The sequence below is a fragment of the Poromitra crassiceps genome (assembly GCF_964638095.1).
Source record: "Poromitra crassiceps genome assembly, chromosome: 8".
In the NCBI taxonomy this organism is placed as follows: Eukaryota; Metazoa; Chordata; class Actinopteri; order Beryciformes; family Melamphaidae; genus Poromitra; species Poromitra crassiceps.
The window spans coordinates 19,591,425-19,653,924 of record NC_139629.1 but is presented as its reverse complement, the minus strand read 5'-3'; the positions used below and the strand labels follow the sequence as shown (position 1 = coordinate 19,653,924).

Genomic DNA, 62,500 nt, shown 5'->3' with positions numbered 1-62,500 from the left:
CACTGACACAAGGCTCGCCAGTCAACCGCTGGACAGAGGGAGAGGCTGCAGGGCCCAGAGAGGAAAGGGGTTTTGCGGGGAGGGGGCTGAGAGGGCGAGGGGGGGGGGAGGCTGAGAGGGCGAGGGGGGTGGGATTGAGAGGGCGAGGGGGGTGGGATTGAGAGGGCGAGGGGGGGGGGGCTGAGAGGGGGTGGGTGGGGGGATTGAGAGGGCGAGGGGGTGGGGGTGGGGGGGTTGAGGGGCGAGGGGGTGGGGGGGCTGAGAGGACGAGGGGGGGTGGGGGTGGGGGGGTTGAGGGGCGAGGGGGTGGGGGGGGTGGGGGGGGACTAGAGTGCTCTAATTTAGGTGAGAAGAAACAGTAGAGGGTCTAAATGTGGGAGACGGCACCGGAGGAGCACTCAGGGTTCACATACACACCCGACCACACACACACACACACACCAAACAGTCCCTTTACCAGACCACCAGCACTTCAGATCAGATCAAAGATATCACATCACTTACCCCCCTTCCCAGGCAGGGATCCCGATGCAGAATCTTATCATGATTTATTTTATTTTTTGAAGTTACCGGACAGTACAACTAGGGCTGAGCAATATGGACCGAGAATCATATCTGTGTATTTTGAGGCTGAATGGCGATAGATTATGTTCAGTTGTTGTAAGTCAAAGCCACATGTGAGAAGTCACAAGCACTTTTACTAAAACAAGACTGTGATCAAAATAAAATGAGAAAAGACAGGGTTTCCTTCCCTGCTTTCACAAAATATTTACACAAGATTGTTTGATAAATAGTCATTAGTAATGTGGATATAATGACTAAGTGGGTAAAGGCAAATAATAGAACAGCTACAACAGTCTGGTTCAGAAGATGACATCACTTTAGTGTAATGCAGCCTTTAAAATCAGGAAAAGACAACATTTATGCCATATCATGATATTATGATATCCACGATATCTAGTATAATATCACAATATCGATAAATATAATATTGATATATAGGGGGCGGCTTTAGCTCAGGAGGTAGAGCGGGTCGGCCAATGACGCAAGGGTTGGCGGTTCGATCCCCGCTCCCTCCCAGCTGCTGTCGCTGTGTCCCTGGACAAGACACCTCTGGCTCCCGATGGTGTGTAGGCACCCTGCGTGGCAGCCTGGCCATCGGTGTATGAATGGGTGAATGTAGACTATCTACTGATTGTAAAGCGCTTTGGATAAAAGCGCTATATAAATCTAGGCCATTTACCATTTACCATTTACCATATCGCCCAGCCCTACTTCAGATACATGCAGATTGGAGCTAAAAGCGTAGGCACTTACATATAGTGGTGCTTCTCTTCTGTTCAGCTCCATTTTCTCACCCGTCCAATGGATAACTGGGAAGAAAAAAAATAAAGAAAAAAAAATAAACACATAAATACACAAATAATAATAATAATAATAATAATAATAATAATATTTTGGAAATGGCAAATACAGCAACACCAGAGGTGATTTTTGGTCATTTTCAAGTGCACTTAGTGGGTTTGAAGACAATTCATTAATAATTGTACAACTTCAGACAAAAGCAGAAGTTCCAGACTGCACATTGGACATCACAGATTAGGGTCTCAGTTTTCCTTGCCTTTTTTTTTGGTTGTGCAAAAAGTTGCTCGCAAAAGAGTGAAGAGACAGACATAGGAATGAAATCTGTGAATTCCTAAATACAGTATTATTAATTCCAGTATAAACCCTTGCGAGTAGCCATGCTTCACTATAGATGTATGTACAGTATGTGTGTGTCTGACTGCAGCAGTGGACTGGGTAACTATAGCCTGGTGCACACACACCTGATCCACTGTGACTGCATGTGAATACTGCATGAGCTCAAAGCTCAGTGTCCGCTCAGGCTCAGGCTTGTCTAGACACCCAGCAGAATGAGCTCAGATAGGCCACAGCAGTCTGAGTCTGTGGTTCAGTACAAGGGTTTTACATGGCTATACTGTACATTCTATACAATTATGGTGTTTCATCTTTAAGATCCCAATATCCACGTCCATTTTTGCCGTTTCCAGCCAATACAAACAAAACATTCAAAATCCGTTGTAAGGTATGCACTTTTATCAAGAGCTAAGCTAGGGGCTGGACGATATATGAACCGAAAGGTAATGTTTGGTGTCATGTCAAACTAAAGTGAAATTCTCACATACGGTAATACCATAATACCTAGTACCTACCTACTATACTTCATGTTGTCTGAGTTTATATTTATTTAAATTTTGTATCGAGTTTTGTTCAGATTTTTTCTCTCCCATTTTCTCCCCAATTGTACTTGGACAATTCCCCCTGCCGTCCCAATCGTTGCTCCACCTCCACTGCCGATCTGGGGAGAGCCATAGACTAGACTAGCACATGCTTCCTCAGATACATGTGCAGTTGTCAGCCGCTTCTTTTCACCTGACAGCGAGGGGTTTCACCGGCAGGATGTAAAAGCGCGTAGGAGGATCACGCTATTCCCCTCAGTTCTTCTCCCCCCTCGAACAGACCAGAGGAGGCGCTAGTGGAGCAACCAGGACTCATACCCCACTGGCTTCCTAGATCCTACCCCCACAGACATGGCCAATTGTGTTTGTTAGGAAGGTCTGACCAAGCCTGGTCCGACCATGGTGGCAGGCGAATTGAGGCGATGGCAGGCGAGTGATTTTGTCCGAGTTTCTAAATAAAATATGCTTGTCCTCATCCGTTCAGATGGCAGAATTGTGCATCTTGATATCCCCAAATCACCATATCATCACGATATAATCCCAGTGAAAGATGATCAACGATCATATTGAATTACTGCCGAGCCCCAAACGAATCCAATCAATGTAAAACGTACAGATGACATGTTGGCGCTGTCAGCTAAACTGTTAAGATTCTTCTAGATCTTCAACATTATTTATTATATTTGTGTCTGTGACAGTAGTAGAGCCACAACAAGAATGTGGTCCAGTGTCTTACAGCATCACTTTCAATGCCTGTGATGAGTGATGTCCTCAGGGCTTGTCTCACAATAATATCACTATCATATCGGCCTACTGTACGTATTGTATCCAAAGGACAGCTTATCAGCAGAACAGTGCAGAGCCACAGGCCTGGGCGTCTATGTGCTTCTATCATCACCTCACAGCCATGGGGACTCCCCCATTGTCATGTGGATCTAGAGAGCAGGTTTCTGTGTCATACTGCAGAATAAACAAGAAAAACCAACACATCCAGACATATCGCTGTGCTTATTTCCATGCATGGCTCAAAGACATGAATTCAGACAAGGAAAAGGATGAGCATCATGCAGATTGGGGCTTTAATGCAATGTTAATAAAGCCAAAATACCCTAAAATCCAAAATACATATTTTTCCTCTCAACAGTAGTGCTATTTATCCATCTAGATTGTTTTGTGTTAGTAATCTAGGTTTTGGAGATATATCAGGCGTAGAGATTTCTGCCTTCTCTCCAATACAATGGAACTGGGTGGCACTCGGCTTGTGGTGCTCAAAGCGCCAAAAAATACAATTGAAAAACTCAACAGCAATGTCTCTTTCCAGAAATCATGACCCCGTTACTCAAGATAATCCACAGACCTTGTTGTGAGCAGTTTTATGTAGGAACTATTTTCTTTCGACCGAACTACACCCACTAGCTGCTAGCTAGTTCCTACATTAAACTAGCAGCATAGCTAGCGGGTGTAGTTCACCCGCCCTATTGGCATGCGCCGCGCACAATTGCTCAACTTCGCATCATCGAGTGCTCGAGTCGAGTGACATCACTGATGATGTCATAGACATTGTGACACCATCAGTGATGACATAATTACAGTGAGATCACTGATTATGTCATCAACATTGTGACATCATCATGACATCATCAGTGGAACAGAATTCTTAACAAATAAACAAACGGAGCCCACTTGCTCCATATGATGATGATGATTGTTTCTCCGTTTTTCACCTACCTCATTGTTATAAGTTATGTTGTGTTCTTTATGCAAAGTGCTGCTGTAACACTGGAATTTCCCCTCAGCAATAAAGAAAGTACTCTATCTATCCATCTATCTATCTATATTAGGGATGGGCATCGAATTTCGAATTTTCGAATAATCGTTGTTATTATCAAGGTCGACTTTTATTATTGAAATTCGAAATTCGAAAAAAAAAAAAAAAAAAAAAAAAAAAAAAAAATTAGTGAAATGTTGCATTGTCTCCCCTGATTCTAAGTATAGTCAAATCGCTTGGTTTGAGCAAGTAAAACAATTTTTATAAGCATTTTAAGCAAGGTTTATGGAAAAATGAATGGCGGATGAAATCCCATGAAGAGGGAGAGGGGGTGACTTTGGCACCCCTTTGGCACTCAGACCTGAGCCTACTAAATATTTAATGAACCACTCATGATTGTCAAAACTGTTTTTTATTTTCGAAAATGTCAATGTCATGTAACATGTTCTTTACTTCAGTGGTGCAATGCTTGTTTGAGCTAAAAATCCACAGCAGAAGCTTTTTATATTAATTAATAAAGCCGTAGACTTAGAATCAGGGGAGACAATGCAACATTTCACTCACAAAAAAAAAAAAAAAAAAAAAAAAAAAAAATTAAATTAAAATTTTTTTTTTTTTTTTACATTTTTTTTTTCGAATTTCGAATTAAATTCGAATTTGGCCAGCGAATTTCGAATAGTGTTTTTGCTAGAAATGCCCATCCCTAATCTATATATCTATCCATCCATCTATATATATCTAGCTATCTATCTATCCATCTATATATCTATATATCTAGCTATCTATCTATCTATATATATATCCATCTATCTATCTATCTATCTATCCATCTATCTAGCTATCTATCTATCTATCATCCATCCATCCATCTATCTATCTATCTATCTATCTATCCATCTATCTATCTATATATCTATCTAGTATCTATCCATTTATCTATCTATCTATCTATCTATCTATCTATCTATCTATATATCCATCTATCTATCTAGCTATCTATCTATCTATCTATCTATCTATCCATCTATATCTATCTATCTATCTATCTGTATCTATATCTATCTATCTATCTATCTATATCTATATCTATATCTATCTATCTATCTATCTATCTATCTATCTATCTATCTATCTATCTATCTATATATCTATCTATAATAAATCTATCTACGAAAATGTAAGCAGCTGACCCGAAATAAGACACAGCGGTCATAAGGATGACGAGAAAGATAGTCTATTTCCTCAGCATGGTGCAGAGCCACTTCCTGTAGCTGGCCTAACCGAGGTCAACTCTGCTGCTAACCTCTCTAGAGTCACTGCCCACCTCCTACAGCTGGATTACATCATCTCCAGTTTGCCGTTGATACATTTTCATACCATTTAGTTCCCATTTCATGTCTATATCTGGTCCTCATGCAGCCTGACTGTGTGTGAGTGGGAAACCGGACTGGTCCTCATGCAGCCTGACTGTGTGTGAGTGGGAGACCTGACTGGTCCTCCTCGTGCAGCCTGACTGTGTGTGAGTGGGAAACCTGACCTGGTCCTTGTGCAGCCTGACTGTGTGTGAGTGGGAAACCTGACCTGGTCCTCATGCAGCCTGACTGTGTGTGAGTGGGAGACCTGACCTGGTCCTTGTGCAGCCTGACTGTGTGTGAGTGGGAAACCTGACCTGGTCCTTGTGCAGCCTGACTGTGTGTGAGTGGGAGACCTGACCTGGTCCTCGTGCAGCCTGTGTGTGTGTGAGTGGGAAACCTGACCTGGTCCTTGTGCAGCCTGACTGTGTGTGAGTGGGAAACCTGACCTGGTCCTTGTGCAGCCTGACTGTGTGTGAGTGGGAGACCTGACCTGGTCCTCGTGCAGCCTGACTGTGTGTGAGTGGGAAACCTGACCTGGTCCTCGCGCAGCCTGACTGTGTGTGAGTGGGAAACCTGACCTGGTCCTCATGCAGCCTGACTGTGTGTGAGTGGGAAACCTGACCTGGTCAACGCTGACGAAGGCTAACGCTGAAACGCGTACGTTGTGGTGCAACAGGAATAAAAACCCTCAAAAGGATTCTCTGAGTGCTGGCTCCTTCTCTATTGCTTCAAGAAACTCTTGTGCCGTGCACCTTAAGACTTTAAATTATCCGGTGAGTGTGCGGGCTGATAGCTCTCCAGCTATATATCTGCTTAAACCTGACCTGGTCCTCATGCAGCCTGACTGTGAGTGGGAAACCTGACCTGGTCCTCGTGCAGCCTGACTGTGTGTGAGTGGGAAACCTGACCTGGTCCTCGTGCAGCCTGACTGTGTGTGAGTGGGAAACCTGACTGGTCCTCATGCAGCCTGACTCTGTGTGAGTGGGAGACCTGACTGGTCCTCGTGCAGCCTGACTGTGTGTGAGTGGGAGACCTGACTGGTCCTCGTGCAGCCTGACTGTGTGTGAGTGGGAGACCTGACTGGTCCTCGTGCAGCCTGACTGTGTGTGAGTGGGAAACCTGACTGGTCCTCGTGCAGCCTGACTGTGTGTGAGTGGGAGACCTGACTGGTCCTCGTGCAGCCTGACTGTGTGTGAGTGGGAAACCTGACTGGTCCTCGTGCAGCCTGACTGTGTGTGAGTGGGAGACCTGACTGGTCCTCGTGCAGCCTGACTGTGTGTGAGTGGGAGACCTGACCTGGTCCTCGTGCAGCCTGACTCTGTGTGAGTGGGAGACCTGACCTGGTCCTCGTGCAGCCTGACTGTGTGTGAGTGGGAGACCTGACCTGGTCCTCATGCAGCCTGACTGTGTGTGAGTGGGAAACCTGACCTGGTCCTCGTGCAGCCTGACTGTGTGTGAGTGGGAAACCTGACCTGGTTCTCGTGGCCACGCACTCAGGAACAGAGTGTGAGAAAAGATTAGACATTCTCATGGAACGCCACAATGTCGAAAGCATTTGCAAACTAATTTTGACATCTGTGCATGTGACCAAAATCTGTTCAGAATGTGAACACGTTGATCCTGTCCTCTGTAGAATTTGGAGGTCATGTATGATTGAATAATCTCATTCTTCTCACATGACAAGCTCCTATCAGTTATAAACTGTATAAACAGGGCCACTTTCCTTTTGCTAATTGCTTGTCTTTTGTATGCTTAGGGCTGGGTATCGTTTAAAAAATGACAATACCAGTACCAATACCAGTAGCCCTAAAGTGATACCGATACCAAGAGTACTTCATTCTATATATTTTTTCCCTACTTGCTGAACTGCCAACCCTGTCACATACACCATGCTTGACTTCACCACCAGACTGTATGGGTGTAGCTGCTGCGGTAGGGGGCCAATCACACATCTCATTCAATCGAAAAAGCACTTGCAGTGATTGGCTGCGAGGAAAACCATAAATAGTCTTTTTTTTATATATCTGTGTACGAAAAGGATTGGATGCAGGTATGGTTTGACTGGAGAAGTTTCAATACTACTGGGTTATTTCAGTCGATACTTTAAGTGGTTCTCAAGCGTTTTCCACGTCAAGGAGCCCTACACTGACACAAATGAGACTAAGGACCCTCCATTTGAATTAGATAAGATTCTTTCCCAGGGTCCCCATCTGATAAGATCTTTGCTTTTAGATGTTTTATTACAGAAAGTGTATGAAACCCATGACCAAAACAGTCAAACATTCTGTCATTCTGTTACTTATGGATAGTGAAAATAAATTACACTTTTTGCTGGGGACCCCCTGGAAGCCCCTCAAGGACCCCTGGGGGGGGGTCCCCAGACCCCACTTTGAGAACCATGCCTTAAAGGCGCCACGTACAGATCCCTATGTATGCTCATTCTTGTTTGGTACATCTCTGAGTCATAACTCAAATATACTCAGAAGGCCTTGTTACTCATCATCACTCCTAAGAATAAGATGCTAGATGTAATGAGGGAAACTCACAGAGGCTGCCAAGGCAACCACAAGTGTCACTCTGACAATGCCCTTCCGTTTTCATGAAGTGATGCAAAGCTGTGACAAATCTTTAAACTGATTGATGACTGATTGACTAGCAGGGTTCATACAGACATTTCAAAACGAAATTCAAAGGGGCATCTGAATTTGCATTATATTACATTTTGTCTTTAACAAGTGAATTCTTCTACTATCAATCTTGTGAATGGGACGGGAAAATATTTGTCTAAATATTGCTTTGACTTTGAACAGATGCTCATACCTCTGTAAGCGCCTTTTGTCTTTTTAATACCAACTTTGGTCAAAATATAAGACGTGACAGTCGCTGACAGACAGTTCATGTGAAATTCAAAGACTTTTAAGCACCTTGTTTAAAAAAGGGGCTATTTTCAAGCTATTTCAGGACTTTAATTTTCTCTCTCAAAATCCAAGCACTTCAAGCACCTTGGCAGAACCCTGTACTAGAGTAAAAGTGAACTGAAGATGGATGCTCGTTTATGTGGGAACATAGAACATACCTTGGAAACTGGGGCATGTTTGTCACTCTATAACCGCTTTTTTACACTGACCACAACACAGACTGAAGTCACCCCACTGTTCACATGAGACTTCGTGGGAAATAACCTTGTTGCCAAGCCACCGACTCTCGGGTATAACCTCTCAGACAAGGAAGTGAAAACTGGTTTCAGGTTATTAACATGCACATTAGCTGTGTTATCAGCACTCAAACAGTCTCTTATCCAGATCTAACCGAACAAATAACCTCTGTTGCTTTCATTAAGAACTGAACCGCCTGCAAAGCCTATTACACTGTAAGGACAGTCACACCAAATGCAGGTATTCAAGGAGGATGGCGTCAAATATCTCATCATGTGGATAACTTCAAGTATGAAAGTGTTCATCACAGCATCAGAAATCCACTTTTCAAACCATAAATGAATTAAACGGCAGATGTCAGTCAAATAACGTCATCAGACAACAGACAGGCCACTGAATCTCTTTTTCTTTCTTTCTTTCTTTCTTTCTTTCTTTCTTTCTTTCTTTCTTTCTTTCTTTCTTTCTTTCTTTCTTTCTTTCTTTCTTTCTTCAAATGCGAAAGCAGACGTTTCGCTGCTGTTTATAAGCGCTTGCATTACTGTAGCCTACCTGTCGTAGTCTCTGGCTCTCCGTCCGATCTGTCGTGAACTCGCAGAAACAAAACAGAAAAAGTTGTTTCTCTCGTGGTGTAGCGACGCTTATGGCCGCTAAATGACTGATAAACCTTCGTACGGTCGTTCCGGCTGAAGACTATTAGCTTGTGTTGAATTAGTCTGTCGGCTGTGAACGAGGCGGTTTGTGAGTCTCGTAGGTAAAGGCAGAGTCGTGTCCCGGCGGTCACCCATGTCTCCTTTGCAGGCAGGCAGGCAGGCAACAGACTGACTGGTCCAGCCCCTCCCCTCCCCTCCCCTCCCCTCCCCTCCCCTCCCCTCCCCTCCCCTCCCCTCCCCTCCCCTCCTCCCCTCCCCTCCCCTCCCCTCCCCTCCCCTCCCCTCCCCTCCCTCCGGGGCCGAGTGTTGGACTATTTTCTCTCACTAACTACTAATGTTCAAATATTAACTAGTCTACTATCACAAGATATCAAATGATTTCTTAGGTAAAACAACTGTAAAATAAGACGTATCAGATGTGCATAAGCAGCCGTGTTGAGTTGTGAAATGTGTGGCAGTTGAGTATTCCTAATAAATGTAAACATTTACAAATATCAAAAGCTCCTATCAGATCCCATAAATGCCATGAATACATGAACACCTAGCCTACTATGGGTCGATTTTGATCCACGTGTGATGTAGCTAGAAAAAAAAAAACCCCGTGTGTGTGTGGGGGGGGGGGGGTTGTTTATGAAGTAAGAAAGAAAAATTAAAATAAGCGAAAAAACAAGATATTTAGGCTAATGAATAGGCTATTAAAACGAGTAGGCTAATCTTTCGGAAGCATGTTCCCCTTTGTTAACCTGTAATAAGTATTTTAATGTTGTAGCCTAGTCTAAACTCTACATCAGTGATGTCATTCATGCACTGAGATCACTGGTTCCACAACTTAACTCAAATCAACTTTCAATTACTGTCAAACTAAATGAATGACTGGGTAAAAGTATATCTTACATATACGCCATAATTACACATAGCAGACATGAGGCCATCACACCCACAAGAGAGGACAGAAAGACTACAGTTCCCAGTTGCACCCTTCCTGTGCCCAGACAGACTTGTCCCATTGATGATGCTGATGATGATGAAACTAGATAGTAAATGTAAGATAAAGCAGTACAGTACTCTCTTAATGCAGTTGACAGTCTGAGTGTACGCAACAATTTGCACCAGAAATTGTCATCTCGCTTAATGGGGAGATGAGAGGATTATAGGGGAGGGGAACCAGACCAACTTGCATTTAGGATATTGAACTGAGACTCTGGTGCCATCTGCAGGCAAGAGTAAAAAGTGAGCTGTATAGGCTAATTCTATTTGTGGCGCATTTTCATGTGACAAATCTCTGTTTTTTTCCCATGTTTTCTATCCCTGTGTTGGTTGTTCAGTGACAATAATTATCAGATTTGGGTTGGTATAGTCTACTAGTGTCACCATGGAATGGTTGAAGTCCCATAACTATTTGATGTCTCCACAACTCCATTTCCTCTGGATGTGAAATGGCCCAGTGATGATGTGGTTCATTCATACAGACTGCCTGCTTTAACATGAAGGTGTTTGCAGCCATATCATATAGCCGAAGAAACACCAGCCTTTTGGTACATACCCCCCCTAGTTCAGGGTGTGAAATACATGGATGGATTGAGATAGTATTGGATGTTTGTTCAGTCCCACAGCTTATACAGGAAGTCCAGTTCCACCATAACTCCTTTGTTAAGACCAGTTTCTTCAGCGTACTAATGGTCTGCCTGACATGGTGCGGAATGAGTAGCCTTACTACAAGGCCTATCGGTGCACATCTGCTAGACTATAGGCAAGCCTGGCTAAGCCGGACCCAGAGTTCCACTCATTGTTGTGCAAGTTCAGATAAGAGCTAGCTCAAAGTTCAGTTCACACAGCTTAAAAACTAGTTCACGGTCATAGTTCACAATTTTGAAATTTCAACCAAGCGGCAGGGTAAATCTGGGGGGGGGGGGGGGGGGGGGGGGAAGCAGAGCACCCATACTTCCTACCGAGCCACTAATCCTACCCACCTTGACCTTCTATCTACCACCTTCCTATCCCTATGGCCTCATTCTGCTTAAAGCCAAAATGTTCCCGCTAGAGATGGAGTTTTGGTGTCACAAGCTTCATTCAGCTGCCTGCTGCTGCTGCTCAACACCCACGCATGCGTGTGGTGTTTCAACAATGGGGAGTGAGTGAGTGAGTGAGTGAGTGAGTGAGTGAGTGAGTGAGTGAGTGAGTGAGTGAGGGAGTCAGTAAGCCCCTGAGGCTCTCATGGGTCCTTGGCACAGCTGAAGCTGCATGAACATTATACTCCAGTCACACATGTTTCTTCAGGAGTAGTCTTGGAGTAAAAATAAATCAAGGCAGTTTCAAAGACATTGAAACTGGGTCCCATAATGCAACAAGTAGCCTACGTAAAAGTAGGAGTGAATTTAAAAGTTGCTTACAGTGAAATTGTCATGTGGGAAGCCAGCTGTGCTCGGACATGATGATAACTCATCAGCTGAGGTCTTCATAGCTCCTACGTTTTCTATCATATCCAGATACCAAATAGTACATCAAGAACCTGATATGGTTATAAGTTACTGGCTGGCTGGACCTGATGTGTGTACAGCAGAGCTAGGCTATACAGCACATGTGTCAAACTCAAGGCCTTCTTCGCAATATGCCCTAAAATAGCTATTGTTAAATGGAATAATAGTTGTAGGCTACTAGCTGTCTGTTTGCCATTGTTTTCCCTATAATTCTGCTTTCAGAGCTAGTTATTAAGTATTAATTTATTACTAAAAAACAATAATAAGCAAATCAGAGGCAATTATGAAATATTATAACACGTAGGCTAGATACATTTATATCGTGTTACATTTACAACCGGCCCTTTGAGGGCAACCATAATGCTGATGTGGCCCGGGGTGAAATTGAGTTTGACCCCCCTGGTCTACAGGCTCGACCCCCCTCTTCACTTTTTTTTTTACATCACACGTGTGTAGTTCAGTAGTTCTCAACGTAGGGTCCAAGGACCACCAGGGACGGTCATTGAGGGGATTCCAGTGGGTTCCCCAGCAAACTGATGAATTAACACAATTGGGGAATGTAAAATAATTAGTATTTTGACCATAGTTTCACTCTTCATAGTTTCACTCACTACAATACAGACAGTCTTGGAATTCTGGACAAAATCATATCTAATAACAAACATTCTCAGATTTGGGTCCAAGAGACACTTTAAAATGTCATCAAATCCTCCATTTGATGACATGACCGCCCGGTCTAATGTGGACTGAAAAACTAGAATCACAATAGTTTATACAGTATCTATTTCCGCCTGTGAGTAGGTTCCAAAAGGAATGCACCTAAAAGCAAACTGTCCATGCAAAGATGAAGCGTGCTGTTTCTCAGACATCAGATTTCTAGCACATTTGATTCGTGTGTGTGTCCTGTAGATGGCGAGAGCAGTATGACTTAACGCTGTGCTATTCATGCATCACGCAGCCCAGGCCCAGCCTCGCATGCTATCCAAACGAGGCAACTGAGACCCTGGTTGCGTGTGATCTTGACAGAGACAGAGCGAGCGCAATTTCCTCAATGACCTGGAAGCGTTTTCTTCTCAAGACCCCCTAGTGTCATCACTGCGGCAGGGACGGGCCACCACCCTTGACCTCCTCATTAGAGACTCAAAAAACAAACAAACAACTAAACAGCAATAACAAAAGACGCTTCCGGACAAAAAGCCCCCTTTCTCTCCGCACTGCCTGGTTGTGTGCGATCACGTCATGGACCATGGTTTCCCCCTGTACCGAACAGCAGGAGACCAAACCAGCAAATGTGGGAGATACAAAGGAGGCACCACCATGCATGGCCTGCTCCTCTGGCACTCACTCAGGTCTGTATCATGAGGATTTACTCTGACTGCAGGAACCAGTCCTATACCTCCAAAACCCACCACTCTACTCCACACACACACACACGCACGCACGCACGCACGCACGCACGCACACACACACACACACACGCACGCACGCACGCACGCACGCACGCACGCACGCACACACACACACACACACACACGCACGCACGCACGCATGCACGCACGCACGCACACACACACACACACACACACACACACACACACACACTCAGGAGCCTTGACTACGGCTCATCCTGCAAAGTCTTATCACACCATTAGGAAATCACCACTTTGCAGACAGACATTATGTCGATTAGCCATCAAAATAAACAAGACAACAAACCTAAAGAAACTGAAACCGACCGAAGGGGAAACAATTACACAATATTTAAGAAACAAGAAGAGAAGATAGAACAGTCTTTTAGAAACAAGAATCTCTATATGTTTCAGTGCAGTTATGAAACAGCATTACCATTATGTTCACATGAATTGATAAAATTGACACATATAGAAGATTTAAGATTATGTGAAATATAATGAGGGACCAAGCTACAGTACAGCGGCTGCATAGGGGAATCTGAAACCGAATACATCTTGGTAGTTTCCCCACCCCAATATACCATAACTGAAAGTTTTGATTAGAAAACAACGCAGAACACAAATCAAAGACAAATGGCATGTTTATGCCTATATGGAGGGATTTGACAGACCCCTTGGAAAAATATTAGCTGTAACCCCTAAATCAGATTAATATGGTGCAACTTTGGCCAGTGAAGAAAACCACAGCTAGAACACGTTTGTAATTCCAAATAATTAATGTGGTAAAATTATCTAAAATAACTCCTTATAGATAAGCTCAAAATCTGTCAGCTTCTGTTCAACTCAGGATTAATATGTTCTTTGTGTCACAAATTATCCTTTGTAGACCCGCACTTAAGCAGAAATAGGTTTGATTATTTTGTAGATTTGTTTTTAGAAATGTATGTATGAATGCTTCTTACATGTATTTTGCACATCAAATGTCACTATCTATCTATCTATCTATCTATCTATCTATCTATCTATCTATCTATCTATCTATCTATCTATCTATCTATCTATCTATCTATATATCTATCTATCTATCTATCTATCTATCTCAATTATCTATTGATCGATCCATCTATCTATCTATCTATCTATCTATCTAAATTATCTATTGATCGATCCATCTATCTATCTATCTATCTATCTATCTATCTATCTATCTATCTATCTATCTATCTATCTATCTATCTATCTATCTATCTATCTATCTATCTATATATCTATCTATCTATCTATCGATCTATCTATCTATCTATCTATACACAATCCACAAGAAACAAAATAGTTTATAACATCTGACATCAGACCAGTGACCTCACGATTCAGGTGGCACAAGAATAGTAATCCTAACCCGGCCATTGGGACATACTACAACTTTGGTTTACAGGATTAGACTTTTGAAGCGATGGAAAATGTTGGATGAAAGCCTTCAGTGAAGTCACTAAATCATATGGAAATGCCTTTTCTGACTCATGGCCCACTTGAAAATCTCACAAATGTTTGCGGCCCACATCCGACTATAAACAGAGGCCAAATAATGCATTCTCAGAGCACCTTTACATTTAACAGTAAAATGAGCTGTCCATCAGCACCACACAGAATCAGAAACTACAAGTGAGGGACTGTCTGCAATAGGCTAAGTAACAAATAATAACAAATTGAGAAATGCATTCTTATACAAAATAATAATGATTACTTATTTCCACGAAGATCGGAATGTTTTGCAAATGTTTTGGTGGCCCATTTGCAATACATTTGCGGCCCACCAGTGGAACCCGGCCCACAGGGTGGGAATGGCTTAGAACTCTTATTTATCTGCTATAGTTATTTGTTTCCACTCAAACTTTGGCATTTTTAAGCAATAAACTTTATTCAAATTTTAAACTGTCTTTTTTGGGACGTGTAAATAAACTTATCGGGTGGGTTCAGGAGTCCGATGTCACAATTCACTGTAGCAGGAGATTGGTGGCCACTGCACTTCACACACTTCAATTGTATTTTCAGCTAAATGAGTACAGTTTGTTAGTTTTAATACTAGTTTTAGTACGGTTAAATTATATAAGAACTTAAATAAAAAAATTACAACAACTTGGTTTAGGTTAAAGGACAGGGTTAAAAACGGAACACCTCGGGAGTCGAGCGAAACAGCTCTCTTGCGAGACAAAGTTGAAAGACGAGGGCGCTACCACCGAACCCACTCAACAGCCACCTATTTAAATATGAGACTTCAGTGACCTCTAGCGGTCGCGACCAACGACAACAAAACCGACCTATGTTGTCATTTTTCTTGTGGGGTTTAATATCTAGTTAGATAAGTATGCCATTCTCACATCCTTAAAGGGCCACATGGCTGATTTTCAACCAGCTTTGTATCATCACAAAATCGGTCATATCTAAATGAACAATCTTGCCTGGACCGGGAGCATCACTATCATTATTGCTCTCTCTACCTTCATTCACACTACTTCCTGCACCAAATGAGTCATATGAGTCATTTGGTGCAGGAAGTAGCCTACCGTGATTGAACCAGGAGTTCTCAGTCCAGGCAAGATGGAGGGAAGTTAAACAGTGTTCATTTGCATTAAACTACTGATTTTGTAATGATACGAAGCTGGTTGAAAATCGTCAAAGTCGCCCTTACCACTTTCTGAAAACATCGCCTAGTGAAACATGTGGTCTGTCATAATAACATAAAAGATTTGTAGTTTATAGCTTGTTTTTCTCAATGGTATTCAGCTTTTCTGCACTCTCTTTTTAGGGCCTGTTACATCAAGAAACCATCGAATTGGATTAACTATGTGAACTAATCTGGTTTTCAAGAGTGCAGTAGCATCAAATGCTGATAAGCGCGGACCACGAAAGCCGCTAACCAGATATTTTGAATGAGCCAGCGCATAGATCTGCTTTCGCTCAGTTTGGAAAAGGCCAATGAAATTTTAATTGCTGATTGACAATGAAGGGACAGATGGTCCGTTTATGCTGTAAAATGTCGACTTTAAAAGACACTTTGAAGACATTTAAACAAAGATGTGTTTATAGTTAAGTCAAGAGTAAAACTTAAACAAAAGCGTGATGGTGGTTGTGTATTGAATCAGACACATGCTGGATTAAACGACTGTGATGTTCAAAAACTCAACAGCCTCATTATTTGAACCTCCATCATCATTATGGATGTTAAAATCACCAACAATGACAACTCCACATTTAAACGAAATTAGAAAGCCACAATAACCTCTCTATAATAATTCCATCTTTGATTTATCTGTATGTTACATGATACAATTATTCTGGGAAAGTGAAAGAATGAATGAATGAAATGAGTCAAAAAACTCTGTTCATCCTGTTGTTTTCCACAACACATCAACCCTGGATTTTTTTTATCTGATAATTGAATCTGTTAATTGCATACAATTTGTAACATTAACTATTCAGAAACTATTCCTGTTATAGATGATCTGCAATATATATATATGCACCATTTTAAAATGCCTCTGGAAAAGTGTAATTATGACTGGAATGCTTGTTTGGTTTCGTTGCTCTTAGAAGTGCTTTATTAGCCAACTCCTTTTTGGAGGCCATCGTTCAGCAACAGTCTGTTGAAAAGGAAGTACAAATCGATTCACTTGGACCTAACCATGACAGATAACTGTCTGGGTACGAAAAGGGTCCAAGATATTTGAGGCTAGATCATCATCATGTAGAGCAGTGGTTTTCAAACTATGGATTGTAACCCATGGGTGGGCTGCTGCAGTGAAGAAAGTGGCTCATGGGAAGGATAACCACAATAACACATTCATTCTTGAAATGTCGATGGGCAAAAGACATGACATTTGAAATCTTTTCCGAATCAGATTTTTTTTTTTTATTGGCCAAGGTAGGAATTTGTCTTGTGTGGTTGGTGCACATTAACATTGATAAGAACAAATATGCAAGACATAAACAAGTAAAATATAAAGGGTCTAAAGAGATTATAAAATATTATAAAGGGATTCAGATTTTAACAGATATAGAGATAGTATTAACAGATATAAACAGTATTAACAGACTTGTAAAACTATTGCGTGAGTGGAAACATACCAAACTTATAAAATATTATAAAAGGATACAGATATTAACAGATATAGATTGTATTAACAGATATAAACAGTATTAACAGAGTATATAAACAGACGTGCCAGCTAGGTGAGGTAGCTTAAGTTTGCTGTTTACAGATTATGTACAGGGTCAGGGTGCATCAGAGGTAGCAGCAGTAAGTGAGCTTGGTGTTGACATGGTTTGCAGATAAGTGACAGTCAGAGTAATACAATATGTACAGTGATAAGGTGCATGATATAGCAGCAGAAGTGCTATATCATGTGCTCAAAAGTGGGCGCAATTAGACCCAGAGAAAGCAACACTATCATATAATATAATATAATTGAATATGGTAGTGAGTCAGTGACTGTCATAGGCCTGGGAGATTGTCTTAATGAAATTGCAGACAACATGGATATATTTCTAATGAGAGCCGCAATACATTACGGTTACAGTTATACTATAATGACATTTCATTTGGAAATGACGATGGTAGTGAGCCTGCTTTAACAAGGCAAGATTGAGCCCATCATAGAAAGTACAGTATGTTATCTCATATTCAATGTGGTTTTTCCTCAGTGGGTTTTGCACCCCTCAATATCCAATGGGCTGTGTGTCAAGTCAAATGATGCAGGCTCATTTTCTGAGCCAACTGAGCCAAGTTGCACTTAGCTATATCGAGGGTGGACTCCTCGTATGTGTCTTCTGCAGTAAGGTGCTTATCCGCGCTGTCTAGCAACGTTAGGCCTTTGTGTGCGTCCTGGTGGCTCACCTGGTAGCATGCATATGACTGTCTGCCTACTGTCCTATCTAAATAAAGGCAAAAATGCCTAAAAAATGATAGGCTTTTGTTAGGTTATGGCACTGTCTGTGAGTGCAGTTTGGATTTGTTCTCCTCTGCCACAATGGCCTCCTTGGCTCTTTCCATCACAACACTGACTACAGTGTTTGCCAACTCAATTAGGACAGTCTCACACTCTACTTTTTTGTCATAGTTAGAAACAAGTTGCCTGTGTCCGTATCTGAGTGGGCTTCCACATGTGAACATAGCTACTATTGTCAGCAAGACTGTTTGTGGTCAGCTTAGATTTGGACATTTATGTGCCTGACACATCGTATTTCTATCGTGCATTTTTGAATGGCTAATCTAGTCAGGGTGTCTCCAGTTTGGACCAAGTTTCTGTCATGATTGGGTTTTGTTTCTGCTCGATTGAAGCCAGTTGTGTTCAATGCATAAACCACAGTCAGTCCAGGTCACTGAGGTCCTCTGCAGTCCTCGAAAGGATTTTACACCCTGAATACCTGTTAACAATGCATGCTCTCTTTTGACCAACGCATTTATAGGCAATTTACACTGAGGTGCATCAAGGGTATGTAGCCATGTCATATTTGCAAGAAGCTGGAAGCAGATAGCTGTGAATCAGGGTGCTTTGTTTTTCACAGTGGAAACCGATATGCAAAGTCAAACCAGTTTGAGCCTCCATATCTGATATTAGGTCTGAATTTGCCAATGGGAATCAGGCTATCCTCTGCACTTGGGACCCAGAGGCCTCAACTTCTAAGATGCCTCCTTCACACACAGCTTGGCTCTTTTCAGACTCAACCAGAGCAGCATTGAAGTTAAATTTGGCCATGTTGTTTGTGGCGTGGTTGGCTGGAGCCACATCATAGTTTGTCTCTACATTTAAACCCTGGTCAGCTTTATCAGGAGAAGCCATATCATTTGTATCCTCTGGAATCTTCTCCTCACTTTTTTTTTCTTTTTTGTGGAAGTGGAAGTCTCACTTTTTGTTGCAGAAGGGCCCTGCACAAGTGCACATCATCATCGAAAACAAAAACCAGGTCATGGAGGTGAGGTCCTCTGCATTCACTTGCAGCGATCATGGATGGTATGTGGACTGAGTATTTTGTGTGTGTAATATAGAGATTATTTCGTGAATTGTTATGGCAGCATAGAGCTGCTACAGTTGGGGGGGGGGGGGGGGGGGTCTGATCAGTATCTCTGTTCCTTCTACAGTGTTGATTCCAGCCCACTCTTCGCTGCTGCATCATCGCCTCTTCTGCTTTTTCATTGGCTGAGACATTTTGATTCTGTGTGTGGGCTGCTATACTGATGATCACTCTGTACTGCTCCGGTATATCCATCATTGCCATTGGCAAGTGCTAATTGTACAAATGAGATTTTAAGTTGTACTGAATACAAATATAACACTTTAATTTGTCTGTAATTACATAATGTAATCAACTCCTTGCCTCTCTTCCCAGGGTCTACTGGACTCCTAGTATGCTCAATTTGTTAAATGTAGTAGAGATTTCAACTTGACTTTGACTTCTTTGCTATGGCTGGTAAATTTCTCCACATCATGCTTTTCTCACCAAGCAATAGAGCATGACAGGCCGTGGTATATGCTTGTTATACCACACCTAAGGGTCGTGCTTCGCCCAGCGCGATAGGCAGAGGCATGACTGGGTCATGCTGTCCATGCTGGGACGGAAACGTATTGTTATGGCAGTGTCTCCAGCAAAAAGGGGAATAATTTATTTTCACTATAATCCCATCCATAAGTAACAATGACAGTATAACTGGGTTTAATACACATAACTTACCAGATGGGGGACCCTGGGACAAAATGTAATGGAATAGGGGGCCGTGGTCTAGTTTGTGTCAGTTTGCTGTTAAAACGTTTGAGAACGACTGTGTTATGAAGGGGCTTTTTCACAGCAGCCATTTTCTGTCCAAAGGGCAGTGTAAACACAAGTGCAAAACACTGATCATACCCTATGGATTGAAAATTGGAAACCCTCAACAATGTTTTGATTGCTCTGTGCGGTTCACCCATAGGCTACCAAATAAGGTAAACATCTGCTTTTTATTTTCAACAATATTGGGGGCTTCTATTTTTACAAGAAGCCTACTAGAAAAATATTAAGAGCTACTTACCTTGCAAACAGTCCTCTTCGTACCTGTATATTCGTCATACAACCCTTAGTTAGGGTGTTTTATAATTCCCTCAGTATAAAAACCCAAGTAGCCTAAGCCAATAGAAGAAAATTACAACTATGATGTTCATTTACACTGAACATCAAATTAAAAGTCTTTAAATGTAAGTGTGTGTGTGTGTGTGTGTGTGTGTGTGTGTGTATAGGGAATATGTGAGAAATATATTTTTTAAATTGCAAAATGCATGTTGGGTACTGGAAATACCGCTGAGTATCACCCAATCAAAACCTCTTTTACTACCAGGCAGGACCCATGGGCAGGACTCACAGGAGTTGCATGTGATGTGATTTCTAAAATGCCACGGTCTAAGAGTATATAAATAATTTAATTTTAAGAGTAGACGGGCAGAAGGCACATTTCCTCATGATGATTTCAATCCACTAGTGCAGTTTATATTTCTACTTTTGTCAACATCATATAATTGCAGCGCCGCAGAGCCCGCAGAGCCAGCTGGCTACGCCTCTTGACACTCTTGACACGGTCTGGCTACGCCTCTTGACACGGTCTGGTATACACATCACCCTTCAAAATAAAATACTCGTTGCTTTCTATCTTCCACACAAAATAAAATACTCGTTATTTTTCTCTTGATTTAAAGAATTACAAGAACAATTATGCTTTCTATCTTCCACACTGAGCGTAGTTAGGCTCGTTTTCAACTCACCCAACACATTTTGTTTTTCATATGTATATTTTATGGATTTGGAAAATGTTTCTAAATCCTTTTTAAAGGTTGTAGACAGAGTAGAGTTTTGCTATACAGTATTTACATTTCTGTATAAAATATTTGGTCAAAATAATTACATTGTTCATTAAAAATTATTTTTTTTTACCTTCAATGAATATTCAAAATTTGACAGTTTCAAGTATAAATGGTGGTAGTGCATCAATGCTATATTTAATCCATAAATTCAAATTAGACCAAAAGCTAGTAGCTAATCCAGTGAAAAACATAAATTATCTGTTGTCTCTATCTCTGTATTACAAAAATGGCAAGAATTACAATCAATATTAAAATTATTCTCAGGAATAATCCCCTTGTTGGAGTGGATATATTAGATTAATTATCCTGAAGTGTACTTCTTTTCGTAGATGGGGAATGAGTTGAGATGTATCTTTTTGACTGTCTAAGGCCTAGACAGCCTAGACTCAATCTGTCGGTGTTCAATCGCCTGTTTTCATAACTTTTAATAAAAACATGGGTAAAGTGTGTGGTAGTTTATATATTTTATTTTTTGCTTGACCTATTTGTTGCATTCAGAAACAATAGCAGCAAACAGATATAGAAGCAATGTATAGAAATAGATTTAGCAGAGAATCACATTCGTGGCAATTGTTAGGCAGGAGGTTAACCCATTTAATCCAAATTTTTTCCCAGACATGAAAATATCCAAATCTTGTGTCATTAGTAGCCATTTGAAATAATCAATCATTATTCTTTGTAATTTCAGGGAAAAGTGGGTGAAAAAGTGTATTTTATGCTTGGCAACTATAGTGACCGGTGGGACAAGACAGTGCCTCTAGGTATAAACATAGTTATACACATAAAAACCTCTTGTTTTCCCCAATTTTCCACTCTGGGAGACGGCCCAGACATGGCATGCAACATCAGTTATTCCTCAAAATGAGAAAGATGCTGTCATCAGTGATTGTGACAGTGGTGATCAGATATTGAATATGAGGGGGAGACAAGCCCTTGGCTCTTCTGACTGAACCCTCTGGCCTATGTAGGGATGGCAAAGAAGAGCAGAGATGTAGTTGACCCAGCAAAACTGGCGTCGTTTATTCTGAAAGTTTAATCACTGTAGTCGAGGATTGGAGCTGAATACACAGCAACCAAGAGCCCTCAACTGCCGATGCATTTTACACACACACACCAAAGTGAGACAGTCCACTGCATTATGTGTTCTACCTTTCTGCTGACACATCCACTATAGAAAAGAGGACAATCTATCTGGAGCAATTGAACAATATCTCCACAGAGACACACACACACACACACACACGAAATACCTTAGTAGTACCATGGTACCTATGTAGTATGACAGACCAATCAATGACTCTTATCCAAGCAGGTTTTATTTCTAAAAGTTCATTTAAAAGCCCCCATCACCTCAATTCCGAGGGCAATTCTATGATTTTTTTAGGGGCAGTTTGCCCCCCGAGCCCCCGCTAATTTCCTACCCTGCATCCCACATTTGATTGAGGTTGTCTCAAAAGAACAGTGTTTCTTATCCCCCATCACAACTGATAGACAAAGTAAAAATGCATCTCACTGAAGCAATCCACTCTTGACTGGCTATGGCTCCCCCGAGAGACCATTATCTCCACAACAATGAGCTACCGGTACTTACTGCCAGAGGACACGGAGCCTGTGCAAAGAATCCAGATGAAAACACTCCTCACATGTAGAGGATAGATGAGGGAAAGGGAGTTGTGGCAGATGTGGAACATGTAATGTGCCCTGAATGAATGAGGACATTATCCACCTAACATTCAAATGCTAAATCAAAGTCCACATGGTGCAAATGAAACCCCAATTGAGGACATGATCACTGTTGTGTTACTGTGAATCAAACCAGACGCGTAGGGTCAATGCATTCATTCTCTGCACTTTTATTTGAACTTAATTTAAGCAGGCAGGTAAGTGAAGAAAGACATTTACATTTGCAACCATTGAAAAAGTGAAACAAAAAAGAGCGCTTAAGTGATGAACAAATTAAAATTAACCGACTGTTCTGCTGAAAAGTTTAAACAACCTGACGATTACAGGCATCGGATCCTCCATGAAATAAATGTCTGATGAACACTTCAAACTCCAATTAGTCTTTGAACAATTTGACCAAATCCTCTAGTCCTATACCCTACTGAGCTTGGCCATATGGAAATATTTGAATGACGAAGGGAAGCAGAGACATTGCAAAGAAACTGTAAAAAAAAAAAAAAAAGGGGAGGCGGTAAATAAGCTGTTTCTATAAACATAAAAAACACAATTGTTACTTTGTTTTTCGTTTGTGTACAGAATGGAAAATGCTTAATCATGGAAGTGCAATCATTTGTGTATGAGGCTGAATCAGCATTTGGTCAAATCAAATGTGTTTAATTTGCTTTTGTGAACTGCTCATCCATAAACCATACATCTACACGTGGACGACAATAGGGGCTATCTCTCCCCGCCAGCATCTGTGGACCCTCTCATTTGACTGACCATATTTCAACGGATCCATTAAAGAACTTCAATTAGTCATTTCAATGACTTCGACAGAATGAGGATAAAAATCAATAGATGGCCCCAGTTTTATTTTTTTCCAATCCACGCTGGTCACCCATCTCTGCAGAATAAACCCCACATGTTTGACAAAGGATTACTGAGCTTCATCATCTCGCTGACAGAAATGCCCATAAAGTGTAGGAGAACAGATTTATTTAATCTCGCTGTGATAATTTGATCTATATATCAACCCTTCTGAGCACCGCTGGTCCATGTAACACAGACACATTATAGAGTGGAGAGTTGGAGGGGGCAATCTGGCGTCTCTGCACGGCCCTGGACTGCAGTCATTGGTGGTTGTCCGTCAGCCATCCTGTGCAGGAGCAAATTCCTCTGTCTCTCTGTAAAGGTGTCAATGCCCCTGAGAGAGGGGGAGAGAGAGAGAAAGACAAGAAAACAAACTGTAAGTAACATGCTATTGACATCTCCTGACCCTTCAATATTCAACCGCCAGAATGTGATGTAACTACCTACCAATTGAATAGTCTCCCTTCTTTGGAGTCCTTGGCAATCTTTCGGTCAAATTCCTCCACCTCACTGAAATAGTAAACGGACATAATCACAGACAGTCACTGCTGGGCTAAGAGAAATGTGGGTAACACAAAAAAAGGTATATTAATTAACTTGACTATTCTTAACTACAAGGATAGTCCACATTTCTCAAAGTCAAGCCCTATTTTGTACTGCCGAATGATGATGTTGATTGAATTCTTTCTCAGCCTAAACAATCCTGTTCCTCAGTAGCTCTGGAAAGTTTGACAAAAAAAAAAATAGGTCAATGGGGTCACACTCCCGTATGTACTACAAGCTGACTGAAGCTCACTCAAATTTACTTTGTGTGCACTGTGAATTACATTTGAGAAAGCCTCAGCTTGTACATATGGGAGCGTGACCTCATTGACCTTGCATGGGTTCTTGCCCAACCTTCCAGAGCTACTATGAGGAAGAGCCTTTCCAATCAACATCGTCATTGCTTAGTAGCAAATAGGGCTACACCTTAAAAATGTGAACTATCCCTTAAAGGTATTATTAACTAATACAAGCAAGTAAATAGTAGATCGACTTTTTGCGATTTGTGTAAAAGAAACAGGAAAAATAAATACATTCTCTACTCTTACCTGTGATGAATATCCTGACCACGAAGGAACAGCTCCCCAGCCTCCAGCAAGGACACATTCTGCAGCTCAGCCAGGCCGTATATGATGGCCTACCAAAAGAAAACAGTTAATTTAAATGGTTACCGTAATTTAAAAATAAACCAATACAGAAAAGCAAGCTAGTACACAGGTCTGTTCACAAGTAGCGCCATGGTTGGCATGCTGGATATATAGACTATTTCGACAACATAAACATTCTAAATTGCCCCCGGCTTACTTCCTGTTGCAGTGTTTGCTGGTACAATAACTGACAGGAAATAAGCTAGGTTAAAACGGTTGCCTAGCATCACAATTCCATGAAAACTGTCCATACGCTTTGAAAGTGCAGGAGCAGAACATGCACAATGGTTAGGCGTACCTCTGGAAGCAGAACATCAAGTATGAAAGGCATTTCATCCATGTACCGGTACTCCAGATGTGTGGTTCGACGGAGTATGACTCTCAGATGGGAGCAAAGGTTGTCCAGTTGTTTGTCACTGTAAAGGTAGACTGGCACCGTGGAAACGGACTTCTGATCGAAGCTCCGCAAGACCTTTCCGCTGAGTACACCCTATGGGAAAACCAAGGTACAGTAAAAATTATTTAGTAGTAGGGCTGTCCCAGACGATTATTTTCTTATCGATTAATCTAACGATTATTTTTTCGATTAATCTAACGATTATTTTTTTAGGAAAATACTGAACCTCAAATTCAAAAAGATTCATGTTTAATCTGGAGTAATATCACCCATTAAAATACATTTCTCTTACTAGTGGAATACCCGTCCCTGTATGCTGGAGGCTGCGCAGCCATTGCACAGCATTGCACATTCTGACAATAATCTGTGCAGGCATAACAAATTCACCAATTGTAATCATCCCTAATTACGTAATTAAAAATGTTTGGCTCCAACATTACCCAATTAAAAATGTTTGGCTCAATAGACCCTTCTCACGGGGGCCATTTTGTGTCAAAAAGGCAGAATAAACACAGGTGCGAGCAAAACACTAATGAGGGTTTCCACATTCCAATCATGGAAGTTGGAAACCCTCATTAATGGTTTGCTTGCACCTGTGTTAACCCTGCCTTTTCGACACAAAATGACCCCCGTGAGAAAGGTCTATTAGGTCACCCGCAGGGGTGCTATTTATACTTGCTGAAAGAGGGCAGCATAACCCCCAAGATAGATTTAGGTTTCATACAAATGGACAAACATTGTGGAGTGTGAGTTCTGTGATCCTTACATTTATATTGAATAAAACTACCACAGAGGTGAGAGGGACAGTATGTGGTTTTAAAACCAGGTGGAAGATGCTTGATTGAGGGTAAAGAAATCAATGGGTTGTTGCCAAGTTTTGGTGACGTTAATATCAGGTTTGCCCCATATGGGACTAGGGATGCAACGGTATGATTTTTTGATGGTATGATAACGGACAAAAATCCAACGTTTCATGGTATCGTGGACATTTATGTGTTGTAAAATCTATCATATATATGTATATATTTTTTTCGTGCCAGAATAGCATGCCATATGGGGTATATATCAGGTGTGGGTTTAGCTAGTAAGGGCGTTTGGTTAATCTAATAGACATTTATGCAAAGTTTATTTATATAAGCCAGCACATTTAAAACAACCGCGGTTGTGCTATCAGGTTCAAATAAGCAAAAGTAGATGACAATTCAACAATAGGAAAGTATGTTACCTCCCAGGACAACTGCTGTCTTCTGATGGGATTGCAAATGGGCCTCCACCTTGTTCTTCCAACTTGCTTTGAAGTGCTTTTCCACGCAGAAAGGACAACGGAAAAACACCCCATCTTTGTGGACAGCTATGGGCATGGGCAGTTGGCCACCTCGGTGAAACGTAATGTGGTTCTGAAACGATAAAGCACAACATACCGTTATAAAACACCCCCCAAAGTGAAACGAAGAGATCTCTAAATGTAACGAGCGTCAATATATTCCCATTGAGTACTAAATATGTCTAAGTCACAGATAAATGTGACCAAGGGCCATGTATGCTTAAATTCTGGTTAAAAAGTGGAAGGAAACAAAGCGGAGAAGATGATCCCTGGTTGAGGGTCATACCTGCTGTTGAGGAGGTTACGTGATTGCAGGCAGCTGAATGAGATGCAATGGGCTAAATGCACAACTCCACTACTTCCTGAAATTAGTACAGCTTCTTTATTTCCTGTCATCACTATTGGATGAACTGATTAATGTCAGGTGTGCTGCAGTCACAACAATGATCAGGCACACCTGATTAATCAGTTCATCCAATAGTGTAGGCCAGGAAATAAAGAAGCTGTACTAATTTCATCAAGTAAAGAAGTTGTGCATGTAGTCTATAGACCCTTTTCACAACCACCATGTTGTGTCTAAAAGGCAGGGTAAACACAGGTGCAACCAACTCACTAATTAGGGCCCCAGCACTGGAACACCTAAATGGACTTGAAGTTTGAAAGGAACCCTAATTAATGTTTTGGTACGCCTGTGTTACTTGGCTGCCGTGAAAAGGGTCTAAAGGGATGATGTGAAGGAGTGGTGCATTGTGGGGAATTGAGTCCAGATACCAACTTATATATAACAAACAAAAACATTAATATCGATACTGGGATTTATGTATTGATAATCGTTCCTTTACATGAATATCGACTCAATATGGATATATCTATTTTTTTTTAATCCAGCCCTATTACCACCATAACCACAAATAGTCATATCTCCTTGATGGCTGTAGTGTAGTGTGAACACAAGGCCTCATACCTTAGCATGCTCCCCAGTTAGCATGTTTCCTCCTTAACCACAACCATTCACTTGCTCGTTCTGCTGCCCGAGACATGCTTGTAAAATACATCAACGTGTGTGAACCGTCCCCGAATGCCCAACTCACGTTAGTAGGTTACTACAACAGCGGAACTTGCCACAAAACATGTGCTTTTAATAGCTAACGTAGCTACTAGCTAATGCTAAATCACTGAATGACACAAACACCATTAGTAGAATTAACATTAGCCACCGACAGGCAGATGTAACTTAATGTTTATATATATTTGGTGGCATTTCAAAAGAGACTGCAAGAGAAAAATATGTTTTTTATATATATTTTACCGTAGATGTTAATCTGCATTGTTGCGCCATTTTCTCGGTTCTCTCTCTTCTGTTAGCGCATGCGTTGTTGGACCGTGTCAAGAGGCGTAGCCAGACCGTGCCAAGAGGCGTAGCCAGACCGTGTCAAGAGGCGTAGCCAGCTGGCTCTGCGGGTCTGCAGTTAGATGTATCTCACTTTTGTTGCGGTACACAGAAGTGCGCATGCGCAAATCAATCAAAACAACACCGCTCGAGGAGGAGATCCCAGAATAACAATGCCTTCTCGGGTAAGAAACGTCTTTGTTTCAGCTGTGTTGATGTTTACGGTGGATGTTCACTTTACCATGTTTCGGTGTAGATATCGATTCGGGCCAGTTCGTGTAGTTGTAGCCAACAACATTAACCTTACGCTCGCTAACGTGGCTAGCCTGCTAACTGCTAACCACCAATCATAATGTTATCTGACGTTAGCTTAGCATCGATAACGTTAACCAATAAGTGGTCATCATCAACCCTTCTCTAGTCATCAATGAAGACAATGTTGTGCTATGAACTTGGGGTTTCAAATTAATTGTTTATCTCCACTCTAGGCTTGCAGTGTAACGTCACTGTGGTACTAATTCAGCGGACACCAGAGCTAGTCAGCCCTCATCCACACCAGGCATCAACCTCCTGTGGGCCAGGAAGCAGCCAGCGATGGATGTGGTGTCGGCATCAGACAGGGCAGACTGTCCCATGGTGTCTGAGGAGATGGAGGGCATCTGTGTAATGCCAGACACGAGTGCCATCAAGATTGAACAGTCCGTGGGTGCGAGCCCAGATGACACAGGCACACAAAACGTGGCCATGGGGATCAAGTTCATCCTGCCCAACCGCTTTGACATGAATGTGTGCTCCAGATTCGTCAAGTCTCTCAATGAAGAGGACAGCAAGAACATCCAAGACCAGGTCAACTCCGATCTAGAGGTGGCTTCTGTTTTATTCAAAGGTAACAACAAGGGGGGATCCCTATTTTCCTATTCCAAGTTAACTTTAAATGATATGTAGTTACATCTTAATTTGGCTATCTTGTGATCATGTTGAAGGTCTGAGGCTGTAACTGATCTAGGCCTACACATACCACTAATTTGGTTTCGTCCCTTTCAGCGGAGTGCAACATCCAGACCTCTCCCTCACCGGGGATACAAGTGCGTCATGTTTACACCCCGTCCACTACCAAGCATTTCTCCCCCATCAAACAGTCCACCACTCTCACCAATAAACACCGTGGCAATGAGGTTTCTTCAACACCTCTTCTGGTGCACTGTAAGTACCACAATATTAATTGTTATGTTAATGTTAATATGTTTTCTGTCATGATCTCTTTTAGGCCATAAAAGATGCTAACTATCACATGTACATTTCTTGTCCTTTCAGCATTGTCCATTCATCAGTTGGCAGCACAAGGAGAAATGGTGTTTCTTGCCAGCAGGATTGAACAAGGTAGGCATCTCTTCAGCGTAAACAAACAAGTGTCATTCTTCAGAGCCATGTGGTCTTACTGTATGTTACTGATACAACATCATGTGATTACACCATAAGACCAACTCATCAAATAGGTTTAAAGCACAATACTAGTGCAACTGATTTGCATTTGTTCATCTTTGATTTACCCTCTGTAAGACCTATATGGTGTTGCTAGGTGTTATTCAAAATCATGTTAACTTCTGCTGCTCATGATATCCAGTTAAAAATGCAGAGTATTCAGCTGATAGACAACCTGAAGCCATAATTCATCATATTGTACATTTCAGGCAATCATTTTGATAACTGTCAGTGTTTACATGTCACGCCACAAAGCAGGACGATTTTAGTTTGTTCTGGAAATAAAGGCTGTCAACTTTTATGTTTGTTTGCAAGGGCCTTTTAATCAAAATAATAATAATGGCCTCAAACCTGCTCTACAGCTAATGTGAAATAGTGCAATTTATGACAATACTCCTAAATGGAGGGGGGGGGGGTGCAGTAGTGTTTCTTATTTTAGTGTTAAATCACATCAAGAATGCTATTACTACTTCTAAATATATAAATGGGTCACTCAGTAATATATTATAATGGATTTTCTTTAGCTATATATATAATATAGATGTTCGCTGGTGTCCTGATTGGTTAGAAATGTGTGTATGTGAGGTGATAGTGACCATGTTGTTTCCTTGTATTTATCTGTCATAATAATAGAGACTGTTATCAATCTGCAAGACGAGGAAGGCTTCACCCCCCTGATGTGGGCCGCTGCACACGGACAAATAGCTGTTGTTGAGTTCCTGCTCCAAAATGTAAGCAAAAAAACACATCCAAAAGAACCGACATGATCTATCATTTAAAATCCTGTAATGCTAAAATGCATGGACTTTAATGTCAGTCAGTTTTTCACAAATGCATGGTTTCACCTTTGTAGACTATGCAGCCAACTTCATTTGTTTGTCATTCTATATTGTTCCTCACCTTAGGGTGCTGACCCCAACCTCCTGGCCAAAGGGAGGGAAAGTGCCTTGTCCTTGGCCTGCAGTAAGGGATATACTGATATTGTGAAGATGCTCATTGATTGTGGTGTTGATGTCAACGAATATGACTGGGTAAGCAAGGCATTACCAGACTACTAAGGTTTCACTTTGTACACATTGAATGACTTGTATCGTAAATGGATTTAAATAGAATAGGAGAATAAAAACAATGGAGGGATTTGCCAGGTACAGTAACACACTAATCTCTCAGTTACTTTTAGCTGGAGGTCTAACATTGGTCTTGACATAAAAGAATGCCATTTGCTTTACTGCATTGATTCTCAACCTTTTTCATACCAAAGACTCTTAATTTAGTCAGCATTAGATAGACCCCCGTTTGATGAGATTTTGTCTCGGACCCAGATCTGAGAATATTCTTTATTGTTAGATATGATTTTGTTCAGAATTCCATCACTATCTGAATTGTAGGTATAGATAACACTGAAACTATTATTAAAATAGTCATTCTTCTACATTGTGTTATTTTTTTATAAATTAAATGTTAAAAGTTTAACAATTCATCAATTTGCTGGGGACCCCCTGGAACCCCCTCAAGGACCCCTGGTGGTCCCCGGACCCTACATTGAGAGTCACTGCTTTACTCTATGGCTTGTTGTGATATTTCAGAATGGAGGTGCCCCTCTGCTTTATGCTGTCCATGGGAATCACGTACGCTGTGTCGAAATCCTCTTAGGTGAGTTACCAATCTTTATTTTTTAAATGTTTTTAGCGGGGGTTCTTGTCTGGAGGAAACCCCAGGGGAGCACGGGGAGAACATGCAAACTCTGCACAGAAAGGCCCTTTTGATGAGCTAGCCCACCTGGGCAGTGGGCACTGAGGATATGGGAATGGGGACACACCCTCAGCGTCCCAGGCGGGAATCGAACCCAGGACCTTCGTGCTGTGAGGCGACAGCGCTACCACTGTCCCACAGTGCCCCCTTCTTTAGTTACTAATTTTTTGCTGAAAAGCAACATTGCCATATTGTCAAATATAAATATCTATTTATATTGATATAAATGCTCCGTATGACTTAATGCTTGCAACTTAATTTACAAACCTGGCAATGCAGGTGTATTTAGGCAATATTTTGTATTGTCTCATATGAATATGTGCAGTAATTAGGTATTGGCACGTTTGTTTCCAGAAAGTGGGGCTGATCCTACCGTCGAGTCAGATTCTGGATTCAATGCGATGGACATGGCCGTGGCTATGGGCCATCGCAATGGTATGTAAATGATGCCCACCCCCCAATATGTTGAAAGATAAGAGACCTTCCTTGTGTGGGGGTTGCAGTAATTCCTCCTCTGTTGTGAAATTAGATGCCCGTGTTTCAATTCAGTTATTGAACCGAAGCCATGCCTGCTGGTGACCCCGTCACAGGCGGTGTGTGCAGTGAACAGAGCATCCAAAGAACGATTTTCCATTTTGGAGGCTGAAAACTATGCAGTATTACACAAGAAAGAAAGCGACAATTAGAGAAAAATCAAAGACATCGATTTCTTCTCACAGTACATTATCGAGTATCGAGTTTGTACCTTCCTTGGATCAAACCAGAAAAGAAATCAAGTAAATACTGGTTTAAAAAAAAACACACACACTCTTAAATGGCCAGTTCATAGTATGCTAGGCCACCCACACCCGGGAGCACCAGCACATGTATCTTGACACTGAAAGGCATTGCAGTGTAGCATGTGTACATTTGAAAGAGTATCAAAGCACAGAGCTCCTCATGACAAGATATCTCCGTTTAGTCCAACAGGTGATGGAAGCACACTTACTGAAGCTGCTGATGGGCATCAGAGAGTGACCTGTAAAGCCAGAGGACAGCAGGCAGACACTGGAGGCCCAGCTGAGCGGTCAGAGCCCTGCTGGGCTGTGGACAATCATGTAGCTTGCAGCATGCCCAGACTACAGGAACCTTTTGATCCAGAAACTGACATTTCAAACGTGTTACTTGATATCAATGTTATTTTGTGGGCAGCGTTTGGCACAGACACACAAGAGTGCTGTGTGAATTTTCAAATTGATATTGCATCATGTTCATTCAAGCCACGTGTTCACATGGAAGATGGCAGAGCAAATTGGATCAGGATGGACTGATGGTACGTTGATGTTGAAGAACAGAGGACGATGCAAGCATGGGGACAAACTAGAAAGGTGCTCCCTCTCACTAGTATACACCCCAGCAGCACTCCACCTGTGTACCATGCTGCCAAAATGGGTAGTTCTAATATTTACAGTGACAACTGATAATATATAGTCAATGGTTTTAACTAAGCGTGTTTTTAACAGTTCATGAAGGGTTTGTTTTGTCTTGTTTCAATAATGGAGATGGCATTACATGCCGTCTTTATTTATTCCCATGCTTTTTTTTGTATTTCAGCCGTTGAAGTGGTCTTTGAAAGTAACTCCTAGAAATGTACATGTTATAAGTTGAATTGCCTAAGTGTTTTATCATAAATACATTTGTGAGCCCATGCCCAGACTGTGGTAGCCAGGTGGGTTGAAAATAACAGCTTTTGTTAATTTGCCATGTCGTTTGTCAATCCTGAAGACGTTTGCGTTATTTATCTCAATTTTGACATTCTGTGCTGTGTGATAAGGATGGGTAAAATCCCATGTAGATGTAAGCCGCATTGTGACATCTTCCTATACTGTCCCACAAGGCAAAGGCTATTGTGGTGCCGTTTGCCACTGTATGGGCGTGCTTGTGTTTTATAGAAGTGATTTTAAGTGGTTAAGTGATCACTCATAACTGGCCTGCAGTGGTTCTCAACATGGGTTCGAGGGGGTCCCCAGCAAATTATGTCACTTACCAGAACCTAACACAATTAAAGAATGTAGAAGAATTACTATTTTCATCTTGTTTAATTGTCATCTCTACATACATGGTTATTAATGGAATCCAATATATTCTCATATTTGGGTCCAAGACAAAATGTCATCAAATGGGATGTCCGTGGCTCTAATATGTACTAAATTGGGAGTCCTTGATATGAAAAAAAAGGTTGAGAATCACTGATTTAAAAGCAAGCCAGAAAAGTCAAACCACTGTTTATGATCACTGGATTGAAACTTCAGTTATTAAAGTAAAAGTGCAAAAAAATTTTTTTTTTACTGTATTCAATAGTGTCAGATTGTCAAGCACACTTATCTCACACATATATATATATATATATACACATACATATATACAGTACATATACTGTACACATATAGTGTGTATATATATATATATATACTGTACACACACACACACACACACATCTACTTCTTACAATTGGAGAAAAAATCTACAGAAGGCCAATGTCACTGGAAATTGTACTTGAAGAAAAGATTGATTTCAATGACCTATATTGACAGTAGCAAAGGTTTATTCCAGACATGGTGGTTTTAGCAAGGCTGCAGAGAAATCAGGTTCAGTAACATGGAGGAAATGGATGCACAGCAGGAGTTTTGGACACCACATTTGATACAATCTGCCTCAGGCTGGACTTGGAGACCACAGAACACACAAAAAAAACATTTGGAGAGTCTGGGGGGGAAACAGTCGAGGTGGAAAGAGTAGTGAAATACCTTTACTCAAGTGTAAGCACTGCTACCTCGGTTAATTTATTGACTGAAGTCAGTAAGATAATTCATTAAGAGCACTCAATCAGTAAGATAATTCATTAAGAGCACTCAATTACCTTTGAGTAAAAACTGATCAGATGTCACCCGTTACAAAATCCACCCCCCCCCCCCCCAAAGTGACAAGTTATCCGTCTACTCTGCTCCTAGAGTAGTTGCAACTAGTGACTTTCCACCTACTCAAGTATAGAAAAAAACATGGTGTGCCGCACATGGTCCTGTCAAACTTCCGACACCTCGGGGACTCCCAATCCCGTTAATTGGCCTCATCCTTGGAAGCCTCGTCGAAATTCTCCACCAGATCTGAAACAAAAGGTTCCGCGGTAAATGTAATGAGTCGGTGTGGGGGGGGGGGGGCAAGGCACAAAAGACTCTCAACAAGTGCCAGAACACAATTCAGGAAAAGTGTGTTTATCTGAAACGTGATACCGGGTGTAACGCAATCCCGACTCTCTGCTCATCTCTCGCCGCTCTTCTAAAGAGGGAGATGTGCTCGGGCGCATGGGGGGGGGCCCTCTTCTAAAGAGGGAGATGTGCTCGGGCGCATGGGGGGGGCCCTCGCTCTTCTAAAGAGGGAGATGTGCTCGGGCGCATGGGGGGCCCTCTCTAAAGAGGGAGATGTGCTCGGGCGCATGGGGGGCCCTCGCGACTGCTCAACGCAGCTGTGAAAATTGTGCCATCGACGATCAGAAGGTCGACCCTCAATTGCTCCATGAAATGAGAGAAATCTGCCTTTCCAAATGTGTGGCTCAGAGGGCTGAGGGGTTAAAATGGGAACAATTCAAGAGGTCTGGATATACATGTACCTTCAGTGTGTGTGTGTGTGTGTGTGTGGGGGGGGGGGGGGGACAAAAAAGAAACTCAACACCAATAACAACATGATGGCAATGGCCGCTAACCCCCGTGTCATCAGGCTTCAACCCGCTCCCATTGCCGAATCCATGTGTAATCGTTTGTTACACGAGTGAAAAACTTGGGTTACAGGAAGACGAGCCCTGGGAAAAAGCTGGGATAATTGTAATGGCAACCTCATGTGTTTGGGCCCATTTTCTCCACAAAGAAAAGCAAACGGGATTTTAAGAACTTATAAACAACGAACGCAAGTTTCAAACACTAAAGGCCCTCACCACACCATCATCTAAAGTCATTGATGGATCCCCTCGGCGTGACCCCTTTCACAAGCCAAAAGAAAGCAAACCTGCCACGGTTACTTAACCGAGGAAAAAAAATACATGTCCAGATGTAGACCTAAACTGGAGCTTCAAGAGTCAGACAATCCTGAAGTGTATAAATCATGACCAGTATAAAACAGCATTTCCAAGCTGGATAGAAGGTAGACGCAAGATGAACACATTCGATTCGGTCTACTTGTGTCCAACTTAAATTATTTTTTAGTGCTGTGACAGCAGGGCCTCTAAGGGATCGCTATTAGGGATGGGCATTTCTAGCAAAAAAAACTAGGGATGCACTTATATTCATTGATCCGATAAATCAACCGATAAATGACCGTTATGGGCCATTTTACGTTATTGTTTATTATTCCGATAACTTTAGAAGGAGAGCTCTACTCATCTCTTTTTCGGGCAGGTGAGTCAGACAAGTGTCCATAAAATGTCAAACACCGTCCAAACTTGCAATAAGAATTTATTTTGTGACGTTTCAAACAAAATTGTATTCCGATAACGACATTTTAGCCGATAACTACAGCCAATAATACAAAGCCACAGTTAACCACAGTTAAATGAGGCATTTCCGAACTCACCTGGAACTTCATCTTCTTCTTCCTCTACTGTAGCAAACGGTGCTTTTCCATCTGCAGCTGGAAGAGCAGAAAAGGGCTGTGAGAAGCTTGCAGAGCGGTTCAGCAGCAATACCTAGTTCCCACTTTAGGTCGTGTCTGCTTTGTTTGCGTAACAGGAAAGGCGGAAGTGATACCACAAGCTTTCCACTGTATTACGCTAGAATAGATGATAGCTAGTATCTGAGGCAGTCCTGCACACTGACCTGGTTTGGGCAGGGCCTCTGCCAGTCTCCGGAGGCTGGTCAGGCTGTCGGAGCCGATCTGACTCAGGATGCCAGGCAGCATCTCCGTCAGCTGCTTGCTCTCGGCGTGGCCGGTGATCGTGAAGGTGTTGGCTGCGAGGGAGGCCTGCACTTTGGGGTTGTTGAAGTGGATAACCGTTCCCTCGTTTGTGAACATGTTAACCTGTAACAAGACAGAATTATTGACATGTATTTACAGGTACTACTGACACAAAAGGAGCGTCTTTAAATCACACTGTGGCAAAAATGAGTTTGAGGATCAAAACAATTTTGCCTACCTCTTCAATACCAGAAATATTGTTGACGCCAAGTTTCTTTAAGGAGAACTGGAGCTTCTTGTCATCTGCAGTAGCTGTCCTGTGTACAACCTTCTTCTTTCTGCGAGCACTGCCCTATGGGACATTAGCAGAGATGTGTGTATGTTAACTCGACATTCTCAGCAAAGACGTGCAGACCATCAGTGCATTCTCTATTTGGTCAAACATTACCTCCTTGGTTGCATCTGGTCCACACAACACATTTTTAAATGGCCAAAAACTGATCCTTGCTTGTTTTTCACCTATTCATTTTCATTCACCTTCTCCACATTTCAACTGGCCCACAGTACAGTCTTGTCTCAAATGACTGCTGATAGGCAATAGCTCCTCATAGGAAAACTGGAAGATTGTCCAGTTCAGAGTGCTAAGTTTTATGTGGCCTGATTAACCCATTGATACCTGATGCAGCATTTGTGTGTGTATCCCTTTAAGACCGCGAACTGCGTTGACGCGGTTCGCAGTCTTAAAGGGATACACACACAAATGAGGGATATACACGCAAATGCTGCATCAGGTATCAATGGGTTAAGAGCGTCCTGCAGCCAGGTTACTTTGGCTATGCAACCACATAGGACCATTCCCTCCTGTCATGTTCGAGCACAGCCTCTGAATTCTGACTCATATTTGAGCATTTCTTTCTACTGGATTAAAACTGTGAATGAATGCATTCGTTTGTCTGCAGCACTGCATTATAAGTAACTTCCATTACTTCATCACAGCAGTTAATATGGTTTATAACACCCCAGTTCTAAAACCCCTAGGAAAAGCATGTGTTAAACTAAAGCATGCAAACATAACAGATTTCTGTTATTGTGGTTGTGTCCTTTTGGAGAAAGGTTAACATTTATTTTGTCCGTTAAGTTACCTTTCCGCCGATGCGGACTTGCGCCTGAAGTTTAGCGAGTTTTTCTTGATTCATAATCGTTTCTTTCATCTGAAAAGCAAAATAAAAAAAAGGACAAAACATCACACTGGAGTTAACACAGTTGATCCACATAACGACTCCAGGTACATACCCCACTTGTGTTTTTTCCCCCTTTTGAATCTTTTAGGCATTTATCCAGTCATAGCATATCTCACCAACACAGAAGCAGCCAACAACATAGATTATATTGGATAAAAACAGCAGTTTCAAGGCAGTGGTACGCAACCTTTTCCCTACTCAAGAGCCACATTAACCAAAAGAAATCTCTGCAAGAGCCACAATCCAAAAAAGGTCCCTTTCCTCCCATTATTTATTCTTAGATGTTTATTTATTGATTTATTTATTTAAGGAGGACTTAAAAGAGCCACAACTACCCATAAAGGAGCCGCATGTGGCTCTAGACTAGAGCCTCGGGTTGAAGTCACTGGCCTAAGGAATATACTCCACTGTGTGTGTGGTCGTAGGGAGTCAAACTTTCTGCTTGCAATGTCATGACAGAGTTGCACAAACAAAACGGACTTCTTGGCAGAAATTAGATGAAGCCATATTTAATTACTTAGCCATTTAGGTTAAGTAATTAAATATGCAGCTCTACACCATTGCAATCTGAATAAGATGTAAACTATGATGGTTATTTGACTCAGTGGGCAAGGCTTTTATCTGCGGTTAACACAATCAACAGGATCATATGAAAACTAACAAGTCTGTGCAAAGTTGCAGTAGTAGACCATGCAGTAAGTGCCATGCATGGGCGGCTGAAGGAATGACATCCTCATCAAAGACGTCGCTGTGATCCGATTGAAACAAGTGTATTAACTAGCGGTGTTAACGGTTCGGTTTGTTTCGATACGACAGGGGTGTCACGGTTCGGCACGTTTTCGATACAGCAAAAAAGGTTAAATGCCAGAGAAATTTCCCTATAAAAAATCTTAAAATTGTATAAGGAACCCTCTAAGCTGGTGTATTTAAAAATATTAATGTTTACAGAGGCTTACGAGATCTATATTAAAATATTGTTATTGGGATTTATGAATCGATATCAATTCCTTCAAATGAATATTGATTTAATATAGATATATTTTTTTAAGCCAGCCCTCCCGACAACCATACCACGGTCAAAGTCACTGAGATCACATTTTTCCTCCATTCTGATGATTGATGTGAACCTTAACTGAAGCTGCTGACCTGTATCTGCATGATCTTATAGACTACGGTACTCATCTGCCTCTAAGGAAGCTACAAAACATCAAAGCCTAAAACCTTATTAGTCTGCCTCCAAGCCAAGGCCATTATTCAATTAATATATTCAAGCCAATAGGAGACTAAAACCAATTATATCAGATAAGCATGGGCCTACAAAACGGGGTTCTGGGCCAAAATATTTGATTGGTAAGGCCTACAAAATAACCCTGCAACTGGAGGTGGAACTCGCCATCTTCGGCTGCTCGGAGTCCTCTCTGAACTTCCGTACAGCTTTGCAACAATCTCTGACACTCGGGACAACTGTCGCCAAAAAACTAATTCTGAAGGAACGGAAGTCCTCCTCTTCACGTGTGGCTGATGGACATGATCTCTGTTATACAGATGGAGAGACTCAGGTCCCTGAGAACCAACTCGCTTAGAAGGTTCTCAACTATCTGGGACCCGTTCTTGGCCTACTTTGATGAGGTTAAGAATGACAAGTGACTGAGGTTAGAGGTGACGGATGGCTCGCCCATCTGGTCTTTCATGGACCCCTTGCGTGGGATCCCACGTGCAATATCTTTTACGAACACAAGCACCTTATGCGGCTGGTAGTTGTAATGTTGAATTTTAATTATGTATTTTTCTTTTTCTTTTCTGTGTCTGAGTTTGTTTTTCTTGTTTGTGTATTATTCTATAAAAACTGAAAATAAAATATTGAAAGGGAAAAAAGCATGGGCCTACAAGTCACAATTTGACCAATCTGGTCATTTGAATATTACTCACCTAGGAAGCTACACTGAACTATCAAACTACATTAACGGAGAGAACTATATAACAGCCCAGGCTGATGAAAATAAGACCCTGGAAGGAGGATGTAACATGAACTAGCACAAGTATCATTTCATACACCTGTCAAACCAGCCTGGAGGAAGGCTGCTTTTGTAGTGAATCGTTTCCCACAGGTTGTCAGGTTACTTTGACATGAGGAGGTGGGTGACATGATTTATTCGGGTTTCATTTAGCGAGCCAATCGGAAAGATAATGTCACAACTTTAGTTATTTCATTCTGTTTATCGAGGTTACATTTCAAACCGCAAACTGTTTCTCCATTCAGTTGTTTTCACCGACACACCGTGGCTCAACGGTGAGCAGAGGATGAACGATGGATAAATAGCACTGAACAGGTAAGAGGGGGGAAAATATGTCGTTTTTTTTCTCCGGGTGAGCGGTCCCTTTAAAACGGTATTACTGTGTGCTTGGAAAACTAGCGTTAAGTATTTCCAACAATGCATCTTATCTTATGAAGTGCAGCTGCGACACAAGACATACTGGTGTAACTGGCGGTGATAAGCAGGCTCAAAACAAGGCCGAAGCTGTCATTGTCACACCGGACCAAGCCTTCGGTTAGTTAGCGGTTAGCTAGCGTTACTTAATAACGCTACAGCTCGTTTGCATTGGCTGTATTGACATCAAACAAATGTTACTTGGATGTGGTAAACAAAGCAAGCTAACGGAACAAGCAACGGTAGGTCTAAGTTAACGGTTGTTGGCTAATTTAGAAAACCACCGTATCAAGACAAGCTGTGGTTCAACTTGTTATGAACATAATACTTGTAGGCCAGCATTAGCTTCTTGGCTAATGTTAGCTGATAGATCTGGCCTCGGGCAGAGCTCCTTCGCCACACACACAGCCATGAACCCCGGCAGATTGCAGGCATCTTTTGAACAAGGCGTTGGTTTACCTCTCGTGGTGAGCACAGGGGCAAACAGCGCAGAGAAGAAGGTATTTTAAAGCTCCTCACTGACCTGTACACTACAGCAGACACATGCGGGGAGCAAGATGGAACCGAGAGAGAGAGGAGGGAGCAGCAGGGGGAAGTGACGTGCGTGCTGATGCTGCTTTCATGTGTTCCTCGGTGGTTCAAACATGGGTTCAAAGCACCGCTGTTGCCGTTTAAAGGAAAGCTTTGCCGTTTTTCAACCACATTTCTGATGATATCTGCACCGCTTATTTCTCACCTGGGTGTGATTTAAATATAAATAAATACACACACACACACACACACACACACACACACACACACACACACACACACATATATATAATATATATTGTAGCGAATCGGTGTTACACGTATTGGGGGGTTTCCGTATGTTAACTAGGAACTGATATGTGTGGGTGTGTTCAAGGGGATATATGTGACCAGCGGCCGGGGCGGAAGGCAGTCAGGCTATGTGAGCGAGCTGGCCGGGTGGTTGCATGAAGAGCTAGCAGCGAAGCTAGCAGCTAGGATCTGTTGTGAAGCCAAGAATAAAAGCCTGTACCAACTTCAAGTCTCCGGTTCCTTGTAACGAATACCCGATCCGTTACATTGGTGTCTAGGAGTGGGATCGATAACCCTCTGCGACGGCCGAGAAGGGAGAGGGTGAGAGGAGGAACGGCAAAAGAGACTGTGTGCGGTACGGCTTTTGGGCTCAAGACCTAGCGCTAGTAAGTTAGCTACCAGGGGTGCTAACTGCTAGCTGCTAAGACCACGTGCGATGGTGCGCGGAGAATGGCCATCGGTGAACGGGAGGAAAGGGGAGCTGACGGCGGGGATCAGCTCGATGCTGGCGGGCATGGAGGCCCGTGTGTTGAGAGAGGTCGGACGGCTGGTGGAAGAGACTCCTGCCTGGGCAGTAGAGGTGATGCGGGCGCTGCGGGAAGTCATGCAGCGGGTGGATTTGATGAGCGCGGAGGTAATGCAGCGGGGAGAGCGGCCGGAGGAGCCACGGAAGAGACTGTGTTGGACCTGCGGAGAGCCGGGCCACGTGGCGAGGTGGTGCCGAGGCGGTCCCGGGAGACGGACCGGGTATGCGGGACAACGACATGGACAGCAGGGAGCCTGCTGGGCATGTGGCGCGATCGGACATCTAGCCAGAGAGTGTCGAGAAGCTGTCGGGGACTGGAAGACAGCGAGAGAGGAGAGTCGTGCAGGCGGCGGACAGGTGAGGCTTTGTTGGACTTGCCAGTCGCCGGAGCACTTGGCCAGGGACTGCACTGAGAGTGTGGAGGCCGGAGGTGAGACACGGGCTGGGGAGAGTGTGAGCAGCCGGGGAGAAGAGAACGTTGTGACGGACAGGAGAACGGGGCTGCAGGGGAACAGCCAGAGGGAAGAGAGGGACATCGTCTGCAGCGTTGTTACAGTCGGGAGAGCGACGCTCGTGTCTCCGAGTGAGCGAGAGGGGTTACCGCCGCGGGAACCGGCCCAGCCTAACCGCTATACACCCCCTAACGTTGCACTGCGGAGAGCCGAGGGGAAGATCGACGCCGGTGGTGTTCGCTCTGCTGTCCTCAACAAGCCGCCCCCTGGAGGAGGGGGACGGAAAAACGAGCGAGTGCGAGGCTGGGAGGACGACGCCAGGGTCATCTGGAGAGTCGACGGGCGCGAGTGGAGACGCGGGCAGGCGGAGGACGCGGATGTCGGTCCGGTGCTCGCGGAAGAGACACTCCGCCGTGTTCGTGCATTTGGCTACTGGGACAAACAAAAGGGGGGACCGAAAAGAGTGCTTCAGGTGGGACAGAAGCTGGGAAAAAGAGGGGATGGAAATGGGGTTTAAAAGAAAAGTTAAGGAAAATGTGGGGGCTTGTGTTTGAATTGAAATGTGTGAAAAAGAAAGGAAATAATGAAAAACTAGACATTATGGAGTGCCTAATGGGAAACTAGACATTATGGGGGTACCTAATGGAAAACTAGACATTACGGAGTACCTAATGAAAAACTGGACATTATGACGGGGGTGCTGAAAAGACTGTTGTTGGGGAATTAGAATTTGATGTGGTGATGGGAAAAATGTTGTGTTGGGTGTGTTTTGGTACAGGGGGATATGTGTGTGGGTTGTGGGTGTCGCGTGGGAGCGACAATTAAAGTTGGGTGGGGGAAATGTAGCGAATCGGTGTTACACGTATTGGGGGGTTTCCGTGTGTTAACTAGGAACTGATATGTGTGGGTGTGTTCCTAGGGGGAAGGGGATATATGTGACCAGCGGCCGGGGCGGAAGGCAGTCAGGCTATGTGAGCGAGCTGGCCGGGTGGTTGCATGAAGAGCTAGCAGCGAAGCTAGCAGCTAGGATCTGTTGTGAAGCCAAGAATAAAAGCCTGTACCAACTTCAAGTCTCCGGTTCCTTGTAACGAATACCCGATCCGTTACAATATATATATACATACCATATTTTATATTATTATTATACCATTATATATATATATATATATATATATATATATATATATATATATATATATATATATATATATATATATATAGCATTAGGACCAATTGTGATGTCACTAGTTAATTATTATGTCAGACATTGTGACATCCCGCAATGACAAGATGTAAATTGCGTATTTATTTATTTTACATGATTTTCAGAAAATGCTTGAAAAGTCATAAAGGTGGTTCCCGTTTGTGAAGATGATCCTGCTGAACACAAATTACCACTCCCATAAACTTGTGTTAACCACAGACCTTATTTTATGCATTTAAGCGAAATCCCCATTCTAAAACCCCATTCACTTTTCCCCTGAAGCTCCAACATGTCCAGGACTTCCGGCCTTCTAAAAATATGTCATCCCTGCAGTACTCTGGGAGTCCCGGGGTTGCTAGCTGCAGAAGCCACAGGATTACCTCACTCTCATGAGTCTCATCCCATGATCATGTTTTCTGTCATCAGAATCAGAAAAAACGGTAACACTTTACAATAACGTACACAAATACTATAGTAGTTACTAGTAAACTAACCAGGGCCGGCCCTAGCCATCTGGGGGCCCTAAGCAGGATATAGATCAGGGGCCCCCTCCCAGGGGCGGGGGTTTGGGGGCATCCGCGCTGGAAGTACTTTTAAGTAGGGGGTGCTGTAAGGAGGGGACTCTCGGTGCTGCCCGCTAGGGCAGCGCCGAAGAAAATTTGACGTTTTTGGACTTTTAGCCATATTTAGAAGAATATTTAAAACAAACAAACATGACAATGACGCTCGTTTGTAGCCCTATCAGTGTCAAGCAAGCGTGTAGAACCCAGCAGCCATAGGGGTTGCCAGGTCAGTTAAACCAGGGGTTCCCAACCTTTTTTGTGCCAAGGACCGGTAGATACATGCAGGACCGGTTGTCAATTTTAATGGTTTTAGTTACATATATATTTACTCACCAGGTGGCGACAAAAGGTAAATATCAGCCTTTTGTGTTGTATGTAGCCTACAGTATTTATGTTTTTGTTTAAACTACAAACATAAATAAACGTCAACCTATGTTTTAACTACCACACACAGCCTATAATATTATAGCCTATGTTTATTTTAAAAAAAAAAAAAAAAAAAAATTGGGGGGGGCCCCCCCAACTCCCGGGGCCCTAGGCAGCCGCTTGGTTCGCATTATGGGCGGGCCGGCCCTGAAACTAACCATTAACTAATAGCCAGTTAATGAGTAGCTAATGAAAAATTTGGCATTAGTCAATCACTAGTTAATCATAGTTAATGAGTAGGTAGTCATTAGTTAATGATTAGTATCTAATTTCCTGAGTAGAGTAGTTAATCATTACCTAATGATTACTAAATGTCAGTGCGTGAATGTATTAGTTAATCATTAGTTAATCATTAGTCAAGGTCACATTGTGAGTATAGTAGTTAATCATTAGTTCATGATTAGTTGTCAGTTCCTTAATAGAGTAATTACTCATTAGTTAATGGTTAGCCAATGGTCAGTTTGGGAGTATATAGTTAATTGTTAGTTATTCATTACTTAATTACTTAATTATTACCTGTCCATTAGTTACTCTTTTTGTGTACCCTATTGTAAAGTGGTGCATCATACTCAGTAGTTTATGAATACTGAATCATTACTTAATTATTATCTGTCTATTAGTTAGTCTTTTTGTGTACCCTATTGTAAAGTGGTGCATCATACTCAGTAGTTAATGAATACTGAATCATTACTTAATTATTACCTGTCCATTAGTTACTCTTTTCGTGTACCCTATTGTAAAGTGGAGTGGTGCGTTTCCCTAATATAAAGTGAAAGATATCCTTATCAAATAAACACTCCCTCCAGGTGAGATTCAAACCCTGAACCCCAAGATTGTTAAATTGTAAGTCTGGTTCTCTACCATCTGAACTAACCAGCCTGTTGTTTGGTAGAGCCATACTATAGGTCTGTAGAGTCAGAGACTAAGTATCCTATCCACATACTACTTTCTGTTCAAGTACTTATAGTTTTTAAGATATATTCCACCCAAATACTACCTTCTCTCCAAATACTTATAGTTTTAAAGGTATATTCCATCCAAATACTACTTCATGTCCAAGTACTTAGGTATGTTTCAGCCAAATACTACTTATGTCTAAGTACTTGTAAGTACTTGGACAGAAAGTAGTATTTGGGTGGAATATACCTTTAAACTATAATACTTGGTCTCCGGCTCTACATTCGATAGTATGGCTCTAACAAGCAACAGGCTGGTTAGCTCAGATGGTAGAGAACCAGACTTACAATTTAACAATCTTGGGGTTCGGGGTTCGAATCTGACCTGGAGGGAGTGTTTATTTGATAAGGATATCTTTCACTTTATATTAGGGTGCAAAAAGAGTAACAAATGGACAGGTAATGATTCAGTACTCATAAACTACAGAGTATGATGCACCACTTTACAATAGGGTACACAAAAAGAGTAACTAATGGACAGGTAATAATTAAGTAATGATTCATTATTCATAAACTACTGAGTATGATGCACCACTTTACAATAGGGTACACAAAAAGACTAACTAATAGACAGATAATAATTAAGTAATGATTCAGTATTCATAAACTACTGAGTATGATGCACCACTTTACAATAGGGTACACAAAAAGAGTAACTAATGGACAGGTAATAATTAAGTAATTAAGTAATGAATAACTAACAATTAACTATATACTCCCAAACTGACCATTGACTAACCATTAAGTAATGAGTAATTACTCTACTAAGGAACTAACAACTAATCATGAACTAATGATTAACTACTATACTCACAATGTGACCTTGACTAATGATTAACTAATGATTAACTAATACATTCACGCACTGACATTTTGGAATCATTAAGTAATGATTAACTACTCTATTCACGAGCTGACATTTAGTAATCATTAGGTAATGATTAACTACTCTACTCAGGAAATTAGATACTAATCATTAACTAATGACTACCTACTCATTAACTATGATTAACTAGTGATTGACTAATGCCAAATTTTTCATTAGCTACTCATTAACTGGCTATTAGTTAATGGTTAGTTTACTAGTAACTACTATAGTATTTGTGTACGTTATTGTAAAGTGTTACCGAAAAAACTTTATTGATCCCCGAGGGGAAATTGAGTGATACATACAGTTGCAACATACAGTTGCTCACACTCAGGTCAGTCAGGTAGGGCAAAAATATGATTATGGTCATAAACCATCATCCAACCATATAGCAAACTAATCTTTAATGAGTTCAGATAGATCTATTCCATGACAGTCTCATGGGCACTATACGGCAGAGATGCTCACAAGTCATTTTTTGCAAGTCCAAGTCAAGTCTCAAGTCTTTGGTCACAAGTCCACGTCAAGTCTAAAGTCTTTGAGGGGCAAGTCCAAGTCAAGTCTCAAGTCCCTATGGATGAGTGTTCTATCTGCTGCATGTCATCCGGTCTGCTTAGAACACTGCATAGCTAAAACTAAGCAATTCAAAGCATGTACTGTATTATCCTCACTCCTTATCTATTAGAATACAGTAGCAGCAATGATTAGAGATTACATTAGTAGACATTTCCTTAATGTTAATGCACCCAAAAAATACAAAATAAAATAAAGGGTGGGTGGGGGGGGGGTCCTAAACCTTGAAGGGCTTGTCTTTGAGGACAAGTCTCAAGTCAAGTCTCAAGTCTCTGTGTGTGACTTAAGTGTGACTCAAGTCCACTCTGCTATACGGCACCTGGGACATGATGCGTGGTGTACCATCACAGATTTGGTCTAACCTGGTGATGGAGGGCCTCCGCGAAATGAGGGAGTTCATCTCCCCTCAACTCAAAGGCAAGATGCACGAGAGGCAGAGGAACTGCAGGGATGCAAAACTAGCACCTTTATGTGACAGTCACCTTTTTCATCCCAAAATGAGGATTTCTGAGTGGTCTTATGTCTACCCTGCAGCACCAGTGCCAGGTTGTGAGCAGTGATGGGGCGGGACGTGCTGCAGGTCTCCATACAAACCGACATGGACCAGATCATCACCACCAAGGAGTACGTCACCAACAAGATGTGAGGATTGGTCCTCCCCAAGACAGAGAAGCTGCTGAAGGTGAGTATCCAGCCCTACATCAGCTGCATCCTGGATGCCCTGAAGTAGCCGACCACGCGGGGATTCTCCAAGGTAGTACGCAACGTTTTATTCAACGTCGATGACATCCTGGCGGAGGATGGGGAAGAGGAAGGGGACTAGGGGAGGATGTGGACAGTCAATTGGACAAGCCAAGCAAGAGTGAGAATGGAACCAGCAGTCAGTCCCAAAACACCGGAGAACCCCCTCCCTCCAGCGAATGGTTCATTCCTGAAGGAGGAGGAAGGCACCAGTGGGTGAATGTGCTACAAGAAGCACCGTAAGGGGACGTGGATGAGGTGTACAGGGAGAGGAAAGCTGGAGTTCACTCAGTGAGTGATGTCATCATTATCAGTGATGTCATTAGTCATGTCACTATGCCTAATTGATTTATTAGTGATTCATGACATCACTAATGATGTCAGACATGGTGACATCATCAAGATGACCAGTTGCTATAGAGGACAGTGTTCAGCAACCAGACAGCCAGACTTCAGGCCTCAGCTAAAATGTTGATCTGGCTTTGGGCATCAATGATGATATGTTTGAGCAGCTGCCTTCTCCAGCCCCCCAGAGCTCCCTGATGTCATGAAGCCCCAACAATCCAGTAGCAAAGCTGATTGAAAAGCAACAAAACTAAAACTAAAAAGTAGGACTGGTAGAGTTTGCCACACAATTGCTCATAATGACATGACAGAGCAATTGCGATGTCACCATAATTTCACTCAAGCAATTGTGATGTCATCAGTGAGCGATGCCGATACACCAATTTGAACAGCATTATTAAAAAAATAAAAATAAAAATAAAAAAAATTGAACAGCATTAGCACAGAGACTCACACCCAGCTCATCATCTGACCTCCTGCCCTCATGAAGGAGATACAGGTCCATCTAGACTGTGCAAGGACTTCCAGAATCGTGAACAGTTTCTTGCACCAAGCAGTGCAAGGCTGCTGAACACAACTCCCCCGGGGTCCCAATCCTCCTCCGTCATCGGTGATGTCAGCCTTACTTACTTCTAAAATCACAGCAGTAACTTGTTCTTGAATATCAAATAACATGACTGGGTCCTCCATATTGGGCTTATTATTTAGCCCAGGGGTTTTCAAAGTCTGAGACTGTGGGCCTCTCCCAGACAAATCTTGGAAAAAGTCACCCCCCTCCCCTCGCTCAATTCCTGGATGCATATGCCATATAGGCATCCAGGAATCCCATAGACCTATGGGATCATGATTGTTATGTTATCCCATAGACACTCAATTGTGCCAAGATAGCCTGATATTGCTGTTTGACAGATTACACCAGATACATAAAAAGGTCTGTCTGAAGGAATTTCTTTGTTCCTAACACTGGGAAAGGGAAAAGCCGTCACATTCCCCAAAACTGCATCTTTAACCAAATCACACACATGATCATATCTCCTTTTGATAACTAATTTAAAAGTGAATGTAATATTTTTCACTTCATTCACTGAGACTCCCTTGAACCTGGCCTCCCACTTTGAAAACCCCTGATTTTAGCCTGCTCTTAGTCTTACGCACAATTACTGTGTTTTCTCTCTGTGTAATGTTCCTATTATCTTCATGTCAGGACTTGAGGTAAGGTGTGAGGTGAGTTTAGTGACCTTGATTATTTTTTGATCTCACATTCGTTTCTGTGATGGCTATAGCCTATACTCAATGTTCAGTTTATAATGGCTGTGATATTAATGGTTTTTCTGGGATTATAGCATTATTAGATAATGATATAATTCCAGAAAACCCATTACATAGGCCAATCAGGATTTCAATGCTTTGCTGTGATTTTTGTTTTACCCCTCTGGCCTATTATAGGATTAGACCACTGGATTAGACATGTCTTCCCCACTTTAGCCCTGCTGCACGCACGGTATCGTTGCGCTATTGTTTTGCCTGTGTTATGCATGTGATAGGCCTACATATTAATCACATGCTCAGAGAGCCCTCAGACGGACTGTTTTGGTGACATTTATGGGTTTTGTCAGAGCAGGAGTAGCAGGCAGGGATTGCGTTTAAACAGCTAAGTGCTTTCTTACCCTGTGGCACGGAAACACCCTTGGATTGCAGAGGGGGAATTTAGAAACACTTTAGAGGTGGTTTACCACACATGCGAGTCCTGCTGGTCGGCTAAAAACACACAAAAATCCATATGGCCTATACCTGCCTGGAAGTCCACAGATAGGGTACATACAGTACATTCACAGAGGAAGTGTCAAAAACAGCCTTAATATGAATCCCAACACAACAAACAATAAGAGGTCATGCACTAATCTCAGCACCTCTTTCATAATTTGAATATGGCAAGAGCCTTTCACAATCAATAATCAAATCGAATCTAACTTTAAGTCCACATACTGATTTATTAGTAGTAGTAGTAGTAGTAGTAGTAGTATAGTATGTGTGGTTGACTGCACATGCAAGTCATCAACAGCCCAACAGGCTGCTATCTTCTAGTTTATTCTAAAAGGGGGCAGATCAGATGCATTTTGCACTCAAGTTCCACAATAAATAAATAAATGTGGATCAATTATTAATTCCCTTCCCTTTTCCAAACTGTATCCAAGGTTATATTATTTGATATTGAACAGGCAAAAGTCAATAGGATGTTCGATTAAAAACATCAATCTTAAAGCTGTAAAAACAGTCCTCTAGGATAGGCTACCTCCGAATTGAATGCATATGCGATGGATATTTTCTACGTGTTTTAGGGACAACAGTAGCTACAGATTTAACTTCTAATCGTTATTCAAATCCAATAAGAGCCTAATCCATGCAATGTATTGTTGCCAACTATTGAAGGAGTTTTTCCACGCATCACTTTCTTAATTAATCCTACCTGGTTATGTCTTTGTATTACTCTTGTCTATAATATTCTTGTAGTTTTATTAAGATTAAAATATATTGTAAGGTGGATATTATTTAAATAATAGACTATTGGGATTTAAGTGTAAACCCTGGTTTGTACTGGGCCTACGCTTCATATATGCTTAAAACTATCCACAGGCATGTACTTTGTGAATTAAACTCGGGACGCCATACTGCAATCTGAGGGAAGCTGTGATCTGCAGGCTGTAAGGAGAGTTTTTACAGGCCCTGGAGTGTTTTGCATGACTTGTGAAACAAGTCCAACGCTAGATGTCGCTGTTGGTCAGATGGGAACATTTGAAAAGTTGTTGAAGGGCCACACACCAACCTGAACACAGCCACCAGTTTTAACTGAAATTCCATATGTGTACACTGGATGGATAGGCTATTATTTATTAGGGATATGCGCTGATAATAAATCGGCCTATTGATATTCCCTTTAGGCGAAAATCTTGTATATAGGCTAGCCTAGCCACACATGAGGAAAACGAGAGAGGGCACACCCAAACAGTGCAAGCCTTCATTCATGAAAACTGTCTGTATAACCTCTGTCTTACAGAAAATACATAAAATCCCCCTTTGCCTTTATCCTAGACCTAGACCTTATGAATAGTGTGTGTGTGTGTGTGTGTGTGTGTGTGTGTGTGTGTGTGTGTGTGTGTGTGTGTGTGTGTGTGTGTGTGTGTGTGTGTGTGTGCGTGTGCGTGTGCGTGTGCGTGTGCGTGTGCGTGTGCGTGTGCGTGTGCGTGTGCGTGTGTGTGGGGGGGGGGTAATTATTCTTTACTATTTGTTAACTGCTCGATTTTGTTAAAGGTCGTTCTGTTTTGTTTGATTAATTTGGTCAAAAGCTGATTTCTGCTCATGCCCTGTTAAATAAAAAGAAACCTGGTCAGAGAATATCATTTCCAGCCTCAACTCAATAAAAGTCACAGTTGTAATCGGGACGTCTGTAAAACGGTCGCCGAGCGTAAAAGACAGGCTGCCTGGTCATAACCTCAAAATATACACACTTAGGACTCTCTTCCTTTGTTTTACACGTGCTATTTTGACCCACCAGTGTAATGTAATGTGAACCGCTAATATGGGCTATACTCGTGGATACACATAATCATTGTCTTATAGTAAAATCAACAAACATGCTGTAGCCTGTGAATTTCAGGTTTATGTTTTATTTAGGGTTTGTTTCTTCAAGACATCCAAGTCGCAATCCTGCCAGTGAAGCTATACATCTTTGATAAATAGTAATACACACATACAGTATATATATATATATATATATATATATATATATATATATATATATATATATATATGTAGCCTATATGTGTGTGTGTATGTGCATAAACGCACTATGAACGTTGGCGTTTTTGCCTGTAAAAAATTAGGCCTATATTAGCCTATAGTTAGAAGCTAATTTTTCTTGATTTTTTTTTCTTATTCTGTAAAATACAAAGAAAAACAGACAGGTTTTAGCCTCCCAAGCCAATATGGGCTAAAGTAGACCGAAAATAAAATAAATAAATAAAAACACCATAGGCAGAAAGGCACGGCAGAGGCCCTTTTTTCTGGGGCTTGCATGCTCTGCGTGACCCGTGACTGATGCGAGTCAACAGCTGACTCTTTTCCATTACAAATGGCTTGCGGATAATCTAGATAACTAGGATCACGCAAACTATGGTGCCTGCCTAGCTGGGGCGCACCAATCACCGAATGCATCAAGGGAAGCATTTCATAGGCCCACTAAATTTCATATTTAATTGATAGGATAATAAATATAAACATTATTGTAAGCGTATTATTCTTCTACATACAACATAAAATTCAAAGTCGAAAAATATGCTATAGGCCTACAGCCAATGTAACATAAAATAGCCTATACATGTAATAAAAACGACGGCCATAAAAAAAAACATATTGCGATAACGCTTATGGATCCTTTTATCTTCTATTTTTGTGCAAAAAATGAGGCGGCATGAAAGGCTTAGAGTAGCCATATGTGTACTGTACTATGTGGATGACCACTAAAAAAGGATAGGCCACGCCAAACTTTTTTTTAAACCACTCACAGTTAATTTTCAAAGACCTTTTTGTTATTTTTTTCTCTTTTCATTTGCCCCGGTGACGTTTCCTTACCATGTGATCAGGGTGCTGGTATAAAGCGTGACAGAAGATCCGCCCTTTCTGTGATTCAGGTTTGGCCCTTAGGTTTCCCCGGTAGCCTACATTTTTTCAGCCTGGCATCGTCGGGATCGTTCATTAGGCTACTCCTCGACTATATAATAACAACTGAAAACCTATGGAAGTAGCCTATAGCGCGCAAACGGGGGACATCTCTTTCTCTCTCACCGTCTCCTCCACGTGCTCCTCTCCTCTCCCCCTCCTCATATGAGTTTTTAAAGAGGAGGGCAGGGCAGCATCTCTTCCTCATCTGGGGCGTCGGTCGGTCGGAGAGGGCACTGTAGACGTGAGCCATGACTCTGAGCTCGGAGATGTCGGATGCCTCCATCCTTTCCGAGGAGACCGACATAGACGTGGTCGGCGAGGGGGAGGATGGTGATGGAGACGGCCATATTACGCGCTCCTATGCGGACGACGAGGGCATCCTCCTGGCCGGTGTCTCTCCTCCCCCGTGCATGGACAGCTCCTCTGAATCGTCTTCCCGGGATAATAACGCATACAAGCCGGCGAGCAAGAACACGCTGGTAAAGCCCCCGTACTCCTACATCGCCTTGATCACCATGGCCATCCTGCAGAGTCCCAAGAAGCGACTCACCCTCAGCGAAATCTGCGACTTCATCTCCAACCGCTTCCCCTACTACCGGGAGAAGTTCCCCGCCTGGCAGAACTCCATCCGGCACAACTTGTCCCTCAACGACTGCTTCGTCAAGATACCGCGGGAGCCTGGCAACCCAGGGAAGGGCAACTATTGGACCTTGGACCCAGAGTCGGCCGATATGTTCGACAACGGGAGCTTTCTGAGGCGGAGGAAGCGCTTCAAGAGACAGCAGGCAGCGCAGGACTTGCTGCGGGAGCACAACAGCTTTATCCCCGCTGCTGCTGCGTATGGGTACGGACCCTATGGATGTGGAGGATACGGCATCCAGCTGCAGAGCTACCACCAACACTCTCTTTTTGCGTTTCAGCAGCAGCAGCAACAGTCCAGGCATTCACATCATGCACACACGGGAACCATTATCCCTGCGCCGTCTTTGATGCCCACCACCACGGACTTGGCCAGGAGTAGGTTTTACCCTCAGCTCGGCTCCAGCTTGGGGTCTGCTCTAGTCCAGGCTCCACTGCAGAAGTCCGGCTCCCCTGTGCAGCGGTCTCCTTTCTCAATAGAGAGTATAATCGGGGGGTCGCTGAGCCCCTCCAGGACTTCTCCTCCGGTCGTTCTCCCGGTTTTACCCTCCTCTCTGGGGCCCACTCCGGCCAACAGTCAGCCCCAGACCGTCCATCCACATGGAGCTGTTTTACACCCGGTTGAAAACTTTCCAAACAGAGTTGTCAGCAGCGGCACTAGCGGTTGTTAAATATGTCTTGACTACAAACTTTTCAAGAAACAAAAACGCAAAAAGAAAGACAAAAAAGACAAAAACAAAAAACGCCCCTCTTTGAAGGTAGGATTATTTTTGTATGTTTGTTTGATAGCACAGCTGAATGACGGACATAAAAACACACTTCGTGCCTATATTCATGCTGTAAAATATATATTTATGTTATATTTTTTGTGTGAATCAAATTTTGGACCACGAACTTTACTTTTTCGCATTGAGTGATTTTAGTCACTGTTTTTAAGGCGTCTCAGGATAACGACTTTAATGGACAGGTTCTAAATGATCACATGTTTAATGTATTTGTGTCAAACACATCCATGTTTTTTTTAGTTTGACAAATCAAAACATTTTTTATTGTTTTGATTTGTATTTTGTATTGGAAAAATACACAGAGAACAAAGTCATAAAATTATATGCAGTGTGTGTTTATTTCAGTAATAAAACATTGTACATTCTTTGGCAAGTATTGTGTAATTGAAGTGTGATATTTTTACACAGTTTGTTTTTCAATAAGAATAAATATCGTTTTGCAAAAAAGATAATTTGTTTGGAAATAAACTTATTAAATAATAGGCTATCTGGCCTATTCCAGCTGCAATTATCAGAGGCCAAAATATTTGTATTTTTAGATTGAGTTGGAAAATATATGATTTTATTGGATGTTTAGCCTATACATCATGACTTTATCAACTACTAACCACACTCCCTCCTAACTGTAGCCATGCTGGAGACATAATAATGTGCATGCATGGGGCATAATGTGCACATGTATGTGTGTGTGTGTGTGTGTGTGTGTGTGTGTGTGTGTGTGTGTGTGTGTGTGTGTGTGTGTGTGTGTGTGTGTGTGTGTGTGTGTGTGTGTGTGTGTGTGTGTGAGAGAGAGAGAGAGAGACTGCACGCATAGGCCATAAAAAAATAAGTCATAATAGCCTATTACACATTGAACAAGAGTTGTTATACTCTTCACTTCAATATGAGCGTTTCACTTTCGATCATGCGCAGGTCCATCTGCCCCCCCCCCGGCCCCCCTCTCTCTCTTTCTCTCTCTCTCTCTGTCTTTCTCTCTCTCATATTATGTCCCCCTCGTCATTAAAGATGAGCGGACAGACAGCGAGGTGTCAGTGGGGGAGGACAGAGGCTGTTTTGCTTGCTCCAGGTTGGTGATTAGACCATGCTGATCTCAGACAGCTGCCCTGCCCTTGAGAAAACAGAACCCCTCCAATATTTCATTATCTGTCTTACTTGACATAGGTTGCCATGAGGAAAATGAAATGTGCCTTGTTCTTTACGCCACAGGGCAGCAGAGCTTATAGCTATGATGTAGGGCAGGTGAACCCATCTAAAATAATTTCACACAGCTCTAGCTTTTTTTCTGATATAGAATTTATGATAATGTTATAATGGTAGAATGGTATGGTATAAGCCAGTGAAGTAAACGTCAGTAGCAGCACTTGTGTCATTTAAGGAGAGTAAAAGCAAGCATGGTATTCTATTTGCATTTTCTAAGACATTTTTTATTAGGTTTGTGTTTGTTTGTTTGCCGCAGGATGTCAGGAGGCCATATAGTTTAGCCTGCTTTATTTGCCAGCGCATCATCTTTGACAAACAAGATGTGTACCATGAAGCAAATTAACGCATACAGGTTATTTCTTATTGTGCCGCGGACGCATAGAATTACGCACAGAATTACGCACGGCGTTACGCACTGAATTACGCACAAAGACGGTCGTTGCAGCCTGCAGGGACCCAAAGATCCGTGAGTTTTAACATGTATTTTTTGCCGGCAATCATAAGTCCCAGCACCAAAATGGACAGATACACCATCTTCGATCCTCCTATACTGGTTTAGCCTGGAGCAGGTGCTGAAACCCGGGGCCTGCAACACCTATAGCTTACCAGACTCATCCTGAGCTATATAGGCCCGCTGCTGCTGCTTCCGTGACTGGATGTGTGCAGCCGTCCACTGCGTGTGTCTGCCTCCCCTGATTCAAAGCAACGTGTGTGGACTGTGAATAGTGTATAAATTGGCGAAGCGCTTAGAGCCAGTTCACTAGGCCAAGGGAGGACAGCTATTGCGTGATGATGTAACACGCAACGAGAGGGAGAGAGAGAGAGAGAGCATATCGGCCGGGGAAGGATACTGGAGGAGGCCAATCAGAGAGGGAGGTGAAGAGTGCTTAAATTAGTAAATGAGACAAAATACAATATGTTGTCGAGTAATGCTCTTTGCAAACGAAAAGTCAGAAATATCACTATTGTAGGATAATATTCCTATATGATTCATGTCTGTGGCACTCAATATCGACTTATAGCGACCTTATTGTGATATGGTGTATTTTTTATTGATCTCCCTCTATACTTTATGGTAGCCTATATATTCACTATGTAATATAGGGTTTGGTGTGATTAGGAGGCTATAGGCTTATATGATTTTCTGTTTTTGGGGCCGATTGGTTAAGAAGCGGCGTGAGTTTACATTTGTTGTGATATTTGTAGTCTCTCTAAAATGTATGATAGCTCATTTTTTTTCTTAAGCACTCAATATAGCATGCAATACGGATGGCAAACTATATTATAGAGTTATGGCGACCTATTCAGTCTGGGCTGTGCATGTCGTTGTCAGTATATAGCCGAAATATATCAGGAAAACACATCGGCCATACACAACCTGCTTAATCAACACACACACACACACACACACACACACACACACACACACACACACACACACACACACACACACACACACGCAGCGAAAATATGGGCGCTTCACTTCCCCCCATTCATCTATTATCTATCTCCCACATATTAATTCATCTATTATCTATCTCTATCTATCTATCTATCTATCTATCTATCTATCTATCTATCTATCTATCTATCTATCTATCTATCTATCTATCTTTATCTATCAATCTTTATCTATCGTGCCATGCGCCTATTTCTTCAAATTAGCGATAGGGTAGGCTATTTGAATTTTGCACGAGTAAAAAAAAAAAAAGTATTTAAAAAAAAATACACCAGGTATATTTCAGGCTCCTGCTGATTTAACTTTTCCCGTGTGATCACAACATGAATAAATAACGTAGACTGCAATAATTCAGTTTTTAATGGCTAAAATGCCCGATGGTCCGACTGAACCATGCAGTGTCACATTTTCCTTCTGAGAAAATCGGAATCTGTAAACCGTTATATTATCTTCTTCTTCTTAGACGTCTTCTTCTTCTTCTTCTTCTTCTTCTTCTTCTTCTTCTTCTTCTTCTTCTTCTTCTTCTTCTTCTTCTTCTTCTTCTTCCTCTTCTGTTATTATTATTATTATTATTATTATTGCTATTATTATAATTAGTAGTAGTAGTAGTAGTAGTAGTAACCTTGTAGTATTAGTAGTAGTAGTAGCAATTGAATTGATATTAGGCCTACTAATTCTTAAGGCTATAGCCAGTAGGCTAATTACTAAGGCTATTACCTACTCCTCCTCCTCCTCCTCCTCCTCCTCCTACTACTACTACCACTACTACTACTACCACTACTACTACTACTACTACTACTACTACTACTAATAATAATAATAATAATAATAATAATAATATAATAATAATAATAATAATAATAACAATAATAATAATAATAATAATAATAATAATAATAATAATATATTAATAATAATATGATAACAATAATAATAATAATAACAACAACAACAACAACAACGACAACAACATAGTATTTCCTCAAAGTTACAAAGTGCTGTGAAGGGTAAACGGCGGTCAAATTTGCCCTTTATTTGAAATAAAAAGGCATGTCCATAATGTGAGTCAGGAGTGTGTAAAAATGGAGTATAGGCCATGTTTAAGTATAGGGCTGCTGGTTTTGTTGAATTGTGTGGCAAGCCAAGTCTTATATCTATTAAAGATTAAGGAATGAATAAACCCAGAAAGAGAAGAGAACATTATGACAAATGCAATCTTAAACCTTTCAAATCTATCTACTAAAAAGTCTGGAACGGTCCAGTAAAGACTAAAGATCAGTAGAACCAGCAGATCCTCCTGCAGTTAATAAGGGCTTTTGATGAAATGTCACGGATCATGTGGGCATCAGCCTCCTTGAGCATGACTGAAGCTCTGCAGTTAGCAGTTTATCCATGCTGGGTCACAGGTCACGAGGAGAGGGGCTAAACCAAAACACTCAGCCCATAAAAGACACTGGGGTCCAGGCAAATGTGTTAGCCGTAGGCCAGCCTCTTCTATGAGAATAAAAAAAGAAACGCACCAAGACAGATTTTCAGTTGGGCCCTGCAAACCGGATGTTTTGGCCACACGTCTTATTCCATTCTACAGACTGATCAAGTCTTGAACGTCCGACCTGTATGAGTTACATATCATTTGACTTAACAACAAGAGGAGCGTGCTACAAAAGTGCAAACCAGATGTTTCCAACTGCTGTTGCAAATAAATGTGATTCTTATAGACAGTTGGACCTTGGATTTAAGCAGTAAAAGACTGATTTAGGGCAAAGCAAATTTATTATTATAATTTTTTTGGTTCTAAATTTCAGCTGTAAAATAAAATGGAGAAATTACCGTAAAAGGTTTGAAAGGAGAGGGAAAAAAGTCAGTGTTATTTTACCCCCTGCTGTACAATTTTATGTGACTATTATAGTAACAATCAGGCCTTATTGGTTTTAATTAATTACTCTTGTGTAAATAACTAAACTTGCATGCAAGGTATGAGTACTGAAATTATAAACAGATTTTTAGTCCCCCCCCCCCATCAACCCTCCAGGTGGAAATATTGAAGGTATACACAATTGTCAACAATCAACTGTAAAAATGCAGACAACTGCCCTCAGGTCAGGTCGACCTGTGAGGTGGTTGAACTGAAATGGTTCTATCATCTCATTTCATAAAACATGATAGGGGAAATTGCAATAGTAAAAACTGCTTTTGACCTCATTCTCTAACATGATATTAAGTTTACAAGGATACACTCACACACGGCTGCTATCAGGCAGAACATCTGTCTGTCTGTCTGTCTGTCTGTCTGTCTGTCTGTCTGTCTGTCTGTCTGTCTGTCTGTCTGTCTGTCTGTCATGTCTGTCATGTCTGTCTGTCTGTCTGTCTGTCTGTCTGTCTGTCTGTCATGTCTGTCTGTTTATCTAAAGCAGGCTGCATGCTACATTGGCATAGGAGTTTTAAATCTATTCTGAAGCTGCACATTATTATATGATAACTGTCAAAAGTTTACAATTTACATATTAAAAGTCCTAGGTCACAACTACTGTACTGTCATTGTATTTCCATCCACGTGTGATCCACACACACACACACACACACACACACACACACACACACACACACACACACACACACACACACACACACACACACACACACACACACACACACACACACACAAACAAACAAACAAACAAACAAACAAACAAACAAAAAACAGACTGGGATTGTAAGCCAGTCATTTTTTGCTTTGCTTTAAGTGGGGAGAGAGAGACAGAGAGAGAGAGAGAGGCAGAGAGAGAGAGAGAGAGAGAGAGAGAGAGAGAGAGAGAGAGAGAGAGAGAGAGAGAGACGCTCTCAGCTCCAGCATGTCTGATGGGCTGAAATATAGCCAGGAGAAGAGAGGGAGGGCAATATAATAAGAAGAAAGTAAAAGGGGAGAGTGAGAATGGCGGTAAAGGAGTGAATACCTCCCAGGGAGCCAGGCTCATGCAAGATCTCTGCATGTGCTATTCAGTGTATGGAAGCGTTGCTACACTTATCCCCTCTCTCTGTGAAAGGAGCGGCGCTTTCCACCCCCCATACCCCCCATTACAGAGTTTGGGAACTAATGCCACCCCTGAATACTGGCCTAATTAGAGAACTGCTCAGAATGGCAAGGACCTGCTATACACAAGAGAGAGGCCTTTAGGATAGATTCTACCATTTCCCTTTGGTGAACCCATCGTTTTGCTCTTTCTTTCTCTGACCTATTGCATCCCTCTTTCTTTCTTTCTTTCTTTCTTTCTTTCTTTCTTTCTTTCTTTCTTTCTTTCTTTCTTTCTTTCTTTCCCCCTCTGTGTGGGGAAGGGTTTGCTATAAAGCTGAGCAGAGCTTTCATCATTGTTCTTGTTGTTGTTGTTGTTGTTTTTAGCACTGTTGATTTGACCACCAGGGGCAGACGTAGATCGTCTATTTGGGGGCCCTACTAGGCAAAGGCAAGCATGGCCCCCCTGAATTCCAACTCTCCCCTCTCTCACTTTTTAATCCATTCTGTCTACACATACATTTGGGTAGCTCTTATTTTGTTTTGACTTGTCTCACAGAAACTAATGCAGTGGCACAGAGAATGAGCTTAAAGCCCCCCTCCAGCCTCCAGTCAGTTTTTATACCTGTTTAACGGTTGCTTTTCTATTTCAAACGTTCTCAAGATTCTGTGAGCGCCTGCTGTATAACCACATGCCATCTGATTCTGTGCTGCTATATATATAAGGAGATATGCCCGGAAAAGCAGCACAAGTTACGCCATGAAACAGTATTCCCGCTGCAAGGAATAGCCACATTATTGCTGAGATATCAAGAACAGACCAACAGATTTTAAATCTGATCAACTCAAAATGGTTAAAGGGATAGTTCAGATTTTTTGATGTGGGGTTGTTTGAGGTACTTGCCGACAGTCAGTGTACTACCGGTACATGCAGTAGAATGCAGCCGACACGGTCCCAGTTTGGAGAAATGGAGACCGGCCACATCAGGGAAGTAGAGGTGTCTGCTGAGTGTGAACAGGGTCATGAGCAAAAACAAAAACAAAACGGGAAACAAAATGCCTCCATACTGCTCACCTGCTGTGATGCAAGTCTCCACAAGCCCTGAGATGCCAAGTTGACTTGAAAATATATCATTTACACCCTTACAAAAAAGTGTCGCTAGTGACACTTGACGCCAGTGACGCTAGCTAGCTAGCTAGCCTGCATTTACACGCTGTTTTTAGCTGAAATCTGCACTGTAGCAGGTGGTGCAGCACCCCACTTTAGTATTTCCAGCCATTCCAGCCCCTGGCAACAGTGATCATGTGCTGTTTCCACCCGGTTTGATGGCTGAAACCACAAGTCAAACTTCTTATCTTTCTGGAGACATCTTGTTTTAATCATTCACTATAGATTGAAGAGAAACTCCGCACATCTTTCAGGACAGTGCGTCAGGCAAAGACAAAAAAGTCCGTAATTAGTGAAAAAAGAGTCCTGCACACTGTTAAGTTGCAATCAAATTTGTTTTACTGTGACGTTTCGGTCACCGACCTTTTTCAAACAAACATTTAGCAGAGGTGAGAAAACCAGCTTAAATAGGGGCTGGCTGTTTCGTTGCAGCCAATCCAAGCTCCCCACGGAGACTGGTGTTCAGCTCTGACAAGACAAGTCAATTACCTAAAAGGTACAACACTCAGTGATCTGTACAAATATAAACATTTTACAAATACACTTCAATAGGTGAATAAGTAAATAAGGTGAAGCTCCACAGGGAAATAGACAGAAAGACAATGATAATAAATAGACAAAAAGGCATAATAATACAGTGGTTAATTTAGGCCAGACTGTCTTCAATTAGGTCCTGAGCAACAGGGACCCCGCAGTGAAAAGTTAAAGGGGAAACCTGTGCGCAGATAGCCTATACACATGTGAGTGAGCTTCACTATATCATTCACTATAGCCTTTTCCTTACCAGAGTCGGGAAAATGGCGTTATTGCTGGTGAAAAAGCTGCGAGCTGAAATCGCCAAATCCGGACACTCCTCTCTGAACGCGTATGCTGCTAGTTTTGTAGGACTTTTCTTCTTCTGTGGTACCGTCACCCAAGTGGCTCATTGCTACTTTCTCTTATCAAAGGCACTTTCATAAGGTAGGCTATTTGGACCTTTCCTCATGCACATATTAATATGAAACTTTACACATAGACTGTCAGATATCTGCAAATAAAAGCGACTTGCGGCAGCTGACAATCAACCTCTTGAATAGCCCGCAAAGAAGGAGGAAGTCCGTCACTCGCGTCCCCCAACTAAGCTGTCCAGGTTTTGCGAAATGTGTCCGTGCATGGCGGCGCTTCCGTTAGCTAGCTAGTTAACACGCCAGCTCGTCCTCAGTCAGAATCAACTTGTCATTACGTACGACTATAGCGTTCCATTGAGTCGTACGTCATCTTCCCATTTTAGCAACTAAATTAACTTCTTGAACGTGAGCACAAAATGAATTCTCAAAAAATATTTGGGGACCAGTGTGACTAATCAACACAGACATGACTCAGCAACATATGAAATGTCTTAAAAATGACAAAATACACTGAAGGGGGGGGGGCTTTAAAGTCAAGGGGTTAAAACTGACTAACAGACTAGTCATTGTGGTCTTGACTCAAGATTGAAATAATTTATTGTAACAAAAAGAGGGGTGTTCTTCAATATACAAACAAGTGAGTACATTAGTTATGTTTGTCTCTTTTGGGGGCTTCTGGCTGCTGCCTACTTTGGCTTAATGGTAAGACTTTTGAGTTGATTAACAAAATATATACAGTAGGGCCAGTCTTGTTTGGTTGGAATGGAAGTCCAAGTGCACTGCATATCAGTTCTTCAGCTTCAGTAGGCCTATACTTCTGACAAGTTCATAGATGTGCTGCTGCAGTAGCCTAGTAAGAGTGTGTGTGTGTGTGTGTGTGTGTGTGTGTGTGTGTGTGTGGGGTTGTTATAAATTTTTTGTCTTTGTCTTTGTTCTTTACAAAAGCCCCCCTCACTGCTGCCACAGCAGTGGCATTAACGCTACGAAACGAAGTGAGTAACAACGACACGAGTAACAACGACACGAGTAACAACAACCGTACACACACACGATGTGAGCAACAGTTACATGAACAACTGGAGGAGAGTGTTTGACAGCGGAATGAGAGAGTCTGGCTGGCTGCAGACAGGCCTGGAGGGAGGAACACGAGGTCCTCACCGCTTCACGTCATGCAAGCACAGCTCGTCCTTGCACATCATTTATTTAGCCGGAGCGTTTCGGGGGTGTTTTTATTTGTTCTACATCTCGGGCTGTCTCACCTCGGTGTGAACTCGCCGATCCGGGATCTGCTGCAGAATTATGTTGCTGCCTCTCACTGCATTTTTCACTCAACCCCCCCCCACCCCCCACCCCCGCCCGCACGTGTTTGCTTTGGCATGCTAACCGCTCATACAAACAACTGGGGGCCCGTAGCTTATCCATCACGCTTGTGCAGAATGTGATGATAAAATAACAGGCGGCTTGAAACAAACCATTTGTTACAGACAAATTTATTATTGTGTCCACTTGAAACAAAGTACAGAGGTTACCTATTGGCATCTCCTACTTACG

General features: G+C 42.1%; 5 protein-coding genes across 6 annotated transcripts in view; 2 read left to right on the top strand and 3 right to left on the bottom strand.

Annotated features, from left to right (window-relative positions):
- arhgef28a (Rho guanine nucleotide exchange factor (GEF) 28a) overlaps nucleotides 1–1,370 on the bottom strand; it is a gene marked incomplete at its 3' end in the record, with an annotated part of 71,149 nt that extends 69,779 nt beyond the window's left edge. The window contains exon 1 of the mRNA XM_083641105.1: nucleotides 1,318–1,370. Coding sequence (XP_083497231.1) covers nucleotides 1,318–1,350 — 33 coding nt within the window. The 5' untranslated portion in view covers nucleotides 1,351–1,370. The remainder of the gene's footprint in view (nucleotides 1–1,317) is intronic.
- A 21,451-nt stretch (nucleotides 1,371–22,821) lies between these two features.
- Nucleotides 22,822–27,756, bottom strand: LOC310780942 (uncharacterized protein). Its single transcript, XM_083641468.1, has 6 exons — nucleotides 27,699–27,756; nucleotides 26,291–26,462; nucleotides 24,967–25,158; nucleotides 24,570–24,658; nucleotides 23,926–23,988; nucleotides 22,822–23,812 (listed from the first exon to the last, which is right to left on the bottom strand). Exons 2-6 carry the CDS (start codon nucleotides 26,402–26,404, stop codon nucleotides 23,680–23,682), a joined length of 591 nt encoding a protein of 196 aa, XP_083497594.1. The 5' UTR covers nucleotides 26,405–26,462; nucleotides 27,699–27,756; the 3' UTR covers nucleotides 22,822–23,679.
- A 115-nt stretch (nucleotides 27,757–27,871) lies between these two features.
- Nucleotides 27,872–33,911, top strand: ankra2 (ankyrin repeat, family A (RFXANK-like), 2). Its single transcript, XM_083642283.1, has 9 exons — nucleotides 27,872–27,964; nucleotides 28,268–28,665; nucleotides 28,824–28,982; nucleotides 29,094–29,159; nucleotides 29,895–29,992; nucleotides 30,167–30,292; nucleotides 30,848–30,914; nucleotides 31,368–31,448; nucleotides 31,975–33,911. Exons 2-9 carry the CDS (start codon nucleotides 28,374–28,376, stop codon nucleotides 32,028–32,030), a joined length of 945 nt encoding a protein of 314 aa, XP_083498409.1. The 5' UTR covers nucleotides 27,872–27,964; nucleotides 28,268–28,373; the 3' UTR covers nucleotides 32,031–33,911.
- btf3 (basic transcription factor 3) lies at nucleotides 33,584–40,182 on the bottom strand. Of its 2 annotated transcripts, none has more exons than XM_083642284.1 (6): nucleotides 40,130–40,182; nucleotides 37,079–37,147; nucleotides 36,175–36,288; nucleotides 35,858–36,059; nucleotides 35,616–35,672; nucleotides 33,584–34,156 (listed from the first exon to the last, which is right to left on the bottom strand). In XM_083642284.1, exons 2-6 carry the CDS (start codon nucleotides 37,145–37,147, stop codon nucleotides 34,110–34,112), a joined length of 489 nt encoding a protein of 162 aa, XP_083498410.1. In that variant the 5' UTR covers nucleotides 40,130–40,182; the 3' UTR covers nucleotides 33,584–34,109. The 2 variants fall into 2 exon arrangements, with proteins under 2 accessions (XP_083498410.1, XP_083498411.1); XM_083642285.1 differs by having other exon boundaries at nucleotides 40,066–40,136.
- An 11,855-nt stretch (nucleotides 40,183–52,037) lies between these two features.
- On the top strand, nucleotides 52,038–53,513 carry foxd1 (forkhead box D1). The gene has a single exon (XM_083641356.1). The coding sequence runs from the start codon at nucleotides 52,050–52,052 to the stop codon at nucleotides 53,109–53,111; it is 1,062 nt and encodes a 353-aa protein (XP_083497482.1). The 5' UTR covers nucleotides 52,038–52,049; the 3' UTR covers nucleotides 53,112–53,513.
- Nucleotides 53,514–62,500: the final 8,987 nt, after the last annotated feature.

Excerpts from the sequence above, each read along its gene's own strand:
- LOC310780942 (XM_083641468.1), bottom strand. The coding sequence starts at position 26,404 with ATGGGGTGTTTTTCCGTTGTCCTTTCTGCGTGGAAAAGCACTTCAAAG. Across the intron at positions 23,989-24,569 it reads GGTCAGGATATTCATCACAG|TGAGGTGGAGGAATTTGACC; the intron begins GTAAGAGTAGAG and ends TTACTATTTCAG. Across the intron at positions 23,813-23,925 it reads GAAGGGAGACTATTCAATTG|GGGCATTGACACCTTTACAG; the intron begins GTAGGTAGTTAC and ends CCCCTCTCTCAG.
- ankra2 (XM_083642283.1), top strand. The coding sequence starts at position 28,374 with ATGGATGTGGTGTCGGCATCAGACAGGGCAGACTGTCCCATGGTGTCT. Across the intron at positions 29,993-30,166 it reads TTGAGTTCCTGCTCCAAAAT|GGTGCTGACCCCAACCTCCT; the intron begins GTAAGCAAAAAA and ends TCCTCACCTTAG. Across the intron at positions 31,449-31,974 it reads GGCTATGGGCCATCGCAATG|TCCAACAGGTGATGGAAGCA; the intron begins GTATGTAAATGA and ends ATCTCCGTTTAG.
- btf3 (XM_083642284.1), bottom strand. The coding sequence starts at position 37,147 with ATGAAAGAAACGATTATGAATCAAGAAAAACTCGCTAAACTTCAGGCG. Across the intron at positions 36,289-37,078 it reads AAGTCCGCATCGGCGGAAAG|GGCAGTGCTCGCAGAAAGAA; the intron begins GTAACTTAACGG and ends AATGTCCCATAG. Across the intron at positions 34,157-35,615 it reads AGAAGAAGATGAAGTTCCAG|ATCTGGTGGAGAATTTCGAC; the intron begins GTGAGTTCGGAA and ends CTTTTGTTTCAG.
- foxd1 (XM_083641356.1), top strand. The coding sequence starts at position 52,050 with ATGACTCTGAGCTCGGAGATGTCGGATGCCTCCATCCTTTCCGAGGAG.